At 37.9% G+C, this 72089-nt stretch overlaps 1 protein-coding gene across 2 annotated transcripts; it reads left to right on the top strand.

The window, feature by feature from the left end:
* The first annotated feature begins 21887 nt into the window (after positions 1 to 21887).
* FAM193A (family with sequence similarity 193 member A) lies at positions 21888 to 68332 on the top strand. Of its 2 annotated transcripts, XM_042053306.1 has the most exons (22): positions 21888 to 21992; positions 24681 to 24926; positions 27197 to 27363; positions 27626 to 27793; positions 29862 to 30096; positions 33279 to 33403; positions 37645 to 37789; positions 42520 to 42597; positions 43191 to 43325; positions 44170 to 44282; positions 44435 to 44677; positions 46607 to 46760; positions 46867 to 47046; positions 49942 to 50193; positions 52095 to 52293; positions 53563 to 53835; positions 54181 to 54463; positions 56376 to 56562; positions 58086 to 58316; positions 60188 to 61031; positions 64593 to 64674; positions 67450 to 68332. In XM_042053306.1, exons 2-22 carry the CDS (start codon positions 24837 to 24839, stop codon positions 67541 to 67543), a joined length of 4278 nt encoding a protein of 1425 aa, XP_041909240.1. In that variant the 5' UTR covers positions 21888 to 21992; positions 24681 to 24836; the 3' UTR covers positions 67544 to 68332. The 2 variants fall into 2 exon arrangements, with proteins under 2 accessions (XP_041909240.1, XP_041909241.1); XM_042053307.1 differs by lacking the exon at positions 43191 to 43325.
* Positions 68333 to 72089: the final 3757 nt, after the last annotated feature.

Raw genomic sequence — 72089 nt, 5'->3', positions numbered from 1 at the left:
TCTGATGCTTATAGACACTGATAAGATGTACCCTCTCAGTCTTCTCTTCTTCTCGAGGCTGAACGGTATTTCAGATATTTCTAATATTAGGTGTTTTTATCCACTGAGATTGGTAGTTTAATTTAAGAATGCCTTGAGTAAAGCATGTTGTCATAGGCAGACTTTTGTTAGTTTATAAATATAACAGCAAGTTAAGGAACCTCTTTCAAATTCTATAACCATATTAAACCCAACAGTTGACTATTTCAAACGTATTGTAGGGAATATTTCACAGAGATAGATATGAGGTTCTGAATTTGGATAACACTAATGGTGATGCAAGCCCAGAGACGCTTATATGGACAGATGCAGTGAGTGAGGATGTGTGTGTACATGAACTGAGGCTTTTTGAAACATGGTATTTTTGAATGTGGGTTAAAGAGGTTGCCATGTAAGTGTAGGAATGAAGTAAGTACTTTGTATGTGTGCATGGAAATTATTTTTGAGTAGGAGAACACGCACATATATGGGCTACCAGTGGACAAAGAAGTATCTCAGTAAATGTTTAAAGGTTCTTTGCCACACCGTCTCTCATCATGAAACCAGTCATTGGGAGCAGAAGAGTTTGCCTTAAAATGCAGTTCTGAGCCACAGAATGGTTCTACCAGCCTTTAGTGTTTAATTGGTGTGGAGTTAATGACCAAAAGATTTCTTAATTGCCATAATGCTTCCAGGCTGCTTATCTTCAATAAGCTGCTGCCCCAACAGATGGCAAGCTAGTGTTTTAGCTGAGGTTCACTAGATGTTTTTCACAATTTTTTTTTAAATGGCCTTATCTATGTGGCTGTAGCTAAAGTGTAGTTGAAACCCAAACCTTCACTGGAATAAGCTTCAGATGAATTAAGGTTTTACTTTATCACCCAGCAAGAGATGGAACTCTCCTTTACTGTCAAAGAAACTTCTCAGTTTTATCTGTGTGATCATCTTTGTTTTATCTTCACTTTTTTTACTGGCTACTCCCAAGATTTGTCTCCACTATACTGTCATTCTCCACTTCTTTTAAAGGAGTCTGCAGGGAATTGTACTGGTGTCTGCTATGATTTGAGACAGCTTGCAGCAGTGGCCTGAAGCTGACTAGGTTGGGGCTTTTTTAGCATCATAAGAGTCTGAACCACAAGAATAATTAAAATTAAAGTTCCATCATTTTTAATATAAAGAAGCTTTCAAAAAAGATTCTTATGCTTTCAAAGGAAAAAAATTACAGTTACTTTTTTTCTGTGTGGAAAACAGGCTGCCATACTTATACAGTATCCACTAGTTACAGGTTTGAAACCTTATGTAGGAGGATATGGAACTGTGTACTGAGAAACATTGCATAGGAACTAAGTTAAATGTTAATTATTATTTAATGTATTTGGAAGTACTGTCATTGGTGACCTTACTGCTTTTCAGAATTATGTGGAAATTACGACAATCACATATTGAATATTATTTTGACTGCTTGTAGGTTTTTTGTAAACTTGATGGCTGTATCTTAAAAAATGAAGAGGAACATTCTTCTGTCAACATTTAAAGTCATTCTGAGCCTATGTTTTCATTTTTAATCAGGTGAAAAATCTAGTGATTGTATAAGGTTTAGGGGATTGTTCTGATCCCTAGAAATTTAAGACATTGGTAGTAATGGCCTGTGGTAATTTATTCTTTAAGTAGAACGTTCAGACAAGTCTGAATGTGTGCTTGTCTTTGTGGCTTTGGACTAAGGTCACAGAAATGATCATTCATCTAAAGGTGAAGCCAGTTTTGAAACAAACTCTGAAGTTAGCAGGTTGCACCTGATGGTGTTACCTGTTGGTGAGATTGGCTCATCCTCTCAGTCAGTAAGGTGTTACTGATGATTTGATGACTAAGCTGCAAAAGTCCACGGTAGTCTGTGTCTCATCTGCTAAAGACTAGAGGATCCTAACTGGTGTTAGAGCTCTGTTGCACTGAAAACAGTAAAAAAAAAAACAAACCCAAAGAAAGTTACTCCCAACCCTGTTTATATTTGTGGTAATCCTGAGAAAGTCAACATCCTTATCATTAGCTTTTTACATGGAGTCTTCACTTGGTGAAACAGTTTATAAATAGTGTGCAATGTTACAAAAAGGAGGATACAGAATCACACAGTCAATTAGGTTGGAAAAGACCTCTGAGATTATGCAGTCCAGCCTTTGACTGATCCCCACCATGTCAGCTAAACCATAGCACTAAGTGCCGTGTCCAGTCATTTCTTGAACACCCTCAGGGATGGTGACTCTACCACTTCCATGGCCAGTCCATTCCAATGTTTAACAACCATTTTCCTGAAGAAATTCCTCCTAATGTCCAACCTAAACCTCCCCTGGCACAGCTTGAGGCTTTTTCCTCTTGTCCTGTTGCTGGTTGCCTGGAAGAAGAGACTGACCCCCACCTGGCTACAGCCCCCTTTCAGGTAGTTGTAGAAAGCAGTAAGGTCGCCCCTGAGCCTCCTCCAGGCTAAACACCCCTTCACCCTCAACCACTCTTCATGGGACTTGTCCTCTAGACCCATCACCAGCTCCATGTCCCTTCTCTGGACCTCAATGACTTTCTTGTAGTGATCAGCTGAGAACTGAACCCCAGGACTCAAGGTGAGGCCTCCTCACCAGCGCTGAGTACAGGGTGATGGTCACTGCCCTGGTCCTGCTGGACACACTATTGCTGATCCAGGCCAGGTGCCCTTGGCCTTCTTGGCTACCTGGGCACACCTGGTTCATGTTCAGCCACTCTCAACCAGCACCCCCAGGTCCTTTTCCACCGTGCCCTTTCCAGCCACTCTGCCCCAGCCTGTAGCACTGCAGGGGTTGTTGTGACCCAGGGGCAGGACCTGGCACTTGGCCTTGTTGAACCTCAGACCATTGGGCCCACTGGTCCAGCTGTCCAGATTCCTTTGCAGAGTCTTCCTACCTTCCAGCAGATCAACACTCCCACTCCAACCCTCAGTATATGAAGTATTGCCCTAATATTAAAAAATAATTCCCAAATAATTGTATTTTTATATTTTGTTTTTCCCAAGTTAGGGATGAATTCTTCTGATGGAAACAAATTTTTCTATGGTTTCTTTGTTACTCATGTATTTCCTTCTTTTTTATAACAGGAAGTTAGTCTTCACTGTTTTATTTTACTTGCATTGTCCTGTCTCTGACACTTCTGCCACAAATATATTCTTTGTATAGTGTGCTTGAGTAATGTAACTTTTTGAAGTTACATGCAAAGTTTTTTTAGTGTTGGTATTAACTCATGATCAGCAAAAATTAGCTAATGCAATGGACTGCCTTTATTGGTGCTTTTTAGACTTTTTATTTATGACTAGTAAATTTTTAGTGTCCTTGTCTTAATCTTTTTCACCAAAATGGATCTTGTGTAGGGGGATATTTGTGGCACGAGAGAGTTTGCATAACTATAGCAGTAATCTATTAATGAGTGTTATTACATGATCAGGAAGGTGTTAAGTCTGATGATTATTTCTTTTGTAGGTGTCTCTGCTTAGTGGGCTTTCCTGGGGTTTAGTGGAGCACGAATCCCTGTTGTTAAAGCATGAGAGGATCACTGGAAGATGATGTCTTTCTGGCACCTGTTGTGTCTGATCTTCCAATATGCTGTTGGGATTCTTTTCCTCTTAAGCAAAATTTGACTGACACTGTTGAACAGGGAGGATGTCAGTAGCTCCTCTTCATGGAAAACCTGCAGTCCTCGCTGTTAGACATCCTGAGCTAGTTGGTCTACGTGGAGGGAAATTATACTGGAGAGGCTTACAACTCCACTATATTGCCATAAATAGGGGTGGGAGAGGCAGAAAGGATGTGTGTCGCACTGCTACTGTGTGGATTTATCCTCCTAATTAGGCTGTCTTTTTTTTTCCATTTTCTTAATCACACTTGTGCATTTGTGAGAGAAGAGCGCATGTGTGGGTAACTGGTGAGCAGGCACTGAGTAGGGAGGTAGTCTGACCACCACGGTGTATCAGGAGCTGGGTAGCTTCCAGGGAAGTTGAGCTTTTTGGGCCTGTTTTTTCCCATTTGTGAATTATCTCAGGTGGACTCCACTAATTCTTGAGCTTTTAATCTTCTTTTAAAATGTTAAAGCACATTAGTATTTGTAATTATATATCTTGATACATATTAAAAGGTGGATGATTTGTCTGAAAAATGCAATTGATTTTCTTTAAGATCATTTTGTTGTGTTTTTTTGTTGAGTTGTTGTTGTTGTTTTGGGGTTTTTTAATTGCAGTCTAGGAAGTAGACACAATCCAAGCAACTATCTTTAAACCAGCTCCTTAAAACTGACACTGAAGTTGAATATAATATTCCAGAATATCTTATCAGTGCTATAAAGTCTTAACTTCAAGGTTTTTTCCATCCTTATTTTTATCTCGTTCATCTCTCTGTCTTCTGGCCAGTGGAGACAGTACTGATTCTACTTTTGTTACTTGTTTGTATAACCTGCTCTTAAAATGACCTATTTGATGGAGACTCCACAACCTCACGAAGCAGCCTATTTTCACTCTTAACTACTTTGCTGTTAATTTTCTATTGCATAGGAATCTCCCTTGCTGCAAGTCAAACATTTTATTGCTTATTCTGTTTGCTGTGGATAGACAGAACTGACTCTTCCTCTCTCCCCTCAGTATTTTGGTCTGTAAGGTTGGTGTCCCCAGTTCTCTCAGCCTTTCAGGTGATACTGTCTGTGTCTGGTGGTAATTCTGTTGTGGCATTTCTCTAGCTGTCCCTGTCTGGCTTGAAGACCTGTGTTCAGAATGAGTTACAGTTGTCCCTCTGACACTTGCTGGAGCAGTATTAGGTGAAAGGATTATGTCCTGTGTCACATAAGCTATGCATCCCAAGGTAGCATTAGCTTTTTCCAACAGCCTGACCTTGTTGACTGCTCTTTTGCATACAGTCACTTAAGTCTATTTGGAAATTCATGGTAATTGTCAAGATCTTACTATTTAGTTTGGTCATGAGAAAGTTTCAGTACTTAAGGCTGTCAAGAACATTAATCAAGTAAATAATGACATTTATTCTTCCTCCCCTGTGTAACTCTTTCACTGAAGAAAATTTTACTGGTTTGACCACAAGCAAGGTGGCTGTTCCTGCTCTCCATATCATCTAAGTGCGTAAAAATTTTGTTTGGATATATTTAACTTTCCTGGGAGGTGAAGACAAACCATTCCTCAGGTGTTTCTATCTTCACTATCCTTTTTTTTCCTCTGTCAATTTTTGGGTGTTTTTAAAATATTTTTTGGGTGGAGGGTTGGGTTTTCTTTGAGGGGTGAGGTTGTTTCTTTGTTTTAAAGAAAGGGTTTAAATAGTTCACCTTTTTCTAAGCTTCTGATTATCTAAGGCATCCTCCCTAAGTTTTCAAAGATAGGATTATTGATTTTGAGGTGGCTCAAAGGATTTCCTGAGGAAGTTTCTTGAATGTTATCAGATCTAGCCTACTTGGAAAAAATATAAGTATGGCTGTTTCCAATAGTCAGCTGAATCTGGGTGCATATTTTTACTCATTTACTTGTGCTAATTGTGCTGGTCACCTGCTTGTAGTTGATCTCTTTGGTGAGGACTTTTTCTTCATCAATCTGTTTTCTCTGTTCATTCAGTAATGGAGAAATTCTAGTAGTAGTAGTAGCATAGTGATAGAATGATTTCTTAGTAGCCTCAAGCTGTTTTGTAAGAATTACTTCATTTTATGCCTTTAGCCTTTTATACTTGTCCCTCTTATTCTCTTGCCATTGTTAAGCTTGTTACTCCCTTTATGTGTCCTTTTTCTGAGTCATTATTCTCTTGCTATGTTTTCTGTTCTCTTGCTGTGCTTGGTTTTCTTGAATTTGTTTGTTTCTATTGTGTCATTTGAGAATTAGCTCTTCCTTGCTGTAGACTTGTCTTGTGTGAACTCTTATTTGGTGATGTGAAATCTGTCTCTTGCTGTTCTTCCTTCCTTTCCCTCTTTAGTAGCCATTGAATTGATGGTTCACTTCCAGTGAAACTGTCTCTTATTGTTTACTGTCAATTACTTTTTTTTTTTTTTTTGCAGCTACAGCTAAAGGAAGTGTCTCCAGTTGCTTTCTGTGTTTTAAAAATTAAATTCCTTGAATCATTCCCAGTAGGTGCCTAGGTTCTTGTTATCTCCTTGTAACGAGGAGTGGTTTTTTTTTCCCCTTTCAGAAGGAGTATCATCTGTCTGTTGGCCTTTTTTGATGGTCTCTAGTAAGCTTGCAGCTTGATAGCACTTGTGCTTTCCTCCTTTTATTATTTGCAGAGTTTCAGGATACCTTTTTCTGCTTGTATCCTTTGGCTATAGGGCATAACACTCCTCAGCACTTGGATTTGTTTGGTTTGGGTTTTTGTTTGTGTGTTTAGGTTTTTGTTGTGGTTTTTTTTCTGTGAACTATCTGGATCCTCTTTGTGTTAATATTCCAGTGGGAAAGGGACTCTTACGGAGTAGATCATCGTCTCAATCTCATTCACAGAATTCTAGCTCCTTTTCTTATGCTTTATACCTTAGTATGCATTTGTCTAAGACTGATGGATTGGTTACTTGGATTTTATGAACTTCTGTGAATAATTACTTGTCCTTGCTTCTAGGCTCTTGCCCTGGTATATCATCTTTGGACTCCTGATGTTTTGCTCATGATTCTAGTGAAAAATAGTCTTCCCTCAAGTTAACGACCAGGAAAGGCTTTTTTTGTATGTTAGTTCCTTGTAATCTTCTGCATTATCAACTACCAGAACATGGAACCTCATCACATGGTCAGAGGGGCCAAAGCTGTCCTTTGATAGCATTTTCAAGCTCATGGGGTCATCTGCAAGGAGAGTTTGTTCCTGACAGTGTTAGGGTGTGGAGAGCTGATTGTGAGCATCTTACTTGTTCTCAGTTGTTGTTAGTAGTATCCATAAAGAGCAGTTGGTGTGATGAATGAACATTGAACAGCTTTTATTTTCTTGGGTCTGAGAGAAGCAAAGAACATCTGGAGCAGTATACACCCAAGTAGGGCCAGTATACAGCTTGTTCTCTATGGTGTTTTTTCTGATACAGCTGTTTACTTGGCTTTGTCTTTTGCACTCTCCTCTTGAATTGCCTTAAAGACTTTGCAGTCACAGATGTCTCAGCTCAGCTGCCTCCTGCTTCTCCTTAATGCCTCACCCCCAAAAACAAACCACACAATCCAAATCTCAAAACCACTTTCTAAGAATCTGTAATGTAGAACTTAGTGCACTGTCTGTTTTCCTTGTAATCTTCCTTGATACAGGAAATACAGGCAAGTGTTCCTACAAATCCAGTCCAAGATATAAATTTGTCTCTCTGTCTCATTATAACCTTTTCATTCTTGGGTCAGGGAACATTTCAGATGAAAGTTTTGGAGATGCCACTTTCATATTTTGTTCCTTATATGTGTGTTGGGATCATGATTGTCTTCCTGCCATTTACACCCCTGCATTTTGGTGAGGGATAGCTGAATCAACTCCTGGACTCTCTGATCTCTGCTTCTTAAGTTGCAGCAGTAAATTTGGGTCAAAGGACTTCAAGCTTTATACATTTCCTCATTTGATTCAGTAAGTGTCTGGTCCCTCCCATGGTGGTACTTGAAGCAAAACATGTGTTTCAGTAGTGTATTTCACATGTCCATAAGAAAGTAATATGTGATGTGATGTATGTGTGTATGGTGAGCATTGAGAGCTCAGCAGTTTGAGGATAAGGAAGTGCAAGGACTGAGGTAATCTTTTGTGGATATTGGCTTAACTTGGAGTTTTATTAACTCTGTAGTGAATTGTTAGAAACACAACCTTTGAGTGCAGTTCTGATGTTAAAGCTTACTTGCTGCATCTTCTCCCATAATTTTGCTGATTGCTCTTAACTATTAAACTAGGATTCTGCTTCTTACTGATGCTGATTTCTGCAGAATTGAAACAGCTTAGAAATAGAGAATTATTTCTCTGGCTTGTACTCTGTGTCATATTCTAGTACAGCATATGCAATTTGCCTGCCATTTCTTTTTATCTGTTGTGGGAAAAACATGGCTAGTTTTAGAAATTGCATTTGGTGGATCATTCTGAAAATGGCCTCTCCCATGTCCAGAATGTGGCTTTCCTCAATGCTTTACGAGATTTTGCTGCCAGGAGGGTGTATGTTTAACTCTTTAAGAGTTAACAGGTGGGGTCATTTTCTTGTAGCATAATTCCTGGAATAGGGCATCTACAGTTTTTGCATTGAAGTTACATATACATAGTCAGGTAGTTAATTCCTAAATGTGGTCTTACACATCTTAAGCTTGCCTTTGGATGAGTGCTTTCTACTGTTCATAAAGAAACTGCTAGCACATCTTGGGGTTGGGTTGGTTGTGTGTAATCCTATTAATTTTACATATTTATGTTTAGTATTGAAGTTGAAACAACAGATTAAAGCTCTAACAACTCTGACTAGGAAAAAAAATTGTATGCATGGTTGTTACCTGTCAGGGCTAGTTGAGAGAATTTTGGGGTGTTTTAACTACCTGCTCAGAACACTTTGCTCATTGTGCTTGGGAAAATGAATGCTTGAATCGTGTTCATTATTAGCTTTTGATATCTTTTTTTAGCACATGCGGCTGCAAAATCACTGGGAAAATGTTGAACATATTCCTAGAACAGAAAAGGCAGAATCCTGGTAGGAGGTGGATTGGCTGTGTTCTGCTGTGTCATATTTAGCTACAAAGAAGGGAAGTATTGCATGTGGGAAGGGATATGTGCTTCTAAAGAATTTGTAATGTGTGTAATTAAAACAAAATTTCCTTCCCTCTCTTTTTCCACTGGAAAGGCCTGGTTCTTGGTAGCTGCACATGCGAGTATTACAGATACAAGTATGTTTTCACTCAAGTCTAAGCTTGTCTGCACTTTAATTAGTTCTGTTATTTTGTGTACTTGCTGCCATTTCACTTGTCAGCTAGGGGATAGCATTTAATGCTGCGCTGAAAACGCATTAAATACAGTTAATTCCTGCACATCCACCAGTAAAAGACCTGATTTCCTCCCCCTATGATTTTAATTTGGTTTCAGGTTTTCAAGTTTGCTTTACCTTGTAAATTATCCATACCTTTACACAAGATACTAATTTGTTTTTGCTTTTTATTTTAAATGCAGTGTTAAAAGGTATGCAAGAGCTTTGTAAAAACTCTGGTAGACAAATTTCCCTTCCTCTCCCCTGTTGCTGAAAAAACCACCCAGAAGACAAAGGCAGCTCTTATGTTATAGTTGAGTTGCAGATGTATTTGGGTGGCTGCAAAGCTTTTTCATGTGAATGGTGACAAAAATGTGAAGGGATCTGGGCAGCTGTTTTGATTCTGCCTATCTGTAGAAATATGTAAAATGCCTTTCACTAACTGATTCAACTTCATTTGAAATAGATCTTCACTGTCTGTATCTTCAGTTCTGCTTCATATCCTTCATGCTGTGTGATAGTCTTGTCCTTCAGTTTGAATGTATTCCAGGACACTTGACTCTGCTTCCCTGTGCTCAGTTTAATTGTTGTTTTCTGCCTATCTCCAGTACCCTCAGAGAGAACAGCATTGCTTTGCTAAGCTAAATGAGCCAGGTCTCTTGCTGACGACCCAGTTTGGCTGTCACCATGTCTGTTCCAGTTAGGCATTTCTTGAAGGTGGTTGATCAAATGAGGTCTCCTCCAGAGAGCTGTGAAGCAGCACTAATCCATCCTTCCCAGTGTCTCTTGAAAACAGTGTGATGCATCTTGGAATCATGTTCCCTTTTCACAGTTGTAGTGATGAGCATCAGCCACTGGTATAACAAAATCCCCGTTCACTTCCAGTCATGATAGAGGATTAATCTGAGAAAGGCTCTTTGGTTGCAAATACAGCACGAGACGCTTTTCAGTGTCAATGCACCTTTAAGATGTGCAGTTTTTTGATTTGGAGATGGGAATTGAAAAATTCTGACAGTTGGAAATGTAAACTATGAATAATGAGTTGAATATAATGAAAGAGAAGAAATTATGGAATCATCAATACAAATAATTAAATATGCATGTGCACGACTATACTTAAAAAGTAACCAATTTCTAGTAATGTATTCTTAATTTACATGCAGTACCTCAGATCAATGCAATGCAAAATATTAAGGAGATAAGGATATTAATTCTGCTGTCTTTAATCTGAATAAATGGTCTTATTTAGCCAAGTAATTGGTTGCACAAGTATAGGCATGCTGTATTGTCTTAGTTTCCCACAATTTAAGAGCTGATAGCCTCCTGTGTATTGTAGTTGGTTGAGTTTTGTTCTGTTTAAAAGCAATTTTCTTTGAGAAAAATGAAGACATAATTATAAAGAAGATGAACACAAGCTTATGTTATGGTTTGCAGCTTTCTGACTGGTATTTAAATTTTCCTTCAAAATGTAGGGCTTTGATTCTTACTATCTTCACCATTTCTTTGCTGTAGTGTCATTATTTGTTACGCTAAGTAGGCTGTAATATTTCTATGCTAAGTGCTGTTTTAACTTACTCAAGCTTAAATGTAGATTTTTAAAAATTAGTTTTAATAACCAAAATAATTTTATTTTACTGTGGAAGTGAATTTTTCCTCTACTTATGATGCTGTGAGGAAATGGATCATCAGCTGCAGCTGCCATTTGTACAAATAGTGATGCTGCAGTTTGCAAAGTAAAGCTTGACAGTTGGACAAAAGTGTAAATTTAGGTTTCTCTTCCCCCTCCTGCCCCTCCAAGGGTAAAATCTTTCATTTCTTGCAATACAACATGTATTTCTGTATGGTAGATGTTATATATTTTTCTAGTATATGTTTATAAATGTAAGCATGGTAGAAATTGAGATTCTGATACTTCTCAGTTTTTGTGAGGTAAGACAGTTTTAGTTTCAAAGGAAGATAAAATAACAAGTTGGGATTTGCAAGCATAGACACTTTTCATGGCATCAGGGATCTGTTGCTTTCTCCTGTAGTGATCCTTCTCTGCTGGAAGGCAATTAACCATTAACCACCAGAGACTGCAGTCAGATCCGCTATGGCATTATTAACACTTGCTTGGACATGTTCATTTTCCTTAAGAAGGAGCATGGGCAGGGCCACGGAGACAGCTGGGCAGCTTTATCTTCAGGGTGGGGCAGCACTGCACCTACTGTTCACTGCTTTTGAAAAAGTATGGGGGACTTCAGCTTGTTAGGTTCAAATGCAATAGGAGTATTTTTGTTTCCAGATGACATGGATCTTCCAGCTTTTTGTCATGGAAAACCTTCAGTAATGGGTTTGCTAGTAGGCTATAGGAAATTGTGGTAATGCTGTTTTTCTTTTTGTGTTGGTTGGAAGAAAACATAAAATTATATTGATAAAGCTTGTTGGGGATATAGTGATTTGGAAAGGGACAGTCAGAACTCTGACTGATTGACAAAACCCGGTACTTGTTCGTATGCTGCAAACAGTATTGATGGAAGCATTGCCAAATTTCATGTGACTTAGGTAGAGTGACCTTTAGGATGACTGTGCTGATGGCCTCTGTCTGGCTGCACAATATTCTGTGAATTAAAAAGAAAAAGACAATCCTGGTCCTTTAATCTCTTCACAGTGGTGTCAGATGGGAGATTGTCAGGTATCCAGCAGGGATTTCTTCCAGAATTACCAGTTCTTGTGAGTATTTAGTAGGAGGGATGATGTAATTGTCTGTGTCCCTGACTTCCGAGGGCCTGTTGTCTAACCCTTTCCACTTTATTGGAATGTAAGGAGAAAATGGCTCATCAGATAAAAGCATCTGAATATGTAACAGAAGAAAAGTGATGATGAAGACCACTATTTATGTTTGAATCTGAGCCTAGATGAATTCTCTTAGAGATTATTTGCTACTTGCAGTTTTTAAATAGGGGTTATCCCAGATCGTTGCTTATGGAAAAAGCCCCCAACAGTAATTAGTTCAGGAAGGTCTTTGGCCTTTGTCAAGACAAATTTCATGAGATCATGTGCCAGGCAGTGCCTAGATATATTTCTTAATTACAGCTTATGTAGGTTTCATTTTAATGGTGGAATTTAATTCACAGTATCTACGGAGCGCAGAAGGGACTTCTAGTGGGGTCTGTACACTCCATTCTACAAAGCAGCTGTTTATTTCTTAGTTATTTTTTTTCTTAGAGTATTATTTGATAGTGATCAGTTGTCACATGAGACTTCTTAAAATAAAAGAACAGGGAAGGTGAATTCTGTGGCAGTCGTTGAGGTAGAGCTGAACATACCCATCTGTAAATTTCATGGAATAAATAGTTAAAGTTGGCATCATTCAAATTAACGGCCAAGGAAGTCATTTGTTCAACAAAGTGAAATAGATTAAAAAAACATTATTCGAGTACAACTTTGCTTTAACTTCCATTTAAAAAGTTACATGATTGTAGATTGTTCTGTCTTATAACAGGATACAGATTGGGGTTTCATCTTTTTAATTTTGGATTATAAATTCTTCCCAGTTCCTGTAAAGATCATGGCTTTTTTGTGTGTGCTGACATTTTCATATTGTGAAATATAACCTGTGAACTCCTTATTTCCTAACAGGTGCTCATTTCCTGAATTTAGATTGATTCATCTAAAAGAAAACAGAGTGTGCTATTGAAGAATGCGTGGGAGGAATGGCACAGAATATAGATGTTGCCTCCTTATTACAGAGTAACAGTATCTGTGTTCTTTTCAAAGTACTACTTCAAAGTTGTCTTTTTGAGGTACTACAGAGAAAAAACTTGCCCTGGGGAGTTTCGTGTGCTGTTCTTTGCAGTGTAGATCGTGTCATTTAAGATGGCTCTGTTTCTGAGTATAGATTTTTGTCAGTCCAGGTTTGATGGGCTTGTGAATTTTAAATAGCTGTTTAGACTTCAGTTTGTTCTGATTACTGTGCTACAATGGAATTGTTTTATTTTGGCACTGAGAATCCAAGGGAAAAATAAATGTAGCAGGTAAATAATCAGTTCTGTGTAAATCCACCAGAAGTGGTGATTTTACTTAATTTTCAGAGGTCTTGAGTCTTACAGAACTAGAAGTAGAAAGAAAACTGATTTTCTTTTTCTTCTCCATTGTCCAGTGCTGTCTGATTTCCTTCCTCCCTGCTCTGTTTTTAAAGGTTTTGTGTATGTCTGGACAAACAAAAACAAAACAAAAACTTAATTATGTATACTTTTTGCACAGACTTTTAAAAGTCATCCATGTATTTGATCTGCCAGAAGCTGACAGTGCATGATGAGCACTTCTGCAAAATGTGGAGGAAAAGATACCTTTAACTTTCTCAGACTGCTAATATTATGCCTCATTTTGAAAAACAGCTCTGGGTACAGGTGATTTATTCTCCTTCCTCCTCCATCCCTGTAATTAGCTATAAATATTTGCTTCTTAAAAAAATTCTTTGGGAAAAAGTCTTGTTGGCCAAATATCTTAGACATGAGTTTTAGCAGGAAGTAGTAGGCACTTGTCATCTTGGTTCTGTTATAGGGTATCTCCCCAAATGGGTGAAATGGGGACAGCCTCCCCACCCACCCTGATCTCACTCTTAATACAAAACTGTTGCTAAACCAGAAAGCATTGGTCTTTTTGAAAAAGTCCTGTATATGCCTGCTACTTATAATTTTATAATTCCTCTCCTTAGACTGAACTTCTGTAAAAACAAAGACCTCAACTGGAAAAAGTATAATATGAAATAATTTCAGTTTCTGCTGAAAACTCCATTGACATTTTGACTTCTTATCAAAGGTCTTAAAGGATTTCACTGTTGGAAAAGAAGCAATTCAGATTTGAGATCTTGTGGGTGTGGGGAGAGGAATAATTTTGGGGGGATTTTAGCCATTTATAGTACACTTGCTTTGTTACCTACATGCAAGGTAGATGGAGCTTTCTAGATTAAACCTCCGCACCCTCAGCTTGTTGGCTTGCTTGACATCAGCAATTTACTTTAGGACTAGCTTTTACTAAACTATGAAAATAGTGTTATGTTTACTTAAAGCAGTGATAAGTTTTAATGATATGACTTGTTGAAGAAGGGAAGCCTTCAGAGAACCTGTCTTGCAGGTTAGTCAGATTCTATAATAAAGAGTCTGACTTAATAAAGAAAACGCTGCAACTCAATGTTATTACATAAAAAATATGACCATTGCAATAGAAGTGTCACTAAAATTACTGAAGTCTCATAATGTTGTTTTTATTTATATTTTCCTCATTATTCATATAAGAATGTTTGTTATATTGGCTAAAGAGGATTTAACCTGGAATCTTACAAAGTTTATTTTGGCAGTAGCACATTTCAACAGAGAGAGAAACAGTTTTCATAAGCATTTTCTGGGAAGATGCTTGGATAGGGAGTACCTAATTTCGGTTTAATATGTTGGCTGTCTATTGCCAGGTATATCTTTATCTCAATATGTTGTCCCTAATATGAAGTAATATCATACTTCACCTGTTGGAGGGCTAAATTGAGTGGCCTCAACAGTAGCCTTGTTAGCTCCTTGCAATTATTTGGGTTTGCAGTTGAGTGTAATGCTTGCTCTCTGCTCTGCATATTTCTGCTTCTTGGTTGTCTTTACAAACAAAGTAAGTGTGAATTCTCAAGTTGATGAACAACCTTTTCTTAGAGCCAGCACTGTCTCTCTTCCTCCTTCCATCTTCATAGGTCATTTCCTGTGTTTAGCCCTTGACTGTATAATTCCCTCTGGTGAAGCATGATGGAGGGAGCATGGTACAATTGGCTGGAGTGCTCTACAGTCACAGGATTTCCACCCTGCCCCATCCGAATACATATACACAAGATGGTACATGAATCTGTGATGTGTTGGTTTTCAGAGCTAGTTGATGTATCTCACGTGGTGTTCTGCAGCAAATCTCTTCTTAATGATTTCTGTTAAGTACTAAAGCTATTGAACATAGACGTGCTCTGCACTAGGTGCCAGTATAAGGGCTGAGTCAACATGTTGGCTGTATTCATGTGCAGAGCTTTTGCCCTCTGGAGCCTCTGACAGGCTTGTCATGAATGCTTTACTCTTGACTGTTGTTCAGCTTCTGACAACTTCCGTTTCTCCTGCTTCTGAATTATTTAATATTTAAAAAGTAGTTTATTTATATTTGAAAATAATATCAAAATTTAAAAAAAAATCTATATATCAAGAGAGTCACAAAAGCCTTTTAACACTCCTTGGAATGCCTGTTCTTTCTCAGCTTTCACTTTTTTTATATCCCTGATAATTGACAAAGAGATTTAAAGGTTGTTGGAAATTATGTGTAGTCCAGTAGCTTTTCAAAGGAGTACGAGGGGACTGACTCATGGTATCACTGACTTGTTTATGTGTATTTTTTTCTTCACTGACATGTTTTCAATCTCAAGAGTATGGACTACACTAGAATAATGCAGGCTAGGCTGGGAAAGGATAATTGAGGTGTTTGTGAATATTAATGCCAAGGACAGAACACTTGGTAAAATGAATTGATAGTCTGCAAAGTTACTCAATTGGCCAGATCAAGTGTTGGCTGCCTTAATGTGGATAGTTGAACTTCAATTATTATCACCTTGTCTTTGCTTGCGCTGGTTTTTATTCGGTATTTTGGCACCCTTAGTAAAATCAAGGATCTTTTTGCGTAGGAAACCTTCACAACTTTCCCTGTTGGCGACGGTTGTAGATTATTAATAACCACTTTATCTGTTTCTCTTCTATAATCCTGAGACTCCTTGGCAAGCAAGTCTATGTTAGGATGTACAACTACATTCTGTTCAGTGTCACTAGAGATGTGTGTGATTATGGCATGAAAAATTTAGATACTTGTCAGTTTCTTAATCAAAACACTCCTAGATCAAGGAGGGATACTATGGTAGTTCGTTCATCTTTTATCTTTATAGTTAATAAAACTAATTGGTGGTCTATACATTCCTCCCCCGCCAAGACACGTTTCACTACTGCCTCATGCTAAACCATAGCTACGTTTGGAGTAGGAACTTCCAAGCTTTTCCCTTTTGCCTATCAAATATTTACCTATTTTAAAGCTACTGATTCAAAACTCTTAGAAATTAAATTTTGTATAACTGATGGCAAAAGACTTTTTCCCTCCCCTCCAAATGAATAATAAGACTCTAAAATCTGCTTCAATGTTGCTGTGCTAATGAACTTGTAAATGTGTTGCACAGTACTGATTATTTTCCTGCCTGCTGTTGGGCATGCTAATTTTGCATTCTCCTTACTCCAGTGGAGGTTTCTAGGAAGAAAACCTTTACCTCTAATCTTTTTAAAAATATCATTTTAGTATTCTTTTCTTAGAGATCATGCTCTTCTACTACAACAGCTCTTGTATTTTTGGGGGTTATTTAAAAACGAAAAATAAGAACTCCTCAGACTTCTATCTTCCCTTCTATTAGAAAAGTTTCCTGTTCACCTCCACTTGGGTGTCAGACTTTCATGACTGTGGACAGGGACCATCTGTGACCTTGGGCCAGCCTAGCTGGAGTGCAGCAGGCCCAGGCATGCTGTGATAGAGGGCACTTCTGCATTTCTTGGCCATGTTGTTATTGACCGTAAGTATTTGGATGTGGTCATCCTCTCCAAGAGGATTCCTGAATGTAGTTCTGGGTAATCATTATCTGATTCCAAGACCTCCCTGGACTGTTTCTTTCAGTGTTAGACCACCCTTAACAACAAGTACTTTGATGAAAAAATGACAGAAGACACTATTTTTTTGTAGAGTATGTTCTGCTTTATTGGGCATATGCTTTGGTTTGCTTCAGCTTTGCGGTACTTGATATCTTGTAGGGGCTTATGGCATTTTGGTGGAGGAGTTTGTTCTTGCTTTCAAGTGGGTGGGTGCATGGCACTGGCCTGTCCAGAGTATGGCCAAGACAACCTTTTCTGTGAGAAACCAGGCAGTACTTTGCTTAGTCTCTTGGTAATATACTTCCAATGCCTTTAAAAATGCTCATGGGTTTCTTAAAGCAGATGAAAAATAATCAGTATATTGAAATAAATGAAATTTCGTAGGCAAGAGTGATGACACTGCCAAGTAGAACTGTTTCAGTTTGCTCTTCCTCTGAAAAACTGGGTTATACCAGATGTTAACTGGGTATAATGTGGACTTAAAAAAGGATTAAGGAAGGGCTAAGTGTTGATAGTTTACTGCTGTGTTTTGCATCATCATATCTCTATGGTGTTGTAATACATGTTTTGCACAGGCTACTGTCATTGCAGAGGCTGCGGTCACTCCTGCCTGTGTTCAGGAGCAGTGCTTTTTAAAGCAAACCTCAAAGCCCTGCCGTGCTAGAGGTCTGGCCAGCATGTTGTCCTGTCTGACAGTACTTGCTGCTAGAGAATGGAGAGCCCTGCCTGCATGTGTAGGATAATCCTCCTGCTGTGTGCTTTCACAGGTCTTACCAGTCCAGGGGTCTCCTGCATCAGATTCTGTTTGTTAACTATGTTGAATGTCTCTCTGATGCACTTATTATCATTCTTTCTCCTCATGCACCAGGCATTTGACTTTGACAATGGCTTATCATTAAATCAGTTTGAGTTAGGGGGAAAGGATCCTAAATTTTCACTTACTGAAATCAGATTGTTTGCTTTCTGTTGAAGTAAAGGCATAAAGAAATCATTCCTCATATCTGCAAGTCACTTAGGATTTTGTAAGCATCACTCATCTGCCAGCAGCAGTTCTGTCACCAATTTAGCTGTGTCTGGGAGAAGAGAGGAACAGTTTCAGGCTGCGACTGGAGTGTGCCCAAGTCAGAGCTTCACTGGGGCTGCAGGGAGGGAGGTCTTGAGCAGAGAGTAGGACTTGAGAGAGCTGCTGCCATAGGGTGATGGGTGACAGCAGTGGGAGGTGAGGCAGAGCTGCTCCAAGCAGTGTTGGGGTGGGCTTGCTGCTGGAGGTGCCTGAGAGAAGGCTGAGCACAGGACAGCCATGGCAAATGGGTTTTGGCTTTAAAATGCAGGCAGTAGAACAAGTGGCATGGACAAGACATCTGGATGGGTTTTGGGAGGGGTAGCTGGCCAAAGTTTCTTTAGTGTTACTCAGATACTTAAAGATGTTTCAACAAACTTAATTTTTCAACTCCCTATATAAAAATAAACTAATTGATTCTAGTGGTATGAAATACAGTTATTATATTAGGACCTTGTAGAATTAAGTGTGGCCGTAATTGTCTCTTGGTAACATTGGTTTTTTTCTGGTCTGTCTTTCTTAATGCACCTGAGAAAATCAGTGCAATTTATCCTTGCTGTTTTTCTCTGGGAGAAATTTGATTCAATCTTGGTTTGGTTTTTTTTTGTTTTGTCTTTTTTTGCCTTTTTTTTTTTTTTTGCTTTTTTTGAGCATCACATTTCTTTTGAGCCGTTTAAGGTTCAGTGACGGTGAATTGAGTCTAAATTTCCTTCCTGTGCTTTTCTGTTCCTGGGCTCTCCTGAGATCTTGCATCACTCTCACTTTCATGATGCTTGTGTGGCATCACAAGGCTTCAGTTGCAAGAGAGATGGGGGTGTGTTGTCTAGTAATGTGTCAGCCTCCTGAAGGTCTAATAGTGACAGGCTATTAGAGCAAATAGTGGTAGTCTCTGAGTGCTTATTTTCTGATTGCTCAACTGGTTCTTCAAGGTCATTCTGGTGTAATCAGGCAGTATTGTTTAAACTGTGATTCCCTCTTCATGCTTTCTGGTATGAATTATGCTGTGCCAAAATGTTGCATGCCTTATTCTCCAGAAAAATCAATGTTTTGGAGAAGGTAGGTTAGTGTGACAGTAACTTCCAAGGAACACAAGAGATATTTCTCTGTATATTTTCCATTGTAAATAACATTTATAGTAAGAACAGAAATACCTCACACACACACACGCTTTTCATTATGGTGAAAAGTGCTTGTGGAGGTTCAGATGTTCCTGATGATCGATCCGTGTCAGCCTTCCTTATGGCATTTACCTTCATAAAATAGCTTTTTAAAACACAAAACTTTAAAATCTTTGAAAAGGATACTAAGGAATGAAAAAATAAGGCTTTTTAAAATTAAATAAAAAAAGTTAGGGTTATCCAGAAGTGACAGCTGTCTAGCTTGTCACTTCCACTTGAATTCTCTGCACACAGAATTATATCTGTCAACATATGGCACAGTAACTAGATCTTGGAAGGTCCTTCTGCCATTCTTCAGTCTCTTTAGTTACATGAAGAATTTAGTGCTATTAGCTAACTTTGTCATCTGAGGCACTTTCTTGTTACAGACTTTGGCTAACAGCAATTTCTCTTTTGAAAGCTTAATAAATAAATAATAAAAAAAATAATCTACTCCTCTAGTACTAGTGAAGTACAAAGCAAGCATTAACATACTGAAATTATTAGTGCAACTCTGAAGTCCTTGAGCTTCTTTAGGACTCTTGGCTGAATGTCATCCACTCTTGGTGGTTTGCTAATTTTTCTCTTGTCTATTTTCTCTGTACTGGTTTTTTTCTTCTAGCAGTGCTTTGCTTTGAAACAGATCCTCTAATGCATCTTCTGTAAAGAAGCCTTTTACTGGGAAAATAAGTTCCTCCATAATGAACATGAACATGCAAAAAATAATTCTGGTCATTTTGCCCTGACCTTAGCTTATATAAGCTTTTTTTTAATGCTTCTATTAGTTTACTTACTTTAGCCTTACCGATCCTGACAGGCTCCTTGCTTCTCATGTGCCTCAAGAAAGGATTTAGTTGTAGTTTTTATACTTTTTTTTTTCCTTCCCTAAATTACTTGCGGGACTGTCTCATTGAATTTTTTTTTGTCTGTTTTTAACTTGCTATTGTTTGAGCCTCATTTGGACAGCTTTTACAAAATTCTTCTAATATTTTCTCTAAAATGTTATTTAGCCATCTCCTTCCTTGCCTGTCATGTCATTATGCATCCCCACTAAAATCCTTCTTTTTTTGTGATTTTTATATTTCCTCTAGGCCTCACATATGTCTTATATCTCATTGCCTACAGACACTTAGTTTTTGATGATTCTCTTTGTTTCCTCCTATTTGTCTTAATTCCTTTCATTAAATTCCTTGGTGTTTGTTGCTCCTGCAGATATTTAGATCACTGTTAAATTCTGGGGGAGGGTTACTCTAATATTTTTAAGCAAATTCTGCACAGTGCTTAGGATCAAGAGACGGCTTTTCTGACAGCTCGTTCCATGAAGGAGTCTTTCCTGGTGTTCATGGCTTCATGTGTCATTTAGTGCATAAGAAAAACCTCCCATTGTTTTTGTCTTTGCTTTTGTAACATTTCTGAGTACCTTTAGCTTGGTCACTCAATGCCTGCATGTTTCAATGTGATGGCTCGTGTATTTCTCATTATCACTGTCCTGAATGTAAAGAAGGTAAATGTACTCTCTTAATGAATAAATAATGTCTTCAGATAAACTTCTCTATTCATTAATTTTCTCCAAAAAAATGGTTTTAGCTGCAGATAACTATTTCATTCTAAACTTTCATACTGGTTTCTTTGTTTTTTAATGTATATGCATGCCAATAACCAGTGGACCTCCAGACTGGAGGATAACTTTTCTTGTTGAAGTAGACTTCTTCTAAGCAAAGAACCCTTATTTTTTCCACTTTTTGGAAAGTGTCTGAGTAAAAATAGGGAACACAGCAAGCGTTTTTGTTCCCATAATTTTAGACCTGAGATGCTTGCCTTGCGTATGAGGGGTTTTTTTGTAAATATCTACTCTGGAAAGATAGCATAGGGTATGGAAGTGAAGTTGTGCGAGTTCTTATTTGTATTTTCTCTAGCAGTGATTTGACAATCCACCTCTTTGCCTTTGGAAAAATTCAGCTGAAGGCAGTGACTTTGCAATAATCTCCCTGTCTCTAAACCGAGCAGTTGGTAATGCTGTGGATGTGTAAAACCTGAAGGATGCTCCTTTGCACTGAGGATGACTCCAGTCAGAGTATGGTTTGGGGACAGGGCAGAAATGTTTTCTGAATTCTGTCAATACAACACACAAGATGTCGGGGTTCTTGCATCAAACAGACTGGTTTTGTTGTGCTCTTTACAGCAGTCTTAGAAACGTTAATATGCAACAGCAATAGGTGGGAAACTGGAGGGCAAAAAGAGTTTAGCAAAAACATGTGAAAAGTGGAACAGAGGCATGAGGTAATTGATACCTGAAATTCAAATCCTCAACGAGTGCTCAAGAAGAGAGAGAGACTAAAATAATTGACTGACTTTATTTCTCCTTTCTCATTATTCAAAAATGAAATGCCTTTTCTTCAACTTGGTGTGATCTAGAGCTCTTCATTGTCACTGGCTTGAATTCATACATTGTCTTGGCTTTACTCTTGATTTAGTGTCCTCAAATAATGCTGTGTGAGAACACTTGGGGCTTGTAAAAGGCACTTCATTGCTATCCGGTGTAGTCTCTGTAGCACTTGTGTAGATGAGATCTTGGAGGTTTCTGTATGAGTTATAACCTGGGGCAGGAGGAAAGCTGCTGCAGTGGAATAGCTCAATGCCATTGGGAGGCTTGGTGTGGAATACTCTTCTGGTTAACACTGCCTATTTTTCTAAGCAGTATGGTATTGAACTTTCAAAATGCAAGAATCTTTGTTAATTGTTCTGATTTACAATACAAATATAAAAGCTAAATGCAAACAATCAAATACTGAAGGAAAAATGTAATTTTTCTTATGACTCTTCTCTTTTCCTGTATCAGTTATTTCAGCTCGGAGTTACTACTGAAATAGCTTTAGTGCAAAAGTTTAAAATCCAAACTTTTGCATCCGTAGAACTTTTTTACAAAAGAAAAGGAGATTTCCATCTCTGCAGTAGAACAATGATTCAAATTGCAAAAGCTGTTGTATCAGTCTTAAGATACTGAGGAAGATTTTGTTTAATTTTTATAAAGCTCTTTTAACAATAAACTATTGTCACCAATCTGTTGTTACTTTTTCCCAGGTTTCGCTAAATGTTACACAGTTTACAGACAGTTCTGTTGGATCAGAATTCACAGGTGTTTCTCAGGTATGTGCAGTCAAATTTTGTGGGTGTATATAAAAGCAGAATTATTTACTGATGGGAGATATTAAGCAGTATTAAAGGTACTAAAGCAAACTCTTCAAAAAGAATGCTGTGTGAGATTGGGACTTTGCTAATTGAAGTCAGTTTCTATGATTCCCTATTCAAGCTTCAAAAAGCAGTGGAAGCTTTTTTTTTAAAGTAAAATTTGATTGTTGTAGTATGCTTGAAATTGGACATGGATATTAAAAAAACCTATGCTGTTTTATGGTAATAAAGTTATTCTTGCAAATAAATCTAAATACATAGCAGAGATGCAGTTACTTCTGTTCCAACTTGTCCTACTTCCAGCTTTCATTTATGAATGCTATATCTGAATGTGTTTCAGAGTGTGAGTGAGACTGGGTTTTTTCTTGTAGAGATGCAGCCCACATTTTTTGAAGCTTGACTAGTGGAAAAATATCTTGCTTTTCCCAAAAGTTGCACTTTGCTCTGATGATGCTGAAGAGACATACAAATGCGACCTAATTGCAAGCTCTCCTAATCCAGCAAGAGTTTACTGCTCCTGTTGAAATGATCACATGAACAGTCACTGCATTCATCACATTTTAAATAAATGAGAAACTGCAGTTTATAGCTTCATTTTAGTAGGACAGAATCATAACAGGTATCAGAGATGCTCATGGTCTAGATTTTGTCAAAGTTCCGATTTTCATTCTTGGCTTGCATTGTGCTCTAGGAACCAAAGGCTTTAATTTGAGCTTCAAATTTGTCGTAAATATGGGCCCAGTGGGGAGATTGTTAGGGTTTCACTGAGTCTGGCCAGAACAAAGATTATTGTTCCTCCTGTGTTTGCCATGGCTTTTTAATGATTGTGGTGCAGCTTTAACCAAGTTACACAAACACAACTTCTAGAAGTCCCTGCAGAGTAGCTGAGGTGTGTTTGCCATGACCTTTACCTTTGCAAAAAAGTGTCAGGTTGTCTTAACTTCTGAACTTTTACATTTTTGTCCTCTTCTTTTCCTACTTGTTGGAAGATGTCCTGCAAATAGTGTTCATAAGGATTTGCCTGCAAAATAGCTATGAAGATGTCATCATTCTTACAGGGTCTTAATCTGGCTTTAAAAAAAAATTCGTTTAAGAAGGAAACTTTCAGGGCTAAGGCATGAGCAGCCATGGCCTCCTGCATGCAGGGTTTTTAGGCATGAATGAGATCTTCAGTTGAGTGCAGGTCAGCCAAAAGGAATGTCTAACTTGAGAAATATGTTGGTGCTTGTAGAGCCAATAAAGGAGTTGGTCAGTCCCAGCCTTTCAGGTGGCAGAGGGAGTCTTCCTGCTTGAGAAGGTTTCCTGAAAATCTGCAGCAGGCTCCTGGAGAAATTGTGTTCTTTTTCCTGCCTTAGTGCTTAGGTGCAAATTCTAGAAGTGGTAACAGTGAGAAAAGGTTAGCTGTTCTTACTAAATCTGTTACATTTCTCATGAACTTCTGAAAGATAGGAAGATACTTGTGGAGATGAATTCAGTGTGTCTTTTGGGTTTTTATGTCTAGAATTCTTAGTTTGTCTTTCCATATTGCTGAGTCTGTCAGTTTTCCAAATGTGAAGAGCACAAAAATCACAGTTTATAATGCTCTGCTGTTTTTCTTTAGATGTCAGCAATAGAGAATTGATTTGTTGTTGTTAAGACAAAAAGAGACTGAATTATGGTTTAGCTTTAACTGGTCCTTTGCCCTAAAGAAGTGTTCACCTGTCCTTGTGCAGTTCAGCCTTACAAGATCATTAAAGCTGTCTTTTTGTTAGTATTGAGATTGGAGCAGCATCGAGAGCAATGCTTGAACTACTTAAAGTTTACTTTTTCTTTGAGAAAGAATTTAGCTGTTTTGATGCACATAGAATATGTTGCTAACTAAGGCAGAGTTAGTAGTTCTAATATAACTGGGCAACTCTGTGATCCTGCTATTAAATGATATTTTGTTCCAGTTGTCTTCTCTTACGTCTGATAAAGTTGGGTTCTCTTTGCCTTGTGCTGTCTGACTTGTTTTTGACTGTCAGTCTTGGTGAAGAACCAGCATTTCATGGCTGAACCATAGTTTCATGCACTGTAGCATCTTGGGAAAGAATTTAGATTTTGAACTACCTCTGTCCTATGTTACCAAGTCTACTTTATTCAATAGCTGATAGTGGATTTTAGGACCCCACTGATTTGTTTTGTTGAAACTGATTTAAACTTTTATTTTGTAATAAGCTTAGCTGAAAGTTACTTTGTTTCAGGTATTATTCATTCATATTTCAGTATTATAAAAGGAAGTGTCACAGAGCTTCAAAGATGTTATTTTTCTTTTTTGTCTGTAAAGGATGACAGTAAAAGGAATTTGTACTATCCCTTTTTATTTTTACTTACTAGATTATTACATCTAGGCTGAAATATTTTAGGGGGAAAGACTGTAGGCCGTGCTCCCTGAAAACATTTCTTTCTAAATGGGAGTGTATTAGTAGTCAGAATTGTTTGCCCCATGGATATTGAGACTGCTGTGTTTGGTTTTGGGACACTCCAAATATTCACCGTTTTATAACGACTAGTAAAATACATGTGTTGTTTTTTGGGGGTTTTGTTGTTTGTTTCAAATGTCAGAATAAGTTTTTCTGGTATGTATTCTGTGAATAACCAGTTACCTATCAAAACACTTGTTTGCAGACACCATTTACCTTTGGCTTGGGCCAAAGGGCACCATATACAACTGGCGAGCATTGTCTTCTTTGTAGAAGTGAACGAAAAGATACTTCGCTTCCAGAGAGCGGAATAAAAAATTCTAGCAAAACAGCACTTTCCACATCTCCAAAAGCAAACAATATGCTGCATCTTCCACTGTGGGTGTGTCCAGACTGTCGAAGAACAGTCGAAAAGGAGGAGAGGCACGCTACAATAGAGCAATCTCTCGTGGTAAGTTCTTCAGTAGACTGAGAAGATGCTTAATTATGGGCTACATGTCACTTTGTGCCTTGGAACCACTGGAACTGTAAATGCTTAAAAAGCATTTTAGGAGATTCTGAGTTGGTTTTCTTGTGAGATAAACTGAACAGGCAAGTTGTTCCAAAAGCGAGGAGTTCTGGTTCTAAGTTGTGGAGTTTTAAGTAGAGCAAGGTTTGGATCCATTTTTTACTGAGGTTTTTGCTTTTAATTCATTGGATCTCAAGCTTTGTCCTTATCCACTTTACTTAAATTCAGTTTCTTCTGCTCTTTCCAACATGACCTTACTCATTACGCATTTTTCTATTCTGTCTTCTCATGTTGTGTTTTCCTCTCTTTGTGATAGGTAAACTATCCGAATCTTCCTTGTTCTTTCAGTAGATTTCTTGAGTCACTGCACTTGGCACTGACACCTCCCTGCAGATTTCTGAGCGTCATTGTCTTTTCTTTCCTGTATCTTTTAATAAAGAAGCACAACTTTGCATAGCATGAATGTAACAGTTTCCTAGTCTTGGTAGCACTGCAAGCAACAATTTAATACGTGGTACTAATATTTCAAGTCATAAATTCAGCCTCGTGTAAGAGCTGTGCTTAGTGTTGCAGGAAGATACTAAAAGTTCATTGACAGGTCCAGCAAAACCTCATTGGAAGTAAACTATATTATACTGCAGAACCAAGTCTTCAGGATTGACCTGGGAAGTCACACACTTGGGATAATTGGAAGTACTGAAGATTGCAGCTGACATCTCCTTGCAGAGAGCTAATAGGCTGTACACATACAGATTTTTATTTCAGTAAATCACTGTGAAGAGGGATTGTATAGAGGGTGTCATTAAGCTCATGTTAAAAGCATAGTTAAAAACGTTTTTGTGAGGAAAATTTAAGAGTGTATCACTTGTATACAACTTGTGTTTACAGATAATGTTGCTATTAACAAGGGTAGTAAAACTAATCAAAAGAAGTTACATCTAAGGAAATTACAGTGGTGGTGTGGTAGTAAACACATCCTAGAGAGTTGAAAGCACAGAAAGACTGAGGCACATTATTGTTCAGTTGAGTCAAAATTTTTGACACATTTAAGTTCTGTTTAAGAAACTAGTAAAAAAAAAAAAAAGTGTCCTAGATGTGCAAGGAAGGCAGGATTTGCTTTCTAAGTGTTTTGTTAAGTTATAGATACTCCAGGTGTAAATAAAAATTTGCATTTTTTTTTTTTAATTTGGCAACTGTTTTCTTTTTTAAAGAGGAATTTTTAAAAGTAGACAGCAAATGGATTTTCCAGATTGGAAGCTTGGCATAAAAAGATCACTATATGAATTAGGTGGCTAGTCAAATTAGAGAAGCCAGTTGGGAAAAAAAGCCAAAATTAGCTAAAAAAAAAAACCAAACCAACAAAAATTGTTACCAGTGACTGCAAGTCAGAGTACAGGTGGTTTGCTGTAGATGTTCCTGTGCTCAGGTTGCTCTTGCTCTCATTAGCTTCCTTGGTAGCAACTGCATGCAGGTTTGTTCTTACCTATGTCTGCATCCTGATCCAGGATTTGGAGCACAAAAAGAACCATCTTCAGTCATACTACTGATGTGGGAGAGGTCTCTGCCTGGTGCCAGAGAAATCTGGTGGCAGACTTGGGAGGGTGCAGGAGAGAAGCATGGCGTGTGCCTGGGGCTGGAGCACAGAGAAAGGAGAGAAACTGGAGACAAAAATAGCAGCTGTCTTGGGCAAGTGGTCTGTGTCATCTGCTAGATTTGAACAGCACTGTGCACAGGAGATGGCATCCATTTCCAATGGCAGCAGCTTTCTAACATCCATTGCTATGAAATACTGTGTCTGGCTGTACAAACAAGGAGATTTTATAATTTTTGCTAGAATGGATTGTTACACTCTGGAAGCCAAGCATACTGTTACATGAAGACTGAAGAAATAGTGCTGGTTTATGATTAAGTGTGGATGATGCAAGCCTTCCTTTAGCTTAGTTTATTGTTTATGTTTACGTTTATCACATAAAGGTGATAATTATAACCAGCATACTTTGGTCATTAGAAACAAAGCTCTGTTTGTATTGTCGGTCGTCTCAGTCCATATCTTGCATTTATTAGGCTTTTGGAAGACTAATTCTTTGTGCCTGATTGAGTGTCCTCCCAAATACATGCAGCATTAAGAATTGCCACTTCAATATTTGCCTACCTAATAACATTTCAGACCTTACAAACTGAAGGCTACCTGCTTGGTTTTGGGATTTTTTCAGAGCCAAGATTTCCTTTTGCACATGCCTCTTGGAAACAGTGGATCACAGCAGGAATCTGTAGGAGGAGGAAGAATAACTGTTGGTGCACAGACGGTGCCTGCTGCAGATCTTAGCAATTCCTCTCCTTCAGACATAGCGTGCAACTGTGAGGCCTGTAATGAACGCAGGTAAGAACTGAACTCAACCTCAGCAGCATGGTTGTTGTAGTCAGACTTTGGCAGTATTGTAGCTTGTTTGTACGTGTATGCTTAAACTCTTGAAACCAGTTGTCTGACAGTAACAGTAATTTCTGGATGGCAGTATTTACCCAACTTAATACTTTATTCTAGGCATTTTCAGATGTACTTTCTTTTTTCTGGAATAGTAGGAATCAATACACCTATGTGATGTGTACAAATAGAGGGTAATTTTTTTTGTCTTCACATGCAGAGAAAACTCAGCAGAGCCTGAACGTGAACCTCAGCAGCTTCAGAATTACTGGTCCGAAGTCAGATACATGGTTCGGTGTATTTATCGCCAAGCTGGGACCCCTTTGGCAGATGACCAAGACCAGTCGTTGGTACCAGATAAAGAAGGAATGAAGGAGCTGGTGGATAGGTATATCACTCCAAAGAATATTAATTCTATTTTGTTCAGGATTTTTCAATACTAGTTTGGATGCATGGGAAGCTATTAAAATTCATATGCTGTTTGCAATAGGAATATAAATGTATAATTATGAAAGGGTCCCAGAATCTTATTCTTCAGAAGACCTTATTCATAAGACAGTGTTAAGTTTGAATTGCCCCACGTGAAAGTCTTACCTTGTGGAATTAGCCTGAATTAGTAGTAGTAGTTAGTGCTTGCACCTTACTGTGATTGTATCACCTGGAAGAAATTTCATAAAAATAAAAAAAAGTTATATTGGACATTGATCACTAGATTAGGTGGAGTCCAAGAATTTCATTCTTATTTTAGAAGTCTCAATTGTAACTTTTCTAGGTACTGAAGTGAATTTGAAGATGGGCTTAATGAGATCCTCAGTGGTGGGTTTTTTGCTTTTTAAGAGTAGTGTGGCAAACCTTAAAGGGCTCCAGTAGGATCATCTCAGTTTCTGTCTAACTCAGTGTGTGATCAAGGAGTTCTTGTTCTCCGTGGTTTCACATGTTATTAATATACTGAGATCTGACCAGTGTAACCAGCTGTAGTTCTCATATGTGCAATTTCTAGTTGAACCCAAATTCTGGTGAGGTAAAGATGCATTTGAAAGAGAAATTAATCTAGCACTGCTCTTAATATGACTGTACACCTGAACTGGCTTGAAGAGATAATTAAATAAGCGTATTGCACATTGCTTATATAAAAACTGTTTGGTTTTGAACATGAGTTGTGTACAAGCAGAGTAATACAGTGTCCCTCCCTATTAGTCACACTTGTAAGTGATCAAAACACACAATATAGGCTTGGAAATCAAAGATGTTTAAATGTTGCATAGCGTGTTGGTAATTAAAACGGAATCACAGCTAAAATGGTTGTTGACGTTATGCATTTTCTCCTTAATGGAAAAACTTTGGAAATCCAAACGTACACTGTGTAGCTTTCTTATGTACTCAGGAGCTTTGATTACTCAGAACTGTTTTTCACTTTTGAGAGAGATTATTAAAATACAAAGACAGAAACAGGATCTCAAAGGAAACCTTAAATGTCAGTTGGATTATTTTTCACTTGAGTTTGTTATGGTCTCTAAAGTGTAAAATAAAAAAGGATACAGTTTAGGCAGGCACCAGTGTGTCCAGTCTGTGGTGCTAATGTCATGCAGAATTTTTTCACAAAGATAGTCACTGTAGGTATTGAATGCATAAAAAAACCCCAGAAAAATCCTCCATTTAGGTAGTATGCAGAAGACCATGTTACAGCTGAGTAACTGGGTTTAAAAGGCAGAAGTTCCCAGTTCCATGCTCAGCTCTTGTTAGACACTGCTGGCAAAAATGGAGCGTCTAGTCATCTTTGTTGGAATAAGTAGTGGTGCCAAGTAATGTCCCTATTGTATGTTGGAATACTTGATGGCAATATAATAGGACTGGTTTTGAGTGGTGAGGGAAAAGCATGGATTAGATAGCTGCAGGCTTCTATTCTCCTAACTCTTAAGTACTTACCCCATTCATTTCTTCTTCCCCACCTCCCTGTACTGTAAAAAAACCAAAGCGTTCTGTGCATGCTTAAACTCCATGCACAGAAATTTAGAATGAAATTGAATTATTTAAAGTGGCTCAAAGCAGCCATTGTGTTCAGTTTTCTTCTGTAGACACAAATTTGTCCCATGTTAAGAAGAACATGGAGCAGTTGTGAAGAGCCTTATCTGAAGAGTCTGGGTGCCTGTAGGGTTGGATGCAAATGAAGTTAAGATTTTGAGCTCGCAAGTTGAAATGAAATTGTAAAGCCCTAAATCAGTTTGCTCCTCACGTGTGCAAGCATCCTAGTCCCAAAGGAGCTCAGTTCTGTAGTTTTGAAGGAGGGGACTGGACTTGTTCTCTGAGGTTTAAAGTAGTTCTCTAAACCTGAGCCACTGAGATTATTTTTGAGGATGATAATGGTAACTGGTAAATACTTCTAGGAAAATGAAAACTGTTGATTACATGCTCTCTCTTTTTTTTTCTTTTTTGTCACAAATATTCTAAAAATAAAGGCTTTGTGAAAGAGATCCATATCAGCTTTATCAACGGTTGGAACAGCAGGCTAGGGAATATGTGCTTGAAATGAAGGTTCGTCTGCTCAGACACTTGTCCCTGGGATCTAAGGTTGCATCAACGTTAGCGACAGAAGGGCCACCCCAGGCACAGCAGTTCATCTCACTCCTACTTGAAGAATACAGTGCACTCTGTCAGGCAGCGTGTACAATCAGCGCCTTCCTAGTTACTCTGGTAAGACTGAAAAAACAGCCTGTGTGCTCCTGCTTGCCAGGGCTAATGCTGACAGAGTTGTTTCGGGGCTCTTTCAGGTGTCTTCTGTAGTTGTAAATTGTAAGGTTCATTTTTCATCCTTAGAGACAGGGAGATTCTGAAAATGCAGATTAAATATTCAGAAGTGTGGAGTAGGCATTTCTTAGAGTGGCTTGATGAAATTATCTTGTTCGCAGAGAAGAAGCTGGGAAATTGTTTGTGGCACTTACTCTGAAACAAATCTTTAAGCAGATTTACAAATACTAGATATTCTAATGTGGAACACACTTCTCTGTTAATCTTTAATGGTTTCTTGACAACCATGATTAGGTCGCACCAACTTCTGTGTGTAGTGCTAACTTAAATTGTTCAACTTTTCACAGTCTAGGATGGCTACTTGAAAAGATTGTGTTGCCTCAGACTTAAACTGCTATGTAATTTATTATCTCTAAAGTTCGTCCATAAATGTTGTTTTATTTTTTGTCAACTGATTGTGATGTTAGACTTGGGATTACATTTTTGGGTATGAAAGAGGCAGTAGCCTTAAAAATTTCTTCTTGAGTAACTGTCCAATGAGTCAGTAATACAGTAAACAAGTTCTGTAATTCTATTTGTTTAAGGTCTTAGAGGGTTATTAATCCTATTTTGTTATTAATCCTTTCTTGTGCATCCTTTGTTAATGTCCTTATCCTGTCCAACCCTTTTCTTGTGTAAACTTTCTGCAAGTAGAAAAAAAAAGGTGGATAAAATGGGGAATTTGGATTTTATTGCCAGTTATGTGAAAGTGACTGTCCAAATGGGTAAAGAGAGGAAAAAATAGATACTACATAGATTATGATGGCTGCAGGTGAGGCTATAAAGTGGAGAGGAAGCAGAGTTTCTTTACTGAGGTAGTTCATAAAATTAAACTTGCAAAACAGGAAGATGTTTCTATTAAGAAGCTTGAGCATATCTACTGCTTTTTTTTCTGTTGTCAGTGCTCTGTATTTGCTGTTGTCTGTATTATCTTCCCCAGCTTTATCACTTAGATACAGAGGTGAGGTCACTGCTATCTCCTGTTTATTGGCTGCTTTTAACAGTCATTAAGTTTCTAATAAGGTGCTTGAGAGAGGATTGCTCTTCAGGTTGATTTGCATTGCAGCTTCTTCAGCTGTAAAATGAATGATTTGCAGTATCCCTTAGCTTTCTCAAGGTGGATCTGCCAATAATGAACCCATTAGTGCCAAAATTACACAGCTGATCAGAAAATAACCATTTTATACCTTTTCCCTGGCAATTTCTGTGAGCTAGTAATTGTGAAAACTTGGTAGATATGGGAGATTGAAATAATAGCCATGAGAAAACAGAAGATGCTTGAACTTTGCTAGTCAACCCCTTTTGTGACAAAACTTAAAAGTAAAATAAAATTCCTCGTCTTTTAAAAAACAAAGTATAAGAAAACACAAAATACGCCAGATTTTTCTTGTCTTTTTCCTTCTGCAACCCTGCAAGTAAGTACTGAAAACGTCTTTCTACTAAGCTGTGACATTGAGAAACTGAAATGTGAGAATGTAGGATACTGTCTCTTGTCATACATTTCTTCGATTTATTAAATAACCTTTTTATTAAATGGAGTGGTATGTCACAGCTTTCAGTACAGGTGGTAGGGTCACTAGCTTTTTCAGTGTGCATGGATGTTTCCTCTCAAGATACCAGTGCACTATGGAAGAAGGAATCTTTTCAGCTGAAAACATAAAAGGCAGCCAAGATCTCTAAACTTAGTGCTGCCTTCGTTTTAAAGATAAAAGCTTTGCACATAGTGTACTGTATAAAGGCATATAATCCCTTGAACCTCCACCTGTGAGAAACTGATTTCTCAATGAAATTATGAACAGTTGTCCTTCCTTTCAGAGGACTTCAAGAGCAGGAACTAAAGCCATGTGCCCTACCAATGTAGGGAATGACAGATTTTACTGACAGCAATTTGGAAAGATTGTGGTCAGTACAGAAGGGCCCTCAAGTCCACAGCATAGCAGACTAGAGAGGAAAACTTGCCTGGTATTTCTTCGTGAGAAACACCATAATCTGTGCAAACATACTCAAGATTTTGTAGATAAGTGTTGACAGTTTTGTTCACAGCATAATATGGAAATTCCTTAAGAAATCGAAATGCCTCAGTGACCCTTGAGAAATTATTAGCATTTTATAGAAATATAAAATATTTTGAAGATATAATATTCAAAATGCAAAAGTACACGTCTTGTGCCACAAAAAACCCCGCTGCCCACCCTTCTTAATAATAATGCTTCAAACTTAGTTGTTTTTTTAAATTCTGGTAGTCTTGTCTTCAGGTGTGATATAAATATGTTTGACTGGTTTATTTTTTAACCTACTATGATTAAAAAAACTATAAAATTCCGAAGCATAATGGTGTTTCTGGGTGCTAGGGGTTATACTGCTTAAGATCCACTTGCTGATCTGAGAGCCAGAATGCTTGCATTTAATTCTACTGTGTGGGTGAGTCCTGGTGTAGAAAACCTCCATACTGCTGGCTATATGTGGGAAAAATTGCTGCCTTGAAAAATGTAAGTGTTTTGAATTCTTATGTTTTAATTATAGTAGTTTTAAGGTTTAGCTCTTGAAATTACATCCAATTATGTGTTAAGTAACCTCAAATACAAAAATGTTCTGCTTACTAGAGAAGTAAGTTGTTGGTCTTGTCTGTTTAGAGAACTTCATTTTTTAGGCTGTAATTGAGAAGAACTGTTTATTTGATTTTATGTCAGTTTTGAATAAAGATTATAGGTGGCATTGCATATGTGTCTTGCAAGATAAGTTCGAAAAACTGAAAAATAATCAGAAATGACAATTGCTTGACAAGAAAACGTGAAAATTACAGGTTCAGATCATAAAATACATCTTTTGGTGCAGAAATGAATGGGAACTTTGAATAATGTAGACTTTTTTTTTAATTCATGACAATTTAGAAGGAATGATGCTATGGTTATTTAAGTCATTAAAAATTGCTTAAATTCTGAGGTTTTGGGTATTAAAACTGCATAAGATCTGAGCTGGTTCATCCAGCCTTTAGGTTGGAAATTAGACTTTTAAAAAAAATCTTGCCTTGGACAAAATTTATTTTTTTCTCTAACCCTGGCTTATTTCTGGTTGTTTTATCATTACAGGAAAATGAACATTTGAAGAAATTTCAGGTGACATGGGAATTGCACAACAAGCATCTATTTGAAAATCTGGTATTTTCTGAGCCACTCTTGCAGAATAGCTTGCCAACGTTGGTGTCACAGCTAAGGTAGAGTTTAACTTTTGTTTTGCGGTTTCAAGAAGAAATGAAAACCCATGTTTGCAACCACAGGGGAAAAAAAAATCTGCTACAACTGAATTGGTAAAAATCTTTGTGGATCTCTCTTGAAAATTACAACTCTCATTTGCTTAGTTGTAGGTTACCCAGTAAAATGACAGCATCCTATGTAAATACTGATAGTATGACTGAATTGTACTGTTTTCAATTATCAGGCATTGCTGCTGTTTTTACAGCTCTACGGGTAAATTAAAGCCTCACTGTCTTCTACTTCCCATAGTGCACAGAACTGAATTTGGAGTTTTAAACCTTTTTTCATTGGAGAAAGCAAAAGATACACTCCCCGCTTGCTGTATGCTTGTAGGTCTTGTGGCTTTAAAGCTCCTGAGGCATTAAATTGCATTTTTTCTTAGTAGGGTTGCTCTGCTTGTAATTTGTGTACTGCCAAAGCATTTGGTTTTTCTAGGGAAGAGGTGTTAATAGAAATTTTCTTTACCCTAAATCTGAACATTTTTAACATACAGTCATAGGTGGTTCATCTTGAACTCTCAGCCTTCTTTGTGATGAAGTCGCATTTATGATCTGTGTACGCGTGTTTTAAAGGTGTTGTCTTGGATAAGTTTCCCCGGTACAAGAGCACTTCATCTAATTCTGTCGCAAGTGATGTTGCTCACAGTGAATGAAGAAATTTCTCTTGAGTCCTCCTTCTGCTAGCAGATACTAGAAAGGAAAACAAAAAAAGACAAAAAACTTTAATTGTTGCCAGACTCAGCAAGAAGTCTAAGGTCTCTTGTAAGTTACCCAATTCATGTAGATGAAACTGGGTTGATACTGAAAACCTTTCTTACCCCCCCTCCCAACAGCTAATTTTGTTGCTATGTTCAACAACATGTTGTTTAATTGTGTATTTTTCCAGTGGTCTGTGGCTTCTTTTTCTGTCACTGTTCTCCATCATGTCCATGCTTTTTGACAAGGCCTCTCTTCATCTCCTGACTATATAAAAATGTTTAAATTGCCTTCATCTGCAGAGCTAAGAATGGTCTAAGTGAGCTTTATGATCATTTCTTAACAAAAGCATTTTTCATTTCATTTACCTGTTCTTCTCAACTGCTACTGCAGTTAAAGTCGGAGCAACACAAGTTGTTTTTCTGCTGTCACTGTGGTGACAGCCACCCTCAAATCTTAAAATATGATGAAATCAGAATCTCTTCCTGCAGGAGTTTCTTTTCCAGTGCATTTGTGTTTGCTAGGTAGCTTATGTGAAACACCCTTAAACTTACTGTTTTACGTAGTTTGATTCACATGAATCATTTTTAGATAGGAAAGGTTCAGCAGAGCCCATTTCTAGGTTTTATAGTGTATGTCCTGCTTTTCTTTGATAAACGTAATCTATGTTTGTATTCATGGACTCTCAGGATTTTACTGTTGAGTTCTCTGTGTCTTGAAGTGACAGAATTAGATTTCTCTTGGAAGGATACATTTCTGCCTTCCATTGGAAATTGGTGGAGAAATGTTCTATCACAGAAGCCTCACACAGAAAAGCAGGGATCAGCCTAGGCCTCTAGACATTTGGTCAACAGAGAATCACTTATGTGCAGTAGAGCAAGTATTGCCAGAGTTTCTTTACAAAAGAGCATTGGCCTCATTATTTTCTCTTCCTGAGGAGAAATGTGAAATGGCATTTTGACATTTCAGCTTTACTTAGATTTTGGGTGTTCATCCTTTCTTTCATCCTTTGCTTAAATCACAAAATTTTTTTGTTAATCTCTGGCTTTTTCAGCACATGTAGTTGGTGTTCTGTGGTTAGTTCCAAGGGTGCTTATCAGATGTCTGACTAGAAAAGGTGTTCGCATAGGGAGGTTTAAACAGCAGCTTTTTGAGGATGGAGATGGCTTCACTGATACAAGATCAGCTGTGTCAGTATTCCACAGTTGACAGGGGACATCTGCTGGGGTAAACTACCAGGATCTTAATGTGTTGTATCCTGTTTGGCTACACAGTCAGCACCTGTGGCTTGTTTAGGAGGCAGCTCAGCTGCACAATCTGCAGACCAGCTGTAAGGGCTGTCCTGGCTTAGCAAGAGCTAATTAGTCATCAGGGCTTCTAGGTCAGACACAGCATTTCATAAGGATGTATTTTCATAATGATTATTTAAGGAAATCCAGTCCTTTCAAATGTGAGTGGGCAGTACTTCCTGATGAAGGTGTCAATATGAAGAGTTTTTTAGAGGTTAAATGATATTGATTGGATTAAAATGCTTCTGATTATATGCAGCCTCTGACATGCCTCCTGCATTCATCAGATTGCTTTATTGGGGTGTGGTAATGGAGTGACTGATACGTGGGGCTTCTCTGCCCCCTTGCTTTCCCAGCATGGGATGGGACAGTGGTGAGGATATTAGTAGAGCTGTGGTTAAATGCTGTTCAAAAAAATTGTGCTCCTGATCAAAATATGTAGGCATACAGTTTGTCAGCAGGTATGGCTTGGAAGTCTTGGTTACTTTAAAGTGAGCAGTTCTTGTTAATCTTTATGTATGTGTTATTCTTTTTATTACCTTTTTTTATACTGCTGTCCTGGAATATATTCTGCCTCTGTCTAGAGGACTGAAATGTTACCTAGATTGTTACTTTATACTTGCCTTGGGGGGTGAAAGTGTATTTACTAGTATCACATTAGCTTTACTCAGAGTCACAATAAAAAATTAAAGTGTAAATGCTGTTGTATTGCTAATACAAAATTTTTTAAATTGACTTCTTTCGCTTGTAACTTTAGAGCATATTTTAAAAAAGATTCTGTGTGCAACTACTGCTTGAAGGACTAGTACTACTCAGGAGCAGATATGAGAACAAATTACTGATTTCTGTACAGTAGGGATCTGATTTTCACATAATTACATAATGTCAGAAACAGGTTCCAAAAAAAGTAGTGAACTGTGGTCTAGTAACAGGAGTTGACAGTGTTTGCAGTATAGTAAGGAAGTGTTGTATCCTGAAGCCACTGTATCCTTTGAAACTTTTTGTACTCTTCAAACCATGGACATCCCAAGTTTTAATGCACAGAGTTGCTTGTGCACCCTTCATAAGTGATTGTGTTGCAGGTTCTGGGCAAAAACAACAAAACAAATTTGAATTTATTGGCAAAGTCACACTATCAGCAGTAACTTGGTGCTTACTGAGTTGTCTGTTTGCTTAGCTCTTTATTATGGTTAGCTGCCAAGTTAAAATTAAGGGCTTAGTTCTTTGCTAGGTGACAGGCAGGACTATGTGGTTCTGAGGTTGGGTTGGCATCCTGTTGCAATGAAAATCTATATGTAACAAACCTCCCTGAAATGCTGGAACTGGGCTTAAGTATCACATTTTGAGATGTTTCAATTTTGGTTTATTTTGGTACTGGCTTTGATTTGCTACACAACCTTTGTGACTAATTAATTATCACACAGTTTCTCCTTAATTACTGAGTAGAAAAATATTGTAAAGCTTCAGTTTATTTGTGTCAATTGACAGGTCATTACAGTTCAGTGTGGTTTAAACACATGTTACTGAGTAGAATTTTGTCTTATTTCTAAAGTCAGTGTACTGGAAGTTGACATACTTACTTAGGAAGCATTATGCTGTGCAAAGATGCAGGAGTAGGAAGGGAGGTAAGTCTGTCGCCTGTTTCTGGGGCTCCTCACAGAGACAGTCATCAGTGACTGGCATACCCACGTTTTGAATTCCCTGCTGCTCAGGTGATAGTAGACAGCTGCTAGTATCTCACTTGCCTCATTCTACAGCACGTTTCCCACCTGGAACTCCAACTCATCCAGTAATCTTTTTAGCACTGGTCATGAGAGTTCTGCTTAACAAGCTTCTGGCTTTATTTTTATTATGTAGCTCTGCAGTGGTTTGTCAACGTGTATATTTAGCCCACAGAATTTGGAAGGATAAATATATCAAGCAACAAAATTTGAACAAATAGGTTTGTCATCTTGTTGCTCATGGGAAAGAGGCTCTAGCAATGTGGCACTTCCCACATTCTCGCTATTGTTGGTTGCAGAAGATTGGAATAAGCAGGGTTTGGATAATTTTTGAAAAACTACTAAAAATACTCAATATTTGGGATACAAGCAGCTACGTGGGCCTAGGTGTGTCAATAATCACATTTTCACAACATTCTTTTTGGCTGGCAGAACTTAAAAGTGTGATTCTTCAGTGAAATGTCTCTTCCATAACAAGTGCTATTTGAACTTTTAGGCTTGGAACAACACACGATTCCTGTAGTGAAGATATGTATAGTACCTTGCTACAAAGGTATCATCAGCTGGAACAGGAAATGGGCCAAGTTGCTGAAGCATGGCTTGAATGCCAGAAAAGAATAGATGATTATGTTGATGAACAGGTAAGAGTCATGCAAACAGTCTCAAGACTGATTATGTAGGGAGCAGCCCATGCAGGACTGTGCCTTCAGTGAAGAATAATTTCTTGGGTATTTTTATCCAGGGCTTTGAAGCAACAAAATGTAACTTCTTTCATTCATGTTTGTCATTCACAGTAGAGAAGCACTAACTTACCAATACTTAGTGATGATTGTACAATGACATATTCAAATTGTTAAAGCAGATTGGTGTGTTGTTGTTTAGAGATGGTCTTTGAACAATTTTAATTACATTAGCCAATAAATGAGCCATAGGAAAGAAAAATAACCCATTCCACAAAACTCCCTAATCTTTCAAAATAGTAAGTGAACAAAATGAAATCCAGAGGAAGAGGTAGCTTTTAAAAATTATGGCATGTTTCATAGTGTGTTGATGATCATTGTACAGTTGTCAAAACAGGAGCTGCAGTTTGTCTCAATGCATAAATGTGAGACCTCTGAAGTAGTCTTTTAATCAAGCATATGATCTGATAGCTTATTCTTCTGAATTTGTGCTACGTTTCAGAAAATAGTCATGCTATTGTACTAACTCCAACATTGTTGAGAGCTTCATTTTCAGGAAAATAGCTGTTTATTTTGCAAGAGGTTGTTTATACTCTTCAAAAACTTCTCCTGTGGCTTTTGTCTCACGCTCAAAAAACTTAATTTTTTTAAAGCACCTCAGGATAAGAACTAAAGTTTGCTTAGCTGAATCATAAGTGTACTGGAAGAAAAAATGTCTTGGAAATAACCAAAGAGAATTTTATAGAACTTTCCTTCTGTTTTGAAGTTTTATGAGCAGTAGGAATATGGAGAACTAATTTGAGATTCAGTAATGCTATGTTGCTTCTATAGATGACAAGCATCCTTTAGTCTTACAGTACACTGTAAATGTCCTTCAGAAGTGGTTCCTTGCATTGAAGATTTAAGTGAACTTTTACCATTAATTCCAGTGCCTTCAAGATGGAGACAAGATAGAACTAGTTTTATTTTTACAGATTGCTCTATATTTGGGGTCTGCATCTGTGAGCTATGAGTTACTAAGTTTTATCTTGGTCTGGCTGCTTTTGTGCACCTAAATATTGCAGCTCAGTAAAATGTCATCATCTCACATTCTATGCTACTAGAAGTCATCTTTCCCATGGTGTCAGGGTGTCATGGCTGTCTGATATTGCCTCTCTAGTAAGAAAGGAAGCACACTTCACTTCATCGTTCAGCTTTTTTTTTTTTTTTAAGTGGCATTTCAGTATAGAGTCACGTTCATATTTGGCTTCTGACTGGTTGTTCTGCACCACTTGATAAACAGCTCTTAACTGAGTTTTCTGTATTTTTTTTTTTTATCAAGTGACCATGCAGCTGCCACAAGTCCCATCTTGTAGCATTTTTTTAATTTGCTCAGTGAAACCTGTATCCTGATGCAAACAGGCACCCTTCTCCCAGTTGGGGGAATTTAATGTGATAACTTATTTCCGAATGACCAAAAATACCTGCAAGGGGGTGTATGTAGGGGAAACAATTCTAAAACTTAAACCATCAAATTTTAAAGAAGATACTGATATTTATATTGGTGTTTATATATAGGAAAAAGCATTTTCACAATCATGCCTTAAACCCCACATTGGTGATAACCTCTGGTTATACTCTCGTGTTTAAAAATACGTCATTCAGTATGACCATCATACTTGAATTTGCAGTGATATTTTTGTCAACAAGGTAGGAATCAGAAAGCCCTGCTGCTATAGAAACTGTGGCTCTTGACTAGTGAATCCATGTTCATTAGTTGCTTGCCTCTTGGCTTAACAAAGTTACGAGGTTTTGTTGGTAGTGTTTGAAAGGTTAAAAAGAAAAGGAGATGGAAGAATGGTTCTCGTTTATCTGTTGGGGAACTATACCCAAAACAGGGTATTAGCAGAGATAATTAATGGACCCTCCACTACTGTGTGTTATGTTACTTGTTGGTAAAAAAAGTGAATAGCTCTTGCAAGCAATACAAATATTAATTGTTTAAGACTGTGTAAGATATCTGTGTCATGTACAGACATATAACTTAATGCACTGGTGGGCCACGTGTTTATGTCGTGATAAAGTTTAGAATAAGGAGTCGTCTGTATCAGTGCCTGTATTAATCATATGTTAAATCTGAGGAAGATCTTTGGAGTGTCTGGAGCACAGGAGAGTTTTAAGTGTATGCATCCTGTACCTCCAGATCCTAGTTTCCTTACCAAACTTACACTACATTTACCTGAGGAGGTCCTGGGTTATTTCAACAAGTTAATGACTAGATAGTCATATATACTTTGTGTAAAAGTGTTTCCTTTTTTGTTTGTTGGGGTTTTTTTTAACTGAAATGTTTTTGCCCAGGGAGAACTTCTTGCTTGTCTCTCCATATTAGTGTGTGATTTTTATTTTTTTTTACAGTCCTGGTCAATTCAGTAGGCAAAGTAGTATGAGTTTAATTGGCTTTTGTCTTTATGGTGGCTGTGTAGATAATTGAAGCAGTCAGTATTTTTGTGTGCTAAGAGTTTGTGATAGGAGGAATTATTTTTATTAGTTCTAGTGAAATATAAGAAAATATATTCATACATGGAAATTGGTAGCTGAGATTTGCGATTCACATTTGGTGCAGGCTTTAAAATTTGGAAGGAACAAGCATCCTGTGATATATGTATGGACATCAGAGTTTTCACAGATGACTTAATGTTATGTTTCTGTTCTGACCAGACTGCTGGCTTTGTTTCATTAGTAAATCCATTTCAGAATGGAAAAATACTTGTTTACCTGTCTGTCTCGCTTGTCTGATGGAGCTCAAATACTTTTTAGCCTCAAATAAACAGGGAGGAAGGAAGAGGGTGGTAGTGGCCCTCTCTTCTCCATTGGGCAGTGCTAGTAGCTTACTCAGTACAGATGTACAAGACTGAAGTGTAATTTTTTTTTTTTCTGATGGCATTTGAATTTATCTCCCACTCCCTAGCAGAGTTCTTGGGCATGATTCACGAGGTTTGTATTGCAGCTGCTTTGCTCTGGTGAAATAAATATTCACTGGGGAGAAGAAATAAGGGAGAGAAGTGGGTTTCTATTATTTATGGAATCCTTAACTTAAGACACTTACAGACATGGAGTATTGGAAAGGCTGCAAAGGTAGAAGTAGGAAAACTTGAGTGTCAGCTCCTGTTCCTGTTAATGCATGGGTACCAAGACTTATCCCATCCTGTTTGCTGTGATAGTTTCTTGGCAGGCTTGAGCAGGCAGCTCCCAGTTAATGCACTGGCTGTTTTAAATGTTGTTCTCTGGCATTAAAAGTCTTCTCTTACAAAGTATAGTGAATGGGGGTGGCTGACTTTGATGGTGAGGGTTCAGGTGTCAGGGCACCTAAACCAGTGAGTATTGCTGACTTTAAATATAGCTCAAGGGTTCTCAGGAGCTGATAGTGCACCCAGGATGAAATTTCTGATGTTGCTTGCCACAGGCTCTGCAGTACCTTTTAGTGTGTCTAAAAAATGGTAGGAGCGATTTAAGACTATTTCGTGGGTGCCTTTTTTTTTTTTTTTTTTTTTATTTTTAAACACACATGGACATGGTAAACTCCTTTTTGGTGTTAGTGTAATCTCACTGGAGCAAAGGAAATCCAAATCCACAGTAGTAATTAAAGTATGATGCTGATAGTTTTAGAAATTAGTTCGGCAAAATTTTACCACTTAATACTGCTTCAGATCCCCAGCTTAAAATTTCATCTTCCCAAGTTAAATAATGATAATAGCAGTAATATATTTAGCTTAATAGTAGGACTTTAAACTTTTGATCAAGTATGAATTTCTGGAGGCATGCTTTTGAAGATAAAAAGAATGTTGCGAACGGTGTAACCTACTGGTCTTTGGCTCGCTAACCTGTTTTTATGAAGCAATTTCTTATATTCTATAAGGTGATAGATGATGATGATGATTATTTAGGTAAATAAAAAAAAGGACTGTAAAAGATAACCCAGGTAGATGTTTATCGTCACTGATGAAGTAATGCTGTTAAAATGTAAGGTACCACAGGAGGAACTTTGTTCTTGCATTTTGTTGTGTTAAAGTTCATAAAAGCTTTTGTGTTCTGTCAGAGTCAATTTATTTACTAAATCAGAAAAATATCATTTGTGTACAAAAATTAGTGACTCTATGTGCATTTATGGCGATATGATTCAGGAGACAAGTAATTATAAAGTGTTTTTCCAGCCTGAGAAAAACCAAGGGGCATGAAAAACTTTGAGGAATAAATGTGCTAAATAGTGTTAGTCTAGGTCACTACTTCTGATTCTTTTGACTCTTTGGCTGATCAGTTCCACATGTGGGACTTCAGGGTTTACACTTGAGCCTGCATTAAGGCCTTGCCATAAGTCTGATATCTCTAGATTTTAATGGATTTTAGTGAATCTGAGATGTCGAGTATTTAATACCAATCACATTTTATTAAAAATGTTCCAAAACTATTTAATGCAAAGAAAGGTTAACATAAGGAGAAACAGTGGAAAAAATCAGAGTGAAAAATCATGTCACTGAATATCAAATCTTTTAAGTGACTGAAATTATTAGCAAGTAAAATACATTTCATATTGACTGTGTAAGTACTTGCAGAATAGTATAGATAAGCTAGGTTTAATGTAACTGATGGCCAATTGACAACAAAGTAGGTTTTTTATTGTTAAATCAATGAGTTTTCCTCAAATTGTGTTTTAGATGGCAATGAAAACAAAACAACGCATGCTAAAGGAAGACTGGGAATTTTTTAAACAGAGGCGTTTTATTGAAGAGCAGGTAGGATTTTTTTTTTCATTCCATTCTAAGTTATATTAATGCTACACATATATTTGTAAGATGCAAACATGAGTGTAGTATGTTGTGCTAGTTCTGTGCAATCTAATTCTGCAACTATGCTGGGCATGAAATTTGCTCAGCTAAAATACAGAAAAGTGAAATCCAAGAAGAGCAGGTAAAAGTATGTAATCTCAGTTACTGCAAGGTAAAACATAAACACTGTAGTCTTAGGACTGAATGCCAGGTATTTAAAAATCTTTGTACAAAAAAAAAAAGGGGGATTTTTGTTGCCTTAGAGTGGGATCCAAAGCAGCCAATACATTGAGTGTGGAGCTGTCTTGATGTACATGGTAGGGAGTATTGTGCTCAAGATTTTAACATGTGCCTGTGTGTGTGCAGGAGTATGAGCCACAGTATCAGGGCAGGTAATTCCACCTGTTGAGACTCTGGAGATAGCTCCTGCATCTGTTTTGTGGGGGAAAAGGCTGAGCAGAACTGTGTTCCTTTTTTCAAGCTGTAGCCAGAGAGGGGCCAATAGAAGTTTCTACCTTATTATAAAACTGCTGTTTAAGACTCAGTACTCTCTTCTGCAGCCTAGAAGTGTTCAAGTGTGCATCATGCTTTCCATAAGAGTACAGTGGGCTTCGGATAGAGTCAACTCTGGATGGAGAGCCTCTCCGTTCCTGTACCAGTATGCAGAAAGAAACGCTAGTCATGAGCCAGAGAGAGTATGATAGTACATTTTAATAAACTTAATCTTAAGCTAAAATTGGCAATGTCTCAGAGCAGTCATCAGTAAGTACTTTTTCCTATAAGGAACGTAAGCCTGTGTTAACCATGTCTTCAGAACATCTGGTATACAGGTCTCCTCAGAGGACTTGAGGAAGAATCCTCTTTTTCCTTGATCCTAATTGGCCTTAAGTGACCATGGCTGCTTAGGTAAGGATCAGGTTTGGGCATCCATAGAAGTAGAGCTTAGGCACATCCTTGTTTAACCTAAGGCTTGTAGGTATCTAATGAAATTAGGTGCTTTCAGGATTAGGCCTCTGCCAGGTGGAGATTATTTGGATAGCATTTTTTCACTAATGCAGTCAAGTCCTGTTTTGGGCAGCTACTCTTGACTCTATACCATTGTAGCTACCAAATTAGTCCTAATTTTTTTGTTTTGCAAGTTAAGGATCAGTTTGCTTTCTCCGTTTGTCAGCAGTGTCCTTTTGTGCGTACCATGAACCAAGACAAAAACTGCTCTAGTTCAGAATGCATCAGCAGATATACCATGCAAGATGTATGTATGAATGAGTCAAGGACATGGACTTGTCTACTTTCCTATTTCATAGTAGAAACATACTTTATTTGAACAGTATTGATGCCAAATGTTTGTTGTTTGTAACTTTGAGCTTCCTTTTATACTCGTGATCAAAATGCCACCTTCATGAAATTCTGAATTATTCTGCTTTTAAATTATTTTGTCCAAAGAACCCTTTTTGGTTATGTAACTTGTCATTACGTGCCATTGAATTTTTAACGGGAAGACTTGCACTACTAAAACACTGCCTTTACCATTTACTGCAGCTTAATAACAAGAAAGCACTATCTGGGGAGAACAACTTCACAGACACAATGAGACACATGCTGTCATCACGTTTGAGCATGCCTGACTGTCCCAACTGTAATTATAGAAGAAGGTGAGCTGATGTTTTTAGTATGAAATCATAATAAATCATTACTTTCCTGTTCAAGGCAAAAAGAAAACATTATTGGAACAAAGAGTGTGGTTAGTTTAAATAAATGCTAGTTAAATAAGGTGATAAAAATCTGTAATTTAATTCTTGAACAGATGTACTTGTGATGACTGCAGTCTTTCACATATTTTAACGTGTGGCATCATGGATTCTCCCATAACGGATGATATCCACATTAACCAGTTACCACTACAAATTGATTCTGCTCCGGATTATTTATCTGAGATCCGCCCACCCAGTATGTCTTCAGCAAGTTCAGGATCGGGTTCCAGCTCACCTATCACAATTCAGCAACATCCCAGACTGATCCTCACAGATAATGGTTCTGCACCAACTTTGTAAGTTCTTTTTTCCATTTTAAGTTTTTGTAGTGAATTGAACTTAAGCAGGCAAATGACATTGGCAGGCTATCATTATGTAATGCTAGTTTTGCCTCAGAAAATTATTTAATAGTGGTGCTGTATTCAGCTGACCACAACTGCAGTGCTGTATGTTGTGCAAACATATATGTAATAAAAAAAATCCTGCCAAATTTCTGAAAATTTCTGAAGATACTGCATTAACAGTATTGCCAGAAGTGTTTGTAGTGTGTGCTTTCCTGCTTTGCAATTACAAGGACATCAGATATTGATCTACTTTGGAGCATTGTGTTAAAATGTCAGATTTTCCTAAACTGAGCAAGGGAACTGGCATTCTTTTCTCTGAAGTATTGTCCTTTCATATGAATTGTTTTAGTTCCAAAAAGCCTTTATTGTATGGCTTTTAGGATTGTTGAACCTGTGTTAATATGTGTCTTGCATCAAAAATTACAGTCCCTATCAGAAGTATCTGCCACCCACTTTCTTACACTCCATTCAGTCACCATCAGATTTGAGACATTAGTTTAATGGTGGACTTCTGCCCCTTCATAATTCCAAAGGGTTAAAGCTTCTTGGTGGGCTGGCTTTTTACTCACTATGGGTACAGCTAACCAGCTCCCCTATCATGTGACATTCTAAAGGAATACTTAAAAACCCCAGCTTGGGTACTTGAGTGGTGGGAACACTGAAATAATTAAGTAACTGCTGTAGGTACAGTCAAGGAAATTTGCCTTTAGTGTTCCATGTTAATATGGTGTGATGAACAAGGAGAGTGCAGATGTGTGGGATGTGTCTGGTGACTGTCAGTCACTAAGTTCCATTTCCTCTAAACATTTATCTACTACCACCAATAGTAGTAGATAAATGTTTAATCTTTCATTACAGAGTTTTAGTTTCTGAACCCATTCGGGGAGCACTTGAAAACAGCTACATATTCTTAAGTGTGCGCTTTGCGATTTCTATAAACTCTTACTAGTGTTGGTGCTGAAATGTCAAAAATTGTTCAATTTGTCTCTTCAGAAGCTAGTTCAGTTGAATCCAAGTATTATTTACTGTAGGAAGCCTATTTTTAGGGAAATACCACTGCTCCTTGGGGAAGTGCCATTTTATGTCTCATACTATCTGCTGTGTTTTATTTCTTCATTGCACATTTGAAATATGCCTAATGGTGCCATCATGTAATTAAATTTTGGCTCAGTATTTTATGGAATGCAACAAGATAAAGTGCACAGTTTAAGAGCTCTGGATTATTGTAGCAACATAAACTAACCAATCTTTGCAACACTTCCCTGGAGTGAGTAATTAAATGTGCATGTTCTTTTAGTATCTGTTTGTACAGCAAAAAATTCCATTAAGTATTTTAGTGCATATTCTGAAAAGCAGGAAGATGTGGGATTGTCTACAGACTAGTTGCTATTGAGAAATTTAAGAGGTACTGTGATGTGTTCAGTGTTCCCTTCTCACTGGTGTGACATTTGATGTGTGGAAAAACTTGAATTTTATATTGTGTTTTTTTCCACTTTGCAATTTCTGTGAAGGAAGACATTGGCATAGGGCTTTTTTCATCAAATTAAAGGTCATCAATATCCTGGAATTATTAATTCCGTAGATTCTTGGTCAGAAAACAGTGTTTGAAAAATCTTTTACCCAAAGCCAGGAGAGAATCTTACTTTCGATCAAGCCTGTCACATTCAGGCATGTCACTGCTACATTCAGTAGGATTATGTGGCAGGTTGCTTGATTTTACTTACTTGAAAAAGTAAATTCAGTTGAACTTGGAAGACCATCCTTGACTCCTAATTGGAACATTTATACAAGGGATACCCTCAGCTTTATTTCATCTTGGTATTCTAGCTGCTTTCACTATAACTGAGCACTGTGATTTATCTAAGCCTCTTTTCCCCTCAGTGGTAGTGATGATGATGATGTTGCACCATTATCAGCAAAATTTGCTGATATCTACCCACTGAATAATTATGATGATGCAGAGGTTGTAGCCAACATGAATGGAATCCACAGCGAGATAAACGGCGGCGGTGAAAACATGGCATTGAAAGATGAGGTACAGCATTCACAGTGTTCTAGTTTTTTCTGGTATTTGGATGTGCTCACTGGAGAAATGCTTGTCCTTGTTAATGTCCCCATGTTAATGAGTTAATCTTGTCCAGTCTCCTCAGGTGAGCAGTACTAGCAGCAGTTCCTCAGAAGCAGATGATGAAGAAGCAGATGGGGAGAGCAGTGGTGAGCCACCAGGGACTCAAAAGGAGGAAATGTCTCTAGGAAAAAGGGCATTAAGGAAAGATGACACAAAAATGGATAGTCCACCACCTTCTTACCCCACTCAGCAGGTACAGTCATCTAAAAGCATCTTGTAGTAGATGAGTTTCTGAAATTTGTCTGTTTGAATGAGACGACATTTATGTCATCAATTGATTTTTTAACTTAATATTTTAAGTTGTCAGTAGGTAAGTATGATACCTAAAATAACTAATTGTTGCATTGTCATGTCAAATAATCTTCTAGTCAAAACCTGAAATATATTAGTTATATTGAAAGTGGCTTCAGGAAAAGGGGAAAAAGCTTATTCCCACCTGTGTCAATTAGAAACACAAACTAACAAGCATGTCTGTTTGGAAGATCAGCCTGGACTTTGCTAAATATTAATGTTATGTTATTTGAAATAAATTAGGGTGGGGGGTGGATGTTACGAATACTTAGTTAATGTATTTTTTTTCATACTCTATTTGAGGACTACCTTTCCTTGTGTATTTAAATCCATTGTGTGACTTATGTCATGGTTCTTGGGGTGTTGGATTTTTTGTTTGTTTTTAGTGGTTTAAGATTATGAAGCTCTTGACTGTAAGGTCATCAGACCACCTAGAGAACCATGCCTAGACGATCTGCTCAGCAAGTAGTGGTGTTTGGTTTAGCAGCTGAGCACCAAAGCAAAGTATCTGATGGACTTGTCTTTGTAACCACATGGATTTCAATCTGAGCTACCCTGCAGCTACAACGTGGGCTCCCTGCTTTGAGAGAGACTGTCACTTTTATGTCTTATTGCACAAGAGAATCCACACTGGTGCACTTCTGAGAGCTTAGACAGCAGTCATCTCCCAGTAGATGTTATCCTCTGATTAGGATATTTTAAGACCTTCCACTGGAAGTAATTTCTCATGTGTTAAGAGTATTAAACTAATTTTCTTTCAGCAAGTATGTTGAGGGTTTTTTCTATGTATGGCTGACCAATGCCATAAAAATTACGTGAGGTGAGGCCTCTGTCAGACTAGTTTGAAACTGGTGAAGAGATCCAGTATTTGTTGTGGAAAATCAAATGAGATTATATAAGTCTACTTGCCTTAGGGAAGCAAACTAAAATGCAGGATAAAAAGACGGATTTAGCCTTTCTCTTTTTTTCTTTGAGGAATAAGAATTTTCTGAGAATGACTCTGAGGAACTCTTAATGACTTTCTTTTTTTAGTCTAATCCTCTAATCAGAGCTGAGTAGTGTAGTGTTGTATTTAAGTGATCGATTTCACTGGTACATGTCATATAATGCCAAAAAATCTCAAATTCACCTCTTGAGATTGCTAATTTACTCAGGATCTCTATTTCTCTTGGACTCCTTTTCAGTACCCAATTTGTCAGAATTGGGTTTTGAGTCTCAACAGTTTGTTTGAAATTTTTTCTGTTTTCATTTGTCAGTTGATTAGTCTTGATTTCTGGATAGTACTAAATTTTTTGTTATAAAGGTGGGGGAGGGGTTGTTTTCTTTATACATGAAATTAATTCAATCTTTGTATTTGATTTATGAAATCTGTTATTTGTTAAAATATACCTCGTGTTGGAGGCTGTAATGCTTTTAAGTGAGAATGATGAGTTACTTGTTTCTGAGAGGAAGGCGTATTTAAGAAGAGCATCACCTGTCAGTTCTTCTCTAGAAAGCTAATACTTAATGTTACACTTGTGGAAAAATGTGAACTGTCACATTGGTGGGAAAAACAGAAATTGGGAAGTGTTCTTGGTATTGCTTCTGGTAAAATTATCTACCAGTGAAATGTCAGGTGACAGTGGCAGGAAAAAGTAATGAGCTGAGAGGGAAATGGAGCTTCTCTTTCCCAGGCTGCTTTTCTTCTAAAGTCTTCAGTTCTTTTGAGGCAAGAGAGGCTGATTATGCCTTGAGATCAGTACAAGTTTCTAAAGTGTGGATTTTTCATGGTTGGTGCAATTATGAAATCTTTATGAGAAATGTCAGCCTCACATATTTATGGAGTAGTTGAGTTTGGAAGGGGCTTGTGCAGGTAATCTAGACCAGCTTTCCTGGTCAAAGCAAGGTCATCTAGAGAAGGTGGGGTCAGCACAGTGTCCAGTTGGGGTTTGAATATTGCCATGGATGGGCACTCTAGAACTGCTGTGGGTGATACATTCCAGTGTTCAGCCACTCTCACAAATGAACGGTTTAAGTTTGAGTGGAATTTCCTGTATTTCAGTCTGTGCCCATTTCCTCTGATCCTTTCATGGGGATACCACTGAGAGGAGCCTGGATCTGTCCTTTCTGTACTTCCCCACCCAGGGAACACACACTGATAAGATCCCACTGAGTCTTTTCTGTTGAGGCTGAACAGTCCTAGTGCTCTCATTCTCTCCTTGACAGATGCTCCCATCTTTGTGGTCCTTCACTGGACTGACAGCAGTGCATCCATGTGCCTCGTACTTGGTAGCCTAGAACTGAGCCTGGCACTGGTCTCACCAGTACTGAGCAGAGTGGAAAGATTGCCTCCCTTGACATGCTGTTTGTGCTCTGCCTAATGCTTCCAATTTTATCAGCTAATCAACCCTTACCACTACTTCCTACACGTATTTTTTTCCATATGCTTGAAAAACTGTGGAAAATATTAACTAGTTTGACTTTTTCTTTTTGTACTGGGGTAATTGTCTAGTAGTGATCAAATGCTGTCAAGGTTTGTATCAGTATTTTGCTTGTTGTCACTGATAGTGGACATTAAGTCTCTGTATGGTATGAAATGCTCTCAGGTTTTAGGGTATTCTTTTAAGTAAGAAAGATTCTTCACTAGTGCTTTTGCTTCACTATGAGGCTTTTTTATTGGTACTAGAAAAAAATTCTGTGGATGCTCTGAAAGTATTAATTGATGTATGCCAAATGAAATGATACTACTGATTACTAAGATTTTATGTCTGTTGAGTAGATTCAATTTTTTAATGGGTTTTGTTGGGGTTTTTTACAGGCTGACCAAGGTCCAAATGCTTGTGAATGTCATGTTTGCAAACAAGAAGCCTCAGGACTAACAGCCTCTGCACTTGCAACTGGACGCCTGCCTGCTGGGCACCAGTTTATGAATCCTGAAAAACCTGCACATCCTGCACTTCATCTTTATCCTCACATCCATGGACATATACCATTGCATACGATTCCTCATCTGCCTCGTCCACTTATCCATCCCACCTTGTACACTGCTTCTCCCTTCACACACAATAAGGTAAGACTGACCAAGGAGATGGATGCATCTTCATCCCAGAAAAAATTCTGTTGCTTTAAATTGTGGTTTGGTTATAGTATTCCTTTTGCAAGGAACGGTGAGGGGTAGGGAGTAAGACAGATTCAGAACTGCTGGAAGGTTCGTACAGAATGACTGAGGGTATTTTTGTGTCAGGAAGACCGATAATGCCTTTACTGTGATTAGAAAGCATGTTGAGTGAAATGAGTCTTCAGTGGTAGAAGCAGTGATGGGACTTCAGTCAGTGTAAGAGGACTAATTAAATCATCATTTCTTATGAGAAAAATTTAGTATTCCATTTTGGCAATAATATTCTAAGATTTGTGGTTCAAAATGTTAGTGATTTATTCTCTCTTTTTGGTGGGGTTTGTTGGGGTTTTTTTGAGAAAACACATAGAAGTCTTCATAGTTGTAAGGGGTTTTTGTCATTCAAAAGAACTTGAGTTTTTGCAGGTTCCGCAAAATTCTTTTGACCTTAAACTTGTAAGTAATAAATGAGAGAAAGGTGTGGAACAAGAATTGGGACCAAGTGACAGCTTTTCAGAAATACGAGTCAAAACCAAGCCATTCCTGCTAATGGGATGTTGTTTCCCATACTGTTTAAAGTGGTTGAAGTGTGGGTGCTGCTGAGAGGGGCAAAGTCTTTGTCATTAGGTACATCTTTGTCCATCTCCTGGTCTGATCCAGTGATCCTGTGGTTGCAAAGAGAGTAGAATAGTTCACCAAGATGACTGTTCCTTGCACTTTTTGTCCTTCTTAACGTCCACTTTGGGTTTTCCTGCCTTGGGTGTCCCTTCCTTACCTCTGTTCCATAGCTGCAATGTACCAGCAACAACCCACTGCTGTCCTTTGGAAACCATGATAAGTATTTCTTTGCACCCATGTATATGAATTTTCTTTTAATGCAGGCTATTCCAGCCCCTTGCACATTCACCATTAGTCAGATAATGAAAATGCTTCTGTATAAAAAAGGGAGACTGGGTATGTAAGTTGTTTGGCCAGGAGTTTCATGTCTGAAATGTCACTGGACTTAACTGATATTTTTAATATCTATACTTCTGCACAGCTTTTAATGTGCATCAAATCTAGTGTAAAAAGAGAACAAACCTGCTTTGCCTTGGCCTTTTTAAAGGTGGCAGTAATTGAATATAATGTTTGTGTTGCATGAAGTCTCTGGGAGAAAGTTTATTTTAGAATGTGTGTAAACAATTTCAGCCAGAAGAAATGGGGTGAGCCAGAACAACTTGTTTATATAAAACAAGAGAAAGTGTTTGCTTCCCTTTTTTTTTTTTTTTTTCCACCAGTTCATTCTTAAAAGGAAAGGGTGTATTCCTGGCCTGTTGATTTTAAGTAAGGAACCACTTAATACTTGAAAATGAAAAAAACAGAAGAAAAACTTTTGGTTTATGTGTTTTATTTCTTTTTCTCTTGTCCTTATTTTCAATGATGAAGTGTCTGTAATCCCTTTTTTACAACTGTCTTCTGTGGAAATAATTGTAATGTCAGAGAAGATTAGTTTGTTTAGGTAGCTTGTGCTTTGAAAAGTAGTAATTCCTAACAAGTTCTAAATTCATACAAATACTGGTTTTAATTATATATTAACACAAATATTTTTTGAGATTTGGATATTTGTATTCATCATTTCGTTGCTTCTAAAAGCAATGCTTTGTGAGTATAAAATATATACATGTACATGCAATCTACGTAATATATTATCTGCATTAATTATCAGCAAATCAGTCTTTTTATCATTCTGGGAAATACTCTCTATTATGCTTTTGATAATGCTTTTTGCAATTAAAACACTATGATTTGAATATTGCTGTTGGAGTGACTGTGTAAGCAAACAGAATATTAATGGAGAAAATACTCTGTTTTTGTAGGCATTACCACCAGCTCCAGTTCAGAATCATACAAACAAGCATCAAGTATTCAATGCATCTCTCCAAGATCATATTTATCCAAGCTGTTTTGGGAGCACTCCAGATTGGAATAGCTCTAAATTTATAAGTCTTTGGGGTTCAGAGGTGATGAATGACAAGAACTGGAATCCTGCTACATTTTTGCCTGACACGATTCCTGGTGAGGGTTTGTTACTACTTCGCACTGACTAGTTAAAAGCCTTCTGGTTTATGTTTCTTTTTAGGAATGGTGGGTTTTATCACCATGGTTTTTAAAGATGGGATTCTGGCAGATTTGCTGCCACTTCTACTCCAGTGGGGCTGAAAATTGAAGAATAAATTCTTACATACTGGGGAGAAGATGCTAAAGGCAAACAAATAGCATGCTGCTTTTCACCTATGGTCATTGTAGAGTTATGTTTGTCTTCAGAAGTTTAGTATTGTAGAGAAATGGCAAGTAAAGGGAAACTTAAATAGCTTCTAGACTTCTGCCACAAAAACCTGACTTACTTCTACAGGGTAGTAAGAGCACTAGTAACGTGGTACTGTGTCCTACTTCTTACAATGCACACAGATAACTGAATTGTCATTCAGGAAGACAGAGGTATAAGTCAAGAAAAAAATTAATTTAAGCCAGGAAGCATTTGGAAATCCTAATGGTTAAAGTGAAAGAGAATAAAAGGAAAATGAGAGAGAGATCTTTCCCTTCACATCCTAGCAAATACTAAAAAGCTTTTTTTGGTTTATTTGACTTGTATGAAAAAGGAGGCTTGGGGGTTTTGTGTGTTGGCTTTCTTTTTCAGACTCATCTGCTGCTAAGTTGTGTCAAGCTACTACAGTGATACTTAAAAAGAAAAGCATTAAAAACATCCAGAAAACTTCCCCAGTAGGACAGCTCATCCATTTACAAATGTAGTTATGGGTAGCTGTTCCAACAGATGGTTGGTGGCAGACTCATCTGGAAGGTCTATCACAAAGGTCTTTCTGTTAACTGGAATTTCAAATAAATAAATAAATGGTTTATCATTTTGTATTGATAAAAGAATATGTTGTTCCATCTTATAATTGTTTTGTGGCCAGCCTGGATTTCAGATAGTGAAGATTATATACATAGCATGTAAAATGGTGTGCAATTTAAATTTTTTAATAATAAATGGATGAAGATATCTGTAGCACATTTGCTACTTGTTAACATATTTAGTAACATCCTTAAAATTGTATTTTTAGGGTTTGTGATTCTGCTCTGAGACTTCCCAGCACATTTTGTTACAACTACATTATTTGGGAGGATGGAGGGGGAAAGGAGGATTCCCTTCACTAATCCTACTAAGCCAACATTAACAATATATCCTATGTCTGCATCTGAATTATTGAATGTGTAATTCTAAATCCTATAAAGACACTTCAGTAATTATGTGATTCTTAATTACTCTGTGTGTTTCAATTGAAGGGAGTGATATATTAGCACCAGCACTCTCAGAAATGAGACCCGAAGCACTTCCTACTGCATCTAGCAATGAAACAACAGCAGTTACTGACAGCAAAGAGAAAAAAAATGCTGCAAAGAAGAAATGTCTGTATAATTTCCAGGATGCCTTTATGGAAGCTAATAAAGTTGTCATGGCAACTTCTTCTGCCACTTCTTCTGTCTCCTGCACAGCAACTACAGTGCAGTCAAGCAGCAACCAGTTCAAAGTATCATCCAAGAGACCTTCCTCGATAGGTAAGGATTTGTAACTCACGTACAGCATCAGTAACTGGCTCAAGTACTTTTAGCTAACCATAAGGATTTATGTAAGTGTTTAATTTAGTAATATTATGTATCTTGATGATTTTGGTTAATTGCTGCTGTTATTACTCCTGAGTTTCTCTCTGTACTCCTGAACTAAATAACTTTGTGAAAGATCTTGATGTTAGGGTTTGAAATTGGTAATAGAAATGTGTTGAAATATTACTGATTTTTACAGAAACTGAGAATATACAGTACTTTGTATGATTTTATGGATAGTTTATGCGGACTTACTAATTATTTTTAATTGTAAGTGGTTTCTTTTTTCCCCCAATTTAGGTGAAGTGTTCCACAATATTAATAAAGAGGACCATAGACATTCTGCACCAGTTGCACCACGAAATAGTCCTACCAGTTTAGCATCCCTCCCTTCACTGTCTCCTGTTGCATTGTCTCCAGCCTCTACGCCACATCTTCCAAATCTTGCTGCTCCTTCTTTCCCCAAAACTGCTGCAACAGCCCCTGGATTTGTGGATCCTCATTCAGGTCTTTGTCCTACTACAGTTGCACCTCCTGCTTCAACCACAGACAGCTCTGTAAGTGCCCCACCAAGTGTCTGCAGGTAAGTTCGTTGTTATTCTTGCCATTCTTTTTTACAATAGAAGGGAAATGAAAATACAGATACCTCATCTCCTTTGCCACTGGTTGTGGCATGAAGGCTGTGTTTGTGTTCAGCAAATGAAACCAAATGCAGATATTTAGTATGTAACTTGGTGTGAGACTTCACAAATATGATTTCCATGGTGAAGTCCAGTTACTGAATTTAGAGGCAAACAAACATTTGTTCACTTTTAGAAATGTTACCTGGGATATACAAGTCAAACTAATCTTTCTTACTCTTGTTGCTGGTAACGATTGCTGCTGCTGAGACACAAATCTCTTGTATAACATACCTGTTTTCTATCATTTTGGCATTACATGGCAAGCAGGAATTAAAAGCTGTGAAAACTTGGTCTGCAGTTTAGCTAAAACTATAGAGAGGTCATACGTGGTCTTGAAACCTGCCATGTAGTGACACATTTTCCTGACTACACCTAAGACTTCTTGGATATCAGTCCTAACATTTGTGCAGTGGTTATAGTGTGGAAGGATGTTGTGATTTCTGAAGGTTTTCAAAGGTCTTGGAGGTAGGAAGGACTTTGCTGGAGCTGTCTTCTGGTAGTGTTATGTACTGTGGCAGGCTGACAATGATGCCAGCTCTTTGATGTGTCTGAAGGGGGGAGGCATAACAGAAAAGCAGTTGAATCATTGCTCTGAGCTCTCTGTGACCTGTAAGGCTGTGATCGTGGATGCTGTGAATGTAGTCTTCTGGCTGCTGTAAGTTTTCAGAAGATGATGTGAGATTTAGGTAGAATTTAGTAAATATGTTTAAAAATGCCCTTATTTATGTTATCAACTGGTTTTATTGATGATATCTCAAGATAAGTGTTCTTTCATACTTGAGAAATTACTGCAATTTTGTGAAGAAATTTTCTTACCTAGCGCAGGGAAATAATTGAATATAGACTATTGGGTACTGTAGAAATCCAACTTTTTATCATCCTTTCCAGGTTCTAACATGATATTTTTATTTAAAAAAAAATAAAAATAAAAAAAATGAACTGGGAGAGACCCAGAAGCAGTGATTGCATTCTGGGGAGGGGAAGTGAGGTTAGAGAGAAGATTTATACATATTTGCTAGATAAGACACTATGGCCTGTTTTCACCTTTCTAGCATGAGAACAAAGAAATACTAATGACGGATGAGAGGGGTTTTTTTTAAATACTTTATTTTGAAGCAAAATCGCATGAGTTTTAGAAGACCTGGACAGTGGAAAAGTTGTGTGCACAGTTACACAGAGTTCGGGGGGAATCAACTGCCATGTACCTTCTTATTGAAGAGATGTGCTAGTAGTTCCCCTTCAGAATCAAGTTGCAGACAGGATAATGGGCACTTTTTGGTTTTAGCTGACCTTGGATTTTTTCTTTAAGTCAAGAGGTTGAAAATCTATCTAAAACCAGGGAATTGCAACTGCATTTGAAACTCACCATAAGTGGTGAGATGGGCAGCAGTTTCAAAACTATTCCATTTTAAAAAGCTAGAGTTGCTGCTTCTAAAATAGTTTGCCTGTTTAAAGCCAGGAAAAACAGTTTCAAAACTCACTCTCTAGGCTGCTTTTTCAGGGAGTCACTAAACTGGTTTTTTATAAAGCACTTTCCTGTGTATCATTTTATCCTACTGCTTGGTTTTGAATGTCTCCATTTGCAAGCTAGTCTAGTGGATGAAGGCTTTAGGATTTGATACATCACTGGTGGCTGATATCACCACCAATGAGAACCATTATTCCTGGAAGATGCAGATATAACTGTATATGTTTTTTTAAAAAAAAACTTCATTATTGTTTTTTTAACATATATATATATAATTATAACATTATATATCTCATTTATTACCATTAGAGTTTTATAAGCATTTTTTTTTTAATTTGACATAGTGATCCTGATTGTGAGGGCCATCGCTGTGAGAACAGTAACACGTACGATCATCAGCAGTATGATGGAGAGGAGAGCCAGGATGAAGATAGCTGTTCAGAGCATAGCTCCAGTACCTCAACTTCTACAAATCAGAAGGAAGGAAAATACTGTGACTGCTGTTACTGTGAGTTCTTCGGCCATGGAGGAGTAAGTTTTTGTATTTTAAATTGCTTTTGTTTGCTTTTTTGTCACTTACTTGTCATCAGTTGCATGTGATTTATCAGACTGCATCTAAGGGAATGGCATTGGAACTCACTCAAGAAGTTGTAAAAGGAGTTAAAAAGTAATTTTCTTCTTTGAAATGAAGGATTGAAATAAACGTTTCCAGTTCAAAGCATTTAAGAGCAATAAAAATGACTAAAAGATTTAGGAAGCAACTGACTTGAATAATAGGTACCATGTTTGACTGAAACTGCAAACAGTGGCATTGAGCCATTTAAGTAACTTCACAAAATTCATTTGCTCCTCTGTAGTACTGTAGTTACAATTAATGTGATGAGGTTGGGTAAGAGTACACTTTATATAGGGTATTAGTTTAAATCTTTATGGCAATTTATGAGCTAGTCTGCTATCTGTAAAAATAGCAATCCTCAAAGTAGTCACTTCAATATGATTTTTAAAAAGGAGAAAAAACTCTAGATTCTTAGCTAAAATGTAACACATTAATTTTTTCTTAACTTGTAAATCTATGTATGACCAGTTTTAATAATCAGTTTACTGGTACAATTTGAGTTGCTGGCATTTTTCCTATTTGAAGTAAAAGCTCAGTTTTTTTGCCGTGTATTTGATCAGGTGCAGTTTCATGTTAATGCTTCAAGTGAAATAAAAGCCCCTGCCCTGTGGCTTAAAGTGGCCAGGAGGGGATCCCATTTCTCCTTGCATGTTCCCACTATGTCCATGCTTGATCTGTTTGGTAGTTATCTGGCAGCACAGTAAGTTACTCATTTCGCTGAAGTGGCAGAACACGACAGGATTTTTAAGTTAATAGGCTTTCTTTTGCTGGTTTAGTGAGTTGAACTGGTGTAGCTGCGAACAGATGGGCGCCAGATCTGGTACAGGAGCAGAGGGGGTAAGGCATCAGGAGGGGAGAAGCAATGAGAAGTTGAGAGGCAGGAGCAGCGGTTGGGAATACAGATATAAAACATGATGTAAGGATTCCACTTGCAGCAGTGTTAAGTTATTGATGGGACTCTGCTGGAGGGTGTGCTGGCAGGCTTCAGTGCAGGATAATCAGCCCTTCACAGGTACAGCCCAGAGGCCTGTGTAGCCCAACCTCTGAAACAGATTTCATAGGAAATAAAAACAGAGCAAATGTCTGCTCCTTTGAAATTTTCAAATACGGCATACCAATCACAAGAGAATATGGAAATATAAGTCACAGTATTTTTTTCTTGCTTTTAGAGGTTATTTCTTTGTCTTCTCACTCATGCCATCCTCCTCAAGATCAGCTATTCTTTCAGTTGGAAAGTGTAGTTCAGAAGCCATCACCAAGTCTGGCAGGTCTGTTGCCTGTTAAATATACTTTAGGTTCACATACAAACAATGAGTTTGGCAGTCAGGTTTGGACCTGCCATGTTATTTGAAGGTCTCTGAAATTTCAAAATCTCAAAAGCATTAAGTCAGTGAAATTTTTCCATTTAGTCACTAAATTTTTGTCTTGTGTCCTTCAGCCTCCAGCTGCACCAACCAGTAGAAATTATGCAGAGATGAGAGAAAAGCTTCGTTTACGTTTAACAAAAAGGAAGGAGGAACAGCCGAAGAAACCAGATCAGATCTCTGAAAGGGAAAGTGTTGTTGACCATCGAAAGGTGGAAGACTTGCTACAATTTATAAACAGCTCTGAAACCAAACCAGTAAGCAGTTCTCGTGCAGCCAAGCGAGCCAGGCATAAGCAAAGAAAGGTAAGACATAAAAATGTATTTATTCTAGACCTCACATTTTTAAATCTGTGCACTCTCCTTAAGTATGCCATTAGGATAAAACAGTATACTGATTTATCCTAATGCTGTAATTGTTTTCTGTGTCGTTTGTGATACACTGCCAGTTTGTTTTTACACAGCTGACTTACCTGTTCTGGTGCTACCTGAGGAGTTATGTACTAGACTGGGAGGATTCCTCACAATGCCATTGTCATGTGTTTTGGTGCAAGTCAGCTTTATATTGGAATTTTCCACACTTCAGAAGGTTATTTCTGAGTATCAGAAATGTAACAAATTTTACAGTTTTGTAGCATTGACTTGTAAAAGTGGGCAAAGTTAGAAAGTCAGTGTCGCTGTATTGGGATATAGGTTTTGGTAAAGTATCTCTGTAGGAAGCCAGAAAACGTAGGTCAGTGCTTTTATGAGAGAGGAAGAGTTGTGATTTGGTATTTTTAGAATAATTGCACTGAGCACCTTGCTGTCCTGATTGACAGAGGTTAAGTGATGATGCAAAGGGTTATCCCAAGCTGGAGTGGCAAGCTTCAGGGAGGGGGTAAGGGAAGAAAAAATTACAGGTTGCTTTCAAATAAAAATTGGCAAAAAAGGTTTCTAAAAAACTCCAGTGTCTAACAGTGAAATTATTTTTTGGAAACGGTATGTGCTGAAGATAAGATAGAGAAAATATGAAAGAGGAATAATAGAGGAAATACCCTTTTTTTTTTGAGTTGGAACAAGCAGGAGACCTTTTCTTACAGCAGTTCAAGTATCAGCCTTAAGTATAAAGTTCAAGGCACAGTGAGATTGGTTGCTGAATGTTTTTAGTTTCTGCTAAGCGTGTTATGTGATCTCACTGTAAATATTTTCTTGTTTGTGGATTTTCTTCTGGCACTACTTTCGCATTCTTTAAATGCTTCCATGGGTTTGCAAGACCTAATGTTCACAAGTTAAATTCTTTATGTTCATGTTGTAGCAATATTCAGCATCTTGAGGGTTTAGTGGATTATTTATAAATAAAACTAACTTTGTAAAATTTGCAATGCACAATTCACTTTGCTCTTACAGTGCAGTTTGAGCATAAGACATGGAAAATTCTCATAGGGTTTTTTGAATGACTTCCGTAACTGTGAAAAAGTAATGCCATACAGGTACCTCTAAATGTGCAAGAAAATAAATGGTCGTGATTGTTCTCATTGTATGACTGTTTCATTTTGCTAATGATGCTTGCAAGATCAGTGCTGCGCAGCAAAGTTTTAGGCATTGGCAGCAATGGCTGGCAAAAATCCCTTGTGACTTTGTTTTGGTTAATGAACTAATGGCTGACAATAGAAAACTGCCATCCTTAGAATTTTTGACATCTTCTTATGTAACTATTAATTGCTTAGTATTTTGGTGCAGACTGTTTTTAATGATTGTTCTTCCTAACATTCCTGAAGTCTGAAACAGAGCAACTCTGCTACCAAAGCAAGAGAACAGGTAAATGATACAACTGATGCAAACCTGAGTTACCTTAGTAATACACACAGTCTTTGAGAAAGAAACTGAGTGTTTTGTGGAAATAGAAAACTTTGACTGTGTTAGGCTTAGCAGTAGTGAAGAAAAGATCAACAGCTGGTATTAACAATGGTCAAATGAGTTACAGAAACATAGAAAATGTGAATAAAGGATTGTAATGTATTTAAAAGGGCAGCCTTTGTATACTCATTTGTTTGCTCTGCAGACTTACAGATTAAGTATGTTCATATGTTCACATCCTAGGATTTATAACGTTCATGAAGAAAAGTAGTAATAATCCCTAAGACTCTTAAATTTCCAAAATATTTGTCACTTTCAATAAACCTATTACTACTTTGCAGCTTGAGGAAAAAGCTCGACTTGAAGCTGAAGCCAGGGAGAGGGAGCATCACCAGTTGCTTGAGGAGCAGAGGCGGCGTGAGGAAGAGGAAGAAGAGAGACTGAAACAGGAATTACAACGACTCCAAGAGCTTCAGCAGTTGAGGGCTGTAAAGAAAAAGAAGAAAGAGCGAACAAGTAAGGACTGTCCGAAGGTGGACCTGCTCACTAGGAACTGCCAGGCAGTGAAGGAACCTGTCCCAAATGCACCTGAAGACATTCAGAATGGTACCCTTGAGCAATCAGAAAAGATGGAAACCTCAGCCGGTTCACTGTCAAGACATGTGAACCACACTGAACAGAGGCCAGTTCTAGAGACGGGCTGTGAACTGTCCAATGCTGTAAACACTAGAGACTCAAAGCTGCTTTATCAGAAAGAGGGCAGTGTAAAGCAGCATGAGCCCCTCTCTTTTCTGCTTGATATTGTGCATCAACATAAAGAAGGAAACAGCAAACAGAAGCTAAAACAGATGAACAAACAGTGTGTTGAACAAGTGAAAAAGCCTGCTGAATCCCCCAAAGCAGCTGAGATTCAGACTAAAACCAGAAACCAAATAGAATCCAAAGCAAAAGCAGCAGAGCTCCCAACACTTGCAGAACCTAAAAAAGATGAGAAGAAATTAAACAATAACAACAAAAAACAGTTGAACCATGTAAAGGAAGAGAAAGCACCTGTAACAAGTGAATCCCCATCACCAAGTGAACAGCAGCAAAATAATAAGCTAATACTTGCAGATTCTCCTCAACCAAAAGGCAAGAACAAGAAAAACAAGAAGAAAAAAGGGGACAAAGTCAACAGTTCCATTGGTAAGTGTGTAAAAAAGTTGAAGAACTTGGGTTATTTTCTGTTGTTACCATTTAATTCCAGAAGTCTGACATCTTTATCTTTAGGCATTCCTGCCAATGTAAATTAGAGAAACTGAAAAACTGGTGCCAGGAAAACTCAAGTCATCAGAATTATAACAATTAAGAGAGAGTGTTCTAGTAAAGAGGTGTAGGATGCTTTCAAAAATAAATGAACGAGCATGTGCTGTAGGTTTTGTAGGGGGTTTTGTCAGTTAGACTTTCCAGGAGTCTCGCTTTTTTTTCTTGCTTAAAATAAATACATCATTTAATTCAATAGTATGCTGAAATCCATTTTGAATTTCTTAAAAAGCAAGATTGTTTCTTATGCAGCATTAAGAGTATAGTATGAAGTTGGTCTTTAGGCAAGGGAAGTAAGGGGATTCTGGAGTCAAAGAATGGTCATTTCATGCATAAATATGCATTTTTTGAGTGGAAATAATTCCTTTCTTATATTAATTACATTAGCAGCTAAGTAAATGAATACAAAAAACTAATTTACTATTTTTTATTTGCCAGAGTGAGAAGTTGCAGCGGGATGTTAATTAGTTGATCAAATTGAGTGTGTTCTCCATATTAGCTCGTTCTAGTAAACAGCATATTTTTATTTCTCAGACAGAAATAATAAAACCATAGAAGATTGACTTAAGTAAGTTGCACTTGAATAAAATTATTTCCAACTTACTTTTTTGTTTGCCTGAACATAGCCAACAACTAATACCAGAGCTGAAAAGCGTGTGCAGTTCTGGCCCCTTGGCTTTGTCAGCACAATAATCAAACTGCTGTTCTCCGGCACCTCTTTATTCCTGCACATCCTTGATCCCTACTGGGACTACCAGTTGGGATGGCAGTTTTTTAATGGACACTTGTCTGCTCAGAGCACCTGGTCATTCCCCTGGGATCACCTGGTAGCTGAGTGGTAATGTTGCATAAATTCAGTGTACGCCAAATCACGCTGCTGTTCTGACTGGTAAGCACAATAAGATAGACCTTCATGCCTTGGCAGTTGCTGCCAGTGTTTCAAAATACTTACATTTGTTAAGCTTTGTTACAAAAATGTAAACCTAATTCCTGGTTGCTGGAAGTGCTAAGGGGTTTTTTTTTAGTGATTTCATTGTTGGGTTGGGTGAGCCCACTATCTTTGTTCTTAAATCTGATGCCTGATGTTTCCATTCTATATCAGTTGAGCAGCAATACAGTAGGGAACCATTTTCTCTGATATTAGTTCTTGTGCATACTCTGTTGTGGTGTTTGGGTTTTGGCTCTTTTAATTTATCAAGAAGAATGTACTCCAGTGATTGAAACAAGACAGAACTCTAGAACTGGGAGCAGAAAAAGAAGACTGGAGACATTTGAAAGAGAAAATATGGAAGAGGGAGGTGGTGGAGGGTGTTTACTGTAGGAGAATGCAGGTACCTTCCTGCATCTTGTCCTCTTCCCTGCCTCCACCATTTTTTTTCTCCTGTTTTAATCAGGTATACTTACAATTTCCAAAAGTTAATGTTCAAGTGTGAAAAAATACAGGGACATGTTTCTAAATTTATCAAGAAAACGTTGTGCTGTTCTCTGTAGAGTTGGGACTGGATTTTTACTTTAAGTAATTCTGACTTGAGAGCTACAAGAAAGATACTGTAATACATGATTTTTCATGTAGTTATAATTTTTTTAAGATATAGGGTTGATGTACCAAATTAGCAAAGACACAGAAATTGAACTAAGAAAAAAACAAGTAGAACTAGGGTAACTGAGAGAACATGAAAAGAGGGAAACAAAGCTAGGGGGTTTTAGCTAAGTTTTAAAATGAAGTGTTAAAGCAGTGAATATTACTGCTTTTGGTGAAATCTCTGTTTCTTAAAGAAATCTCTTCTGGAAGAGTATTTTAACTTGTTATAAAGAGGCTGAAGAACGCTAGGAGTGTTTGTAGGACTTTCTGCTTCTTCAGAAGTAAGTCGAATGGCAAATACATGCAACTTTTAAACTGCCTTAAGTGTCTTTACCATGAGTTGTCTGTTCTCCTAATCTCAAGGATTCTGGAGTCCAGGTGTGTATTTGTTGGTTTTGGTTACTTTCTTTGTCTCACCCATTTTTTGGAATGTATTGTAGAGCTGCTTCAGGAATGAGATTGGAGTGTATATGTAGTGAGAAGGAAACTTCAAGAGGAATACGTTCAAATTGGTTTCTACAAAAATGTGTGCTTTCTGATGCATTTCTTTTTAAAGTACCAAAGAGAACCATATGCTGAGATATGTGCTAGTTTGGACAAATTTGGAGGAAAATATCCTCTGATAGAAGGCAGGTTACAACCACCCCTCCCCACCAGGTTCGGGAAAAAATAAATTTTCCTCGAAGGAAAGTGAAAGAGATAAAACTATTTATTTAACAAACACATGGGAAAAGGAAAATAATGCTAAATAATAAAACCTCTCACTGTGGAGAGAAAACCTGGGAAAATTTCAGAGTCCTTCTGTAGGTAGCCTCTCTCTCCCGCCTTGGAGCCGGGGTCATGATGGGCCCACCTCCAGGGCTTCCACCTCGGTGGAAAAACTCCCGATGTGTTCTGATGTTGAAGACAGTCCAGCAGAGAAAAAGGGAAAAAATCAAAGTCCCAGGAAAACAAAAGTTCAACTCTGTCTCTCTCTGGAGGAAAAAGTAGCCGAAGGCTGGCTGGAAAGCAAGCAGTGCTTCCTCCCGCTCCTCTCTCTTGCTGCAGCAGAACACAGAGAGGAGTCTGGATCTCTGTGTGTCCTTGAAACATGAAAACAAACTGCAAACTGCTTTGAAGAGTTTGCTCGGTTTTTTTTTTCTCTCCCCTCTCAGGCTCAGTTTAAAGGTATAGAAAGGCACAAAATTAATTTCTGGGCATAGAACAGCAGTATGGGATACAATCACCCCAAGGCAGTACAATATACCAACAGGCTCTACAGTGACTTCTTTGTGATAGCTGAGGCCATGCAACTCAAGTCATATGTTAATGTGCTAATATTTGGGGTTTTTTAATAAAGTCTAATGGTTACTATTATGACTATTATAAACTCTTGCAGACACAGCCTCATCATGTCCCAGAGGGCGTACAGCAGCTCTACAACCCAGAAGTTTCAAAGTATTTTTCTTTATAAATACTGTTTTAAAAATATTTCTAGAGCTGCCTTTTCAGTAGTAATACCAAAAAATTTCAGGCATTCAACAGCTATCTGATTCATCAAGCCCTCTGTATATTGGCTACTCTTACGTGTATTTCAGGTTTATGGTATCTTTTGCTGCCCACGCAATCAGGAAGTTTACTGTTGATTCATCTCTTCCTTTTTACCAATGTGACTCCTTCAAGTCTGGGCAGAGATACTAGTATAGGGTTTTTAAGAAGTGTCTTTTTAATTATAAGTGTATATTAATCCAGTGTAAATATGAATAATAAATAGTCTACATGGTTCAGTCAGTTCTCCAAAGACATCTTTAATGCAGCTTCTTCCTCTCTCCTTCCCTCTTCCCCTTGGAATCTAACACAATGTCAACATTTTTCCTTTGTAGATGATGTGTTTCTACCCAAAGACATTGATCTAGACAGCGTGGAAATGGATGAAACAGAACGAGAAGTGGAGTATTTTAAAAGGTAAAGTGCTGTAATCCCTGTACATAAAGCTGTTGTTGCTTCTTTCCATATGTCATGGTTGTAAAACAAGGAAAAACAACACCAACCCACAATTTAATAACTAACTCCTGGCAGAAAAGCCGGTGTTGTAACAAAGCAAATCCTTTTACAGCTGACATTCTGAACACTGTAACAATCACCAGAGCTGTGATCTGTGGGCACAGCTCATAGCTGAATAGCACATATTCAGAAGTGAGCGCCAGAATTATCTGTGTGTCCCCCAGGTTCTCATCAAGGCCTTCAGAATATTCTCAATTACCATTATTTATAAGCAAAGTTGTTGTGAATATTTCTTCTATTATCCACACAGGCCAAAGACTGATTAGTGTTTAAAAAAAAAAGCTATTAGGTATAAGTTTGCAGACAGATATTTCAGAAAGGTCTGTTCATTTTGTTTTCTTCCTTGTTTACAGAAACTGTTAGTTGGGAATTTTATATTGCACATGAAGTAGAGGTGTATAACTGTGGGATAGTAGCTTATGCCAGTCTTTAAGAGGAGATTCTTATCCTGGAATCATGGAATGGTTTGGATTGGAAGGAACGTTAAAAGACCATCTCGTCCTAACCCCCCCGCCATGGGCAGGGACACCCTCTACTAGAACAAGTTGCTCAAAGCCCCATTCAACCTGACCTAGTACAGCGACACTAAAAGAATAATATAAACTTATGCTTGTGAAAGCTTTTTCTTCTGTACTCTTTGGTTGATTTTAGGATTTGTGCATCATATTGAGAGTTGGACTCAATGATCCTTGTGGGTCCCTTCCAACTCAGAATATTCTGTGATATTAGTTACCTCTGTATTCCTCAAATACGAGCTTCTGTTTAAATAGTGTAGCACATGTTCTTCCACAGTACAGAAATCTGTTCAAATTTGTTCTTCAGTGGTGTCTGGTTGTGCTAGTGCCCCATGAATACATCTAGTGAGCCTTTCATTATGGTAGCCAAATCTGAAATGTTACAAGTAACTCAGTTTCCAGCAATTACATAACTTAGGACACAGCAGTAGTATTTCACAAAGCAACACAAGCCATTTGTTTCAAGAAAGGGCTTTCAGTATGTATTTCTTTTCTAAATTTATATAGTTTTCACAGCCTACATGCCTGGGATGTAATGTGTGTGTGGATCTTGCAAAGAACTGAGTGCAACTGCTGCTTATTATTGCTACAAAATGCATATATCTGATTATTTTTGGAGTTACAATGTGCAAGACTATGAAATTGTCACGGGTACATGGTCTCTAGTCTCAAAAACTATTTTTTGAGTGGTGCCAATTAAAGGATTTTTTTTTTTAAATCAAAATGTAGGCTTTACAGGTGAAATGTGGCATGTGTTAGGTACTGCTAGTGTTGCTATAGCATAAGCCTTTGTTATGGAATATTCTTAGCTTCCTTCAAGTTTGCAGTATCTGCAGTAAATAGAAAAGTTACGTTCATCAGTTATTTACTCTCAACAGGATGAATGAAACAGTGTCTTACATTTGTAGAGGTGCAGTTGAATTCTGGAGATGAACTTGACAAATGTGATTCCAAGTGAAGAGTTAGCACTTTAAAGCATGCAATTTAGTAATCCATTCAGTAATTGGCAGAATGTACTCCTTTGCTGTCATCTGTTAGGAAGAGTATGCAACTGTCTCATTTTTTTTATATATGCCTGTTTAGAAAAGGTGTCTGAAAAGCCCTGATAGATGCTATTTTAGAGGAGGAAAAACAGCTACTTAATGCCTTTAAGGCTCCTTTAATGCCTAGGTTCTATCATTTGGTAATTCCCAGCATAATACTTGGAAGGCTAGTAGCATGGCTTGTTTTAGTAACCCTCCATGGCAGTGAACTGCCCAGGCCTACTGAATTAATATTTTTTACTCGTAGTTCATTCATCATCTTTTCTTCCTGCTTTGTAGTGGTGTAATAGATGGATACTTTAATTACACCCTGACATCATGATTAATATTGTATGCTGCTTCTAACTTTAGCACAGAAAGAACAAAATAAGTCTGATTGTAACCTTCCACTGTACCTGTTTTATTGTGCTCCTTCTGTCTGTCGCCCTTTTTTCGCTTTCACTTGTTACAGAAGCATTGTAACCTTCCAGAGAGAGGTTTGCACTGCTGTGATGCAGTCATGCAGCCTTTAGCCTAAGCAAGCCTTGATAAAGTTCTTCAGCACAGTTTAACAGTCCCTGAAAAGCCTGCATGTGGCAGCCTTTTCCACAGTTATTGCATAAACTGTGGTCAGTGAGAGCAAATAAGAGGGTTTTTGTTCTAGAGGTGTTTCTTCCAGGCACATGGGCTACTTATCTGCTGTACTATAAAGAGACCTTCTTTTCCTAGGTCTTTGTCTCCAATGCAGCTTTGCTGTATTAAGAAGAGAAGCAGCAGTGTCCCGTGCCATTACTGATGATGCTTTGCACACCATCTACCACTCATTCTTACCCTTTCAGAACTTTTGGTGAATACAGCAATGCCATTTCTGTTCCTAGTTAACATTCAATATTCTGTGCTGCTGAATGTGCAGCATTCTTTGCTGCCTCCTTCACTTAGTTGTGATAATGCAGTGGTGTTAAAAGTAACTGGTTTATGATGTATTTGAGTGATGGAGAAGTGATTTTTTTTTTTTTTATGTATGGTTTTGTTAAGAGGTTTTATCTTTCTGAATGAGAGCTACTCTCCAAAAGAGGGATAACACACATGGTTTGATTTTAAGTATATTGGTTTCACTTTATTGCTCTTTTTCTTTTCAGATTCTGCTTGGATTCTGCCAGACAGACAAGGCAGAGACTTTCCATCAACTGGTCCAATTTTAGCTTAAAAAAAACCACCTTTGCTGCACATTGAAATGACACAATATGGGGATGGAACCCTGCAGGAATCAATGAATGACAACTCCACTTACCTGTCCTGCTGTGCTGAGAGCTTATCTGGTCTTGAGCCAGTGCTGCCTTGCCTTGTCCCCAGTGCTGTGTGGATCTGCACTGAACCCTTTGGCCTGATAATTCTTGCGGACTGAAAAATTGCCACTTTCTACCTGAATTTGTTAGCTTGTGTGCTTGTAGTCTGTGAGTGAGACTTACTTGATTGTAGCTGTATGCCGTTGGAGTTGGAACAATAGCTCTTTTCCATCTCCTTCTGAATGCCTTGGCCTCAGAGACTTTAAATTGCTTAGGCTTGGGTGGAGGCCAAAATACTAGGTTGCATCATCTGCAGTGGCTCCTGTCACTTCTGCATCTAGCTATGTTTTGTCATTCTGACTCCTGACAAAGGAATGGACCTAGTCAGTTGTGCTTTCATCTGCTCCAGAATTCTCCTGACAGGACTTCATGAAAAAGAGGCTCTTATGGGACAAGTATTCCCTCAGTTCTTTCACAATCTACTGTTTAAGAGTGTACAAGTTACGCTATTTGTGTTTTGATTTTTTTCTTCCTGACTTGTAGCCAGCTTGTGTAAGAATACTTGCAGAATGAGAAAATTTAAAAAAGAACAGTACTCACACTATCAAATCTGTTATAGAGTGTATAATTGTATTAACACTGAAGCCTAACTGGCTACTTTTTTAACATATTGTTAAGTGATATTAAAATCATGTCTTTCTTTTTGAAAGATGGAATACATTAGTATGGCAGATGACTTGTGTCTTGCTTTTTTCTGCTTGGGTGGGGAAAGGGAAGAAAGAAATATACAAAAAAATTTTGTAAACTGAATTTCAGCTTGTGTCAAAATTGGTCAGTGAAGCCTTATCAACTTTAATATATTCTCTGTTTGCCAGCTCACATGATAGGAAAAACTATCTGCTAGAGCAAGGAAGACTCCTCCTGAATGCTGGAACTCAGTTTCTGTGAATTACTGTAATGTTTCTATTTCAGTGGATAATTGTGAGAAACAAGGTAATACAAAAATTTCCAGTTTAATATCAGTGCAGAAGTGAAGTAGGTAGGTTCAATACTGCTCTCAGGTAAATGGTTAACAATATAGTAGTGGTTTACAGTTCAATAACAGTTCCAGAGTATGCCTAGTGAGAGAAAATATGGGTGATTTAGGAGTTTGAGGTGTGTAAAGGTAGCACACTTGTAGAAGTTTTCTGATACTCTCTTCAGAGACAACAGAAGCTTTTTTACTCCAGATGATCATACCCAAATTTAAGGAGGCAGTCTTCCTTCTTTTTTTTTTTTTAAGAAAACTGATCTTCCACTCAGCACATATTTAAAAGTACAATACAGCTTCAAAGCCCATTAATGTCCTTTCCCAGAACTGTTCCACAGTTTTCTTTCTTCTACTTGTTAGCACATATTTTTCTATGATCCACCCCCTGGGCTTGGGACTGAATTGCAAGACACAGTGTAATTACACTCAGCTTTGGACTTGGGAGAGTTTAACAAATGATTTCTTTCATGTCCCCTGTGAGGCACGGATGTAGCAGGATTGGGTTGGCTGCAGACCACTGAAATACCTACAACTTCACATCCTTCTTTTTTGTTCTGGAGCTCCTATCCCAGTGTGTGCTCCTGGTACAGTTGCTCACCTAATACCCAGACATTGCAGGTAGATGAACCCTTAGTCTCCTCTTGCAGAGGAGATTTTGAGAACAATACCTGTTTCCAAAATAGAGTTCAGGGACATAAAAGGGACATCTATTATTCTTATTCAGATTAAAGTTGAGGAAGGAATTAATAGCTTAGACTCACTTTTTTTGTCAATGTAGTGTTTGTCAATGGATTTGTTTGCTTGTGCTAGAAGAATAGCAGCTCAAACCTAAAAGGTAGTATCCATGCCATTCAGCACCAGCTGTCCTGGCAAAACTACAAAACTATGTGCTCTTGAAACAGTTAGTGGAAAGGAATGAACTTTGTTCCTTGGAATCATGGAGGCTCGCATCTGTTGCAGCCTGAGTTAGATCTGAGTTATATATGTACAACATTACTGGAGAGACTCCTCATGTGGAACAGTGGCTGGGGAAAAAATTCCTGCTAAAACAGCGGAAGCTGGATGCATGTGTGAAACCCAGCTTCTCAGACTTCTTCAGTTCTAAACCATAACACAAGATGGCAGTGCATGTCATCAAGGATCTCAAGAAATTGAGACCTGGGTTGGGAAATCTGTTTGATGTCACATGGGTGAATATTGGTGCAGATCACACCTTCTCTAGAGTTGGAATGCTTTGAAGGTACTGAGACTTTTAATGGTGCTAGAAAACTCATAACTTTTGTTTTCACTAGGAATTGGGTAAGAAAGTTGGCTTTATTCCCTACTAACAAAGCAGTTTAAAGAGTGATACATAATATGACTGCTTTTTATTTTAAAATCCTGGCTTCAGACAACAGAAGTACTTTTTGCGTTTGAGGAATGTATGTATGTATTTGTAGTATCATTCAAAGCTATGTGCCATGTTCTCCACTGTGGTATATTGGTACAAGTAATGTGCTCCCACACTCTGAACGGAAAGCGCCAAGAATGAGTCTCCATGGATCTGCTGTTGTGTACCTTGACAAGAAGTTAAAGGGAAATCATACTTTTTTATAATACTTTCATAATTCAGTGAAGATAAGCGTGGTTTAGTCTGGGAGATTTGAAGGGGGATTGTAGTCAGGTGGGGCTTGGTCTCTTCTCCCAGGTAACCAGTGACATGGTAAGAGGTAATAGCCTCAAGTTGTGCCAGGGGAGGTTTAGGTTCAATGCTAGGAAAAATTTATTCACTGAAAGGGTGGTCAGGCATTGAAACAGGCTGTGAAGGAGATGGTGGAATTACTGTCTCTAGAAGTATTTAAAAAATGTGTGCATGTGGCACTTGGGAACATGATTTAGAGGTAGCATGATAGTGATTGGATCAAGGTTGGACTTAATGATCTCTGAGGTCTTTTCCAACCTAAATGATTCCATGAGTCTATGAAAAGTACTGGCTTCAATTCTAGCACACTGTGGCCTTGGGCAAATTAGTTACTGTTACTCCATTCATTAAGTGGTTTTATTAAGGATTTGCTGAATTATGAGCTTGTTTCTTAATGCCTAAATTAAGTAAGTAGCTATGTGAAGTCTGTTGAGGTACAACTTATTGGAAGCATAAATGTTCCTTATTGGTATTTGTGTAGTTCAGATAAAATACATTTCAAGCTAACTTTGAGTAGAGGTGACCTCTGTAAATAATATATCATTACTGAGTAAGTTAAGAGTTCTCATGAGACTTGGAAGGGGAAATAATTCCAACTTTGACAGTAGTGTAGTTTATGCCCCTATTCTTTACTCGTGTTAAACTGTATGAAAGATGGGTGTCTTAAGTTCTGGAGGTGGCTGGTGGCATATCTATTTTATGCCTTTCTGCTCATACCAGTGCTGCTGCTGAATCTGAGGGTGTGGTACTGTCATGCATTTACTTGACAGAAGAGGGCATAACTGCACAAAATGTGTCTATCTTGAACAGTGTTGATTTTGGATGCTCTAAGACAACTCTTAAACAGGGATGTCTTATTTCTGATTGGCATTCACTGCTGCTGCTTCCTGAGGTGATGTAACTGAGAGTTCAGAAATCTTCAGGATGTCTTTTTGGTGTGGCATCATTGGTGCTTAAAACTGTGTAGCTGAGGTGTTCAGCATGCTGGCAACACAGATCTTACCATAGGTTAAAAAGATGATTTCATGTGTTAAAAACTAATTCATATAGTGACTGTTAAGTGTGTAGGTGTTTGTTGTGCTCACTGCTGTTCAAAAAGGCTTTGCAAGTTGCCTTCTGTTCCGGAGAAAGATTCGTTTTCCTTCACTTTAGTATGGATTCTGTTGTATTATAATGGAGAAATGCAATGGTTTCTGGAGTAAAAGTTTACACTAATATTCACACATCTCCCAGTACAAATTAAGGTGTGCCACTTGCAATTGCAGAATCAAAAAAAAAAACCGAAACACCAAAACAAAACCCCTACTTGCTCTGTTGTAACATCTGAGCAAGATTAGGAGTGTAGTATCTTTGTTGTCTTTGGCTCTTTCTATTTAAACCTCCAGGAAATCTGAAGACTCAAACCTTTGATAGGGGAATTCTCTGAAGTGAAGTCACAGAAGTGTTGATTTGAGATGTCTCCTTTCTTCTTCCTGCCCACCAGAAAAGACTTCTAAGAAGAATTCCAGTTTTCCAGATTTTAAGTGCCTTCCTACTGGCCAACAACTTGTCTGCCAGCTGTTACCCTGTTTGTCGTTTACTGAAAATGTTAAGCATAAAAATATCATGTTTTTTACTGCTGCTACAAGCACCTGATGTAAGTGAACATCACTTGAAAGGGAGATGTTTTTCTCTTTGTTTTCCCCAATGAACAAAGAAGTAGCAATGCCAGCCCTTTTTTTGGGGGGGGGGGGAGGTGGGCCTCATTTCTGTTCTTCACAGGTCTGTATTTGGTTTCAGCTT

The sequence above is a fragment of the Corvus kubaryi genome, unplaced genomic scaffold (assembly GCF_017639235.1).
Source record: "Corvus kubaryi isolate FWS band 111438036 unplaced genomic scaffold, C.kubaryi_AGA036_p1.0 split1-131, whole genome shotgun sequence".
NCBI classification, from domain to species: Eukaryota; Metazoa; Chordata; class Aves; order Passeriformes; family Corvidae; genus Corvus; species Corvus kubaryi.
This window is presented reverse-complemented; position numbering and strand designations above follow the sequence as displayed.

Coding starts and splice junctions, on each gene's coding strand:
- FAM193A (XM_042053306.1), top strand. CDS start 24,837: ATGCTGCATCTTCCACTGTGGGTGTGTCCAGACTGTCGAAGAACAGTC. Junction 42,598..43,190: donor GGCGTTTTATTGAAGAGCAG/GTAGGATTTTTT, acceptor TCTCTTCTGCAG/CCTAGAAGTGTTCAAGTGTG. Junction 44,678..46,606: donor AATGGTTCTGCACCAACTTT/GTAAGTTCTTTT, acceptor TTTTCCCCTCAG/TGGTAGTGATGATGATGATG.